Raw genomic sequence first — 72,089 nt, 5'->3', positions numbered from 1 at the left:
CAAAAAAATACTCCCACTGAGTTCCACACTCCCCCTTTTTGCCAATGATAGTCAAAACACGGTCAAGCATCGGAGGGGTTCTCACTGTCAGACTTAGCAGCATCAGCAGCAGTAGATTCCGTTAAGCTTAAGCGGAGAAGAACGGTAGCCAACTCAGTACGGGCCCCTGTCAGCTGCTTCGAAATGATGCCATGAACAGTCTCAAGTTCAGATACCCGAGCCTTTAGATGAAGAGAGAGTTGGACATCTTTCGCGTGTGGCGAATCATCAGCCACTGTATCAGCATCAGCCGTGGAAGGTGCAATTACCGGCGTTACATCTCGGATGTGACCTCCAGTCAGAAGACGAGGATCAACAGTATACAGCAGAGTCGGACTGATCACCTCACTAGGCATTGGCTCAAGGCCCTGCGTTGTTAGAACTCAAAATATCAGATTAGGGAAGGGCAACCGTACCTTCTGCTCTCGATGATGGATCAAAGAGAGGATATGATAATAAATCCAGGACCCCAAATCAATAGACATTTTTGTTCCAATCCGAAACAAGAGAGCTGCAAATTGCTTGCCGACCGTATGAAAATGAGCCGATGGAAGCCAGTTGTGAGGAGCGAGACGGTGCAAGATGACATATTTGGAGGTGAGCTGTGAGCTAGGCAGATAATCTTTTTCACCAGTAGGCCATGTATCAGTTTGTCCACCTGTGAGGGTCTTTGCCACCAAATCCCAGTCCTTGAGTTCTTCCTCGTGCACTCCTTTCAGACCATAATATTCATTTATCATGTCAAGGCCGAAGACATACCATTTACCTCGAATGAAGATTCGCATTGGCCGCGTCCCGGTCAAATTGTCAATCTCCTCATTAAGGTTACAGTAGAACTCATAGGTCAGAAGCTTCGAATAAGGACAAATGGAGGAGATAGTCTTCAACAGGCCCACTTCACTCAGCAAGGGCAAGATGTCGCACACAGAGTTCAACTGATGTTCATCAACGGACCGCTGAACAATAAGGTCTCTCCGGATCATTGTGGACCATTTTCCCTGAGCAGTAGAGGAGACAAACTGGGGTTTATAGATTGATGTGTCAGGATTCTCAGCAGAAGGTAGAACCTCAGGCGTAATACTTCGTCCTCTGGAGCGAGTAATTGGTTTCCCCTTCCGGGTAGAAGATGTGGGAACCACAGCAGGAGCTTTTTGCTTAACAGATGACCGCAGGGTTTTGAACACTTGTTGAACAGGAGAATTAGATTCAATATGCACAGACTCATCAGACTTTCTCTTCTTCTCAGGTTGAACCACATCAAGATTGTCATCACCAGATTCCACAACCACTTTCACAGGGACACTCTTCCGTTTGGATTTTCTTGTTTCTTTGGATGGGGAAGGAGCAGAAGGGCTTGGAGACACAGAGTGGCTGGAATCAGAAACATGAGCAGAGGAACTTCCAAGCAGATTTGTAACTTCACGAATCTTGAAGGTGGTTGAATCAGGATGTGCAGTAGCTTCAACAGTTGGGGGCTTAGACACAGGAGCTTGTGAGTCATAGACTTCAGCAAGAATTTTATCGTCTTCACTAGACGACTCAGAAAGATGAATCACACGATATGGTTCTGGTATAGAGACAGCGGGTAAACCTGCAAAGTGCCGGACATGTTCAAGACTCTCAGCCAATGATGATGAAGTATAGACAGGCACCCCATCTTTTTGAACAGCAGCCTCAACTTCAGTGGGTAAACTGGAGGGATTCTCAGATGGACAGCTTTCATTCGGAGATGCAGCAATTTCAGAAGGAGGCAGAGCAACTTTATCAGCAGAGTAAACAACCAAACTCAGATTGTTGGACTGCTCAGACGGTTTATCTTTCTCATCAGACACATCATCAACAACAACTTTCAAAGGTTCAGGCTCCGTAGAGGGGATACAGGGGGATCATCATACACAGAGGATTTCACATATATTAACTCATTCACATTATCAGAAACAGTTGGCACAGCAGACGGAATAGCATCAGAGACTAAATCATCAGGCTTATCAGGAGAGATTTCAATAGGAGAAACAGAAGAATTTGACCTGTTACGGAGAATCTCAAGCCGGTGTCTGGTTTCATCCTTGGCAGCCTGTAGGTATAGGGGTTGTGCAGCTGCTCGACGACGTGAGACCTCTTCTGACTCAAGAGCCCTTTGTGCAAAGTAGTGAAGAAACGCCCCAGCACGATTTCCATCTGAGGGCTCTGGAATAGATGCTGGACTAACCTCATCACTCGCTTCGGAGGCCAGCAACAAGAGCTCACTAATGTCATCTTCGGACCAGTCGGCGTAGAACTCTGGATAATCGGATAGCACGGTGACCATGATTTCATCGCGTAGAAGAGGATCAAGCTTCAACTTCTTCTTCATAGCTAACTGGAGCAGTGTTTTGACATGCTTGGTGGCTGTTTCTGGTGAATGGATCTTTCTCCCAAGCTTGATGATGATGTTACGTACAACGTTCGCCATTGGTATGAAATTTGAGAAAGCGGAGGAATAAACCCTAGGTAGAAGAGCAGAGAGATACCAATCGGTGAGCAGAGATATTTTTGAACTCTTCTTCCTTCCAAGCTTGACCCGATAAACAAATATATTCCCAAGGGCGAAGAACCCTAATAAATGCGGCTTGTCAGATTACATGCAGAGCCGATGTGATTGACGCAACGGTATATCTCCTTTTTAGGCAAGAAACGGATGAGAGGAAGATTTGAATTTTGAAAAAAAGCTAATTACTTTATGGTAAATTAGGTTAAGATATTCTCTTAACAAAACAGAAGAGAGTTTTAAAAGGAAGTCAAAGATGGAAATTGACCCGTAAATATAATTCCATATACTCTCCTTCTGTATGACTTACTGCCTTATTAATTAATCCTGCAGATTCCTAGAGCAGACCTGAGAATCTCAAACCGATTTGCATCTAGTGGCTTAGTCATAATGTCAGCCAATTGCTTATCTGTTTGAATGTATTCCAACTCAATCTCCTTAGACTCTACCAAGTCTCTGATGTAGTGATGCCTTATATCAGTATGCTTCGTTCTGGAATGTTGAACTGGATTCTTCGAGATATTGATTACACTGACATTATTACAGTAGAGTGTCATAATTCCTTGAGTGAGACCATAGTCTAAAAACATTTGTTTCATCCATACTAACTGAGTACAACATCCACCAGCAGCTATGTATTCTGCCTCTGCAGTACTTAAAGAAATTGAATTCTGTTTTTTACTCAGCTAACCCTATCTTAGTTTGCCATAATAATATTGCCAATTATATGTTGTGGTTTTTTGAGCAATTAAAACACTAACAACTCACAAAAATAGTTAAATTGAATTAATGTTATTTTAAGACAAACAATTAAGATGCCTCATTGACTCTGCTCTTAATAATCCTCAATTATAACCTTAGGATTAAAAAAACAGAGTGCATCTCAATTTTCTAATGAGTGATGTATGAGGGAATTGAAGTATGAAATGAAGAAGAGAAAAAGCAAAGACCAAGAAAAGTGGCTACTCCTAGAGATAAGAAACGAGGTAAGCCATCTCGCTAGGATTTGGGGTGCCAATTCGTTTGATACCATATTATAGACCCGAAAGACCTCGAAAACCTAAAGACTTGTTTTATAAAATAAATGGCGCCCTGGAACAAAGTGTTCAATCTATATTAGTGAAGATGTGAGCTGCAAATGTTCTATATCATTGGAATCACCAATTGTCTTTGTTGCAGGCATAGCTGAAGTTGGTGTAATCAATGAATTAATGGAAATACTTCTAATAAATAAATGTAAGGAGATCCACAACACGGTAAGCCAATGAGATTGGAAGATTACCACTTCTCAAAAATCAACTCTCAAAATAAACAATGATTAAAAATTAATTAATTTGTAGAGAAGGATTGCTCACATTGATTGAAGATTGGGTAACCCTACTTTCTTAAGTTTTCAATTCCATATTCTATTGTGCTATCTTGAATTTCTTTCATTGTGTTTGTTATCTATTAATGATGATGAGTTGCTAGAATTCTAGAATTTGGATTGGGATTGATTTATGATTGTTTATTCATGCTTTGTATGGATTGAATGGAGGTCATTTGTCTTTGGTGGCAATTCCAAATTTAGTCCTAGACTATCGTTTTTGTCATTTAACATCCCAATATTTTGGACACCTACAGTCCTTCCAATAACTTTTTCGAAGTCTATTTTAAGAAAGGGTATTTTGATCTCTTCCATTATTTTTTTTTCAATTTAATAGCTCCTATTTTTGTTTTGTTTTACCGGTTCACTGTACCCCTTCTCCTTCACCCGTGATAAACCATCTCTTTAGCCATTGCTCTCCTATGATGATGATAGTGGCCCATACATTATAATACATCATCATCCTCATCTTTAATCAACCAAAAGCAAACCTACCGATGCAGCACCGGTAGAAGAAGAAGAAGAAGCAACTGCCTGTAGCAGGGAAGAGAGATGGGTGTCGCAATCAAGTGAAGTGATGGAAAGTTGCTTGCCATTTGGGCTAACTTGAAATCATAAAAGACACCATGGTTAAATGTGGTATGAACGTTGTTGAAATATCTTGAATTCTTAGAATATGTTTGAACTTCCATCCTTCGTGTTTTGTAAGTTCCATTCAGTGTTCTATGAGTTTAAGAGCCATCTGTATAGGGCCATAGGGGTAGACTAAGGGCCCTTGTTTGCTTATATATTAATATATCTATATGCTATGTTACAATAAGAAAAAGAGGACGAGAGTAAAAGAAACCAAATTCTACTAAAAGAAGTGATAAAGTTTCTAAACCAAATCAATTAAGAATTATCTATTTCATATACAAATGTATAAAAATTTGATGATAATACAATGTCCTAATAAAAATATTAATCATATACAAATAGATAAATAAATAAATAAAATTCTATCAGATACAGAAATTCACCCTGTGCATAATGTAAAGAAGAAAGTTTCAGTGAGGACAACAATGAACAAGGTAAGTAAAGAATGATGCAGACTCAGATATTGGGTAATTAAGAACTTACACATTACAAGTTGGAGTAAATTTGTTAGGTAAAATAAACAGATCATAGAATATACACAAAAATAATGGAAAAGATCAAAATACCCCTTCTTAAAATAGGCTTTCAATGAAAAAGTCATTGGAAGGACCTTAGGTGTCCAAAATATGATAGTCTGGAATGTAAAATGACAAAAACGATAGTATGTGACTAAATTTGAAATTGCCACTAAAGACGAGGGATCTCCGGTGAAATTAACTATTTTCTATATTATTTCCTCTGTGTTATAAATATTTTCATTATGGCCATTAATCTTGAGTCTCTTCATTTGCCTTCCACTTATTACATTGTTATAATTCGGCCTATCAACTCGTTAGTTCTCGCGTGATGATTGCACGTTAATGAGGCAACCAGTGCAACACAATAGTTTAACATACTTTGTGTACTCTTTTCCTCATCTAGTTTTTCCCACTGGGTTTTCTAGCGAGGTTTTTAACGAGGCATGAGTGTGGTAAGATAATGGCCAAGGGGGAGTGTTATAAATATTTTCATTATGGCCATTAATCTTGAGTCTCTTCATTTGCCTTCCACTTATTACATTGTTTATGATTACGGATATGAAATGTTGTATGGATTCCTATAAATTGATAGTGAAGGCTAATGAAATGATATGGTTGTTGTGCCCTACATTTGGTGTTCTTCTTCTTCTCCTTTTTCTCTCTTTATACATACACGCATATACATACATACATATCTCCAAGCTATTACCGTGCAATCATCACGCGAGAACTAACGAGTTGATAGGCCGAATTATAACACTCTGTTCCATTTTACCAATCATATTTACTATTCATTGGTCAAACTAAGGGGGGTGTATTCAATCATGACTTTTGTAGACTTTTAATGACTTTTAAAATGATGGATTTTAATAAACTTTGATTGACTTTCATAGTGTCGTTCAAAACTTTTTAAAACTTTATAAAAGTCTATATAAAAGACATTCATAAACTTTTATCAACTTTATTATTTTAAAAAGTCTACAAAAGTCGTTGAAATTCTAAATTGAATACATCCTTACAAACTTTCATGTCCCGTTTGGTTCACGGAATAGGCCGGGAATGGCATAGCATACCCAGTAATAGACCTATTCCTTTGTTTGGTAACCATTTCTATTACCAGGATTAATATTCCTAGTAATAGCCTATTATCTCAAATAAGGTAATAGCTAATACCAGGGCCCCCCCTGGTATTAGCCTATTACTGATCGCTCAGGAATAGATTTTATAATCTATTTTCTTTTTTACCCTTTATTAAACATAAACTTCAATTCTACGCTTATCTTTCTCTCAGCAACATCTGCCATTGCATCAGATTTGAATTCTTCAATAAGCTTTTACAAATTAACTTCTACAAATTATATATATATATATATATATATATATATATATATATATATATATATATATATATATATATATATACTCTCTGTTTGCAACATCCGCCCATTGCATCAATTTGAATTCTTCATCAATTTGAGTAGCGCCACTCCTAGAACCATCTTGATTGTTAGATATATTAAATATAATATATTTAATATAATGTATATTAAATATAATATAATATATCTATAATATATATTAAATATAATATATCAATATATTATATTTATATATTGAGAGAGAAGAGAGAGGAATGAATAATGTTATTTGAAGGGATGATTAACAAATGAATACAAACCACATATTTATACTAAATGAAAGCTACTAATCAGGAAGCTAGTGCTCCATGTACTAATGCTATAATTTAGGCCACTCTTCACATACAATGCATGACCCACACCCATTACTTTCATTATTTCCAACAAATTAACTAATTATTAATTACTTGCTTGGTTTAATAATTATAATAATAATATTATTATAACATTGCCTCCTTTAAACCAAGTTGGATATATTGGTCATTCCAATTTCCTTCTTCAATTTGAGAAATGTCTCTGTCTTCAGCGGCTTCGTAAAGATATCTGCAACTTGACATTCACTTGAACAATACTCAATGTTGATTTGCTTTTCAGCAACCAACTCTCTGATTTTGTGATACTTGATATCAATGTGTTTGCTGCGACCATGAAAGACTGGATTTTTGGACAACGATATTGCTGATTTGTTGTCACAAAAAATAGTTGTAGGTGCTTCTTGGTTGTGTTGTAGAAATTCCAAAATTCTCCTCAGCCAAACTGCTTGAGTAGCACAGTTTGCTGCTGCAATATATTCTGCTTCTGCGGTTGAAAGTGCTACAATCTGTTGCTTCTTTGAAGACCAAGAAAATATGGCCGAACCAAGATAGAAGGCATACGCTGACGTGCTTCTTCTAGTCTCAACATCTCCAGCCCAATCACTGTCTGTGTACCCAACAAGTTCCACAGTTTCATTAGTAGAGTAAAAAATTCCATCATTACTTGTACCTTTGACATATCTCAGAATTCGCTTTGCTGCAGCCCAATGTGATTCTTTTGGTTCCTTTCTCGCAAGATAGTTTAACCCAGAAAAATGAAAATGCCCAAACCGCATATGCCATAACCAATTATTATCACAAACTTCAGAATTAAAGCAAGCAAGGAGAGTATGCTTAATTTTCAAAGGAAATAGTCGATTTTGGGACATATTTACCTTTGCAATCAAAACTCCTTTAGCATCTGCAATGGTACAACACCCCTGAGCAATATGTATCTTATATCCTTTTTCTGACAACTGACCCATACTCAACAAATTTTGGTGTAGTTCAGGAACATAGAACACATCAGATATAAAATTGTGAGTACCATCCTTCAACTGAATAGAGATTTTACCTTTTCCCAAAATTGGCACCTTTGACTTATTGCCAAACGTTACTTCAGACCGGACTGATTCATCTAGTTCGGAAAACAATTCTTTCTTCCCACACATATGGTTACTACACCCAGTATCCAAGAACCATATGTTCTTATCTGCAGAAAAACTATCGCTGGCCAAAAGTAAAGTTTCAGAACTCTCACCAGACTTTTCAGCAATGTTTGCTTGATTTCCACGATTGTTGTCCTCATTATACCAACAATCTGCAATCTTGTGCCCATACTTGCCACAATTGTAGCAATGAAATGGAAATTTACCTTGTTTGGTATTACCTCCACCTCTTCCTTGGTTGGAGTTACCACGTCCTCCTCCTTGGTTGAAGTTACCACGACCTCTTCCACTAGAACCTCCTCTTCCTCTTCCACGACCTCTACCAGATCCTCCACCTCTTTGATTAGTGCCAGTCACATTAAGGGTGACTTGACTCTTCAAAGCTTCTTCTGCTAGTGGTTCCGATTTTGACCCAATCCTGTCAATATGACTTTCTACCATACCTTTCAGCTCTGCAATTGATAAGAGCTCAGTTTTGTGTGACTCTGTTATTGAAGCCACCACATGGTCATACTTCATCGGCATAGTTCGAAGAACTTTTTCAACCACTGCACCATCTTCAATCGTATCTCCATATAGCCTCATCTTATTCACCATATCAATAAGACGAGTGAAATACGCATCTACTGTTTCTGTAGAGGTCATCTCACAATTATCGTACAACCTTCTCAACGACTGCAACTTAGACTTCTGCGCCCGATCGACTCCTTTGTGTGACACCTTTAAGATGTCCCAAGCTTGTTTTGCTGTTTGAGCACGAGCTAATTGCCCAAAAATGGAATAATGAACACCTTGGTGAATCTGACCCAAGGCCAATTTATCTCGCCGTATAGCGCCTGCATCAGCTCCTTCGGGTAGACCGGGATCAACAAAGCTCCAAAGATTTTGAGCTTGCAAATGTGTGGACATCATAATTTGCCAATAATTGTAATCGAGGTTCCCGTCCAATTTGGGACCCGACCATACAATATTGAAATTTGTGGCCATAATTCACTATGAAAAATACCTCGGGGTTGAAAGGTTGACTGGCTCTGATACCAAATGTTAGATATATTAAATATAATATATTTAATATAATGTATATTAAATATAATATAATATATCTATAATATATATTAAATATAATATATCAATATATTATATTTATATATTGAGAGAGAAGAGAGAGGAATGAATAATGTTATTTGAAGGGATGATTAACAAATGAATACAAACCACATATTTATACTAAATGAAAGCTACTAATCAGGAAGCTAATGCTCCATGTACTAATGCTATAATTTAGGCCACTCTTCACATACAATGCATGACCCACACCCATTACTTTCATTATTTCCAACAAATTAACTAATTATTAATTACTTGCTTGGTTTAATAATTATAATAATAATATTATTATAACATTGATCAGACGGAGCCTCCGAACGCAATGCCGGTTGGGAAGTCGCAACACCTACAGCCGCAGCGGCCAGTGAGCCACCGGCAGCCAGAGCTAGGGTTCCGACCATGGCCTGTCGAATTGAACCCAAACCGGTTAAAGCTGCAGCCACAGACGAGCCAAGGCCATTGCCGGCGGCCGCTGTTGGTCCGCTGCCTCTGTACGCCGGGAAGACGCCGGTTGCGCACCAACGTCCGAGAGATTCACCAGCGGCCAATAATTGATCACACCATTTGCGATGGATCGCGGTGAAGAGGCGACCCCAATCATGCTATCCGTTCCACGATCGCCATCATGGATTGCCGGAAGAGAGATCAATGATGAATTCAGGGATTGCCGGAAGAGAGACCCGTGACGAACTCTCAATTGTTGATTGACTGAGGATGATGCCAATGAATTGTGAAGCCTCTGGATGCCACAAATAATAATAATAATAATAATAATAATAATAATAATAATAATAATAATAATAATAATAATAATAATAATAATAATATTATTATTATTATTATTATTATTATTATTATTATTATTATTATTATTATTATTATTTTATATAAGGATATTTATGTCTTTTAAGCATATATTCCGTTTCTATTCTTTTACCCAACCAAACACTGGAATAATATTCCTAAAGTATATTCCTTTACCGAACCAAACAATAGAATACCATTTCTATTCTATTCCTTACCTATTCCATTCCTTACGGAATAGTATTCCTATTCCCTCAAAATTCATTCCGCGAACCAAACGTGCTGTCAATGATTTCGATTCTTATCATTTATAATTTTCTTACAAAACATGTTATAATATATCATAAAATTCTTCTTATTATATAGTTCTTCACTACATCAACATTCTCAACATTATTATTTTTATCCATAATATGGTGCGACTTATATGCTAATTACTTATATATTATTAATAAGCATAAAAAAAAAAACTATTTCATAAGAAATTCATAAAAATATTGAAACTAAAATTTATAGTAACAGAATTGTTCAAATAAAATATTTAAAAATATAATTACTAGTTGCATAAAATGAAAAAATTTAAAAATATAATATTAATAATATATTAAATATTTATACTTGATATATTGCTAGGCATCAAGCAAAGAGCTATTATTTGCAGCAGTAATTTGGGACTACGAACATCAACAATGTGCTACTGTTTGCAGCCCCAAATTGTTGTTGCGAACAATAGTTCGCTATTCGTAGTAACATGTTGTTAAAAAAAACCTATTACGGATATAAACATAAAAAGAATAAAAATCAAATTATATAAGTATTTATATGAATATTATGAAACATATAGTAAAATTTAACGGTGATAGTTGAAAATTTTGCTTTGTTCATGTATTTAGGGACAATTAGAGAAAGTTTAGAAGTTAGAGAGAAAAGTTTGTAGAGAAAGTTTAGAAGTTAAGGATAAAAAGTTCATACAAAAAAAAATAAAAAATCAAATAACCAAGAAATAATGAAATAACAATAATATTATTTCGAATTTTTAGAGGAAGATTGTAAAGTGCAGGAGAGAGAAAAATTGGTAAGAGTTTATGTATGAAGAAAATATAGGATAATGAAGAAAAAATAATTTATTGAATTTAGGTATAAGGTTTATATAAAGTTTAAATATGGAGAAAAAATAGAGTTTAAATAGAGACAGAAAACATTCGAAGTTGGTAAAAAAAAAAATTTGAAATCTTGTGGTTGATGGTTGGATTTCAACTATTTATATTTGAGAAGGAAAAATTTACAAAAGTCCTAAAATTTAAAAGTCTACAAAAGTTCATAACTTTTTGAATACTGCATGACTTTTAAAGAATATTTAAAAGTCTTAATGGAATACCATCCGACTTTTAAAGACTCTTTAAAAATTTTGATTGAATACCATCTAAATTTTAAAGACTCCCTAAAAGTTTGAATTAAATACTTCCAAACTTTTAATGTTCATAAAAATCTTTAAAAATCTATGAAAGTCATGATTGAATACACCCCCATAACTCTTTCTTCTTTACTTATTTCTATTAGCATTTTTTTAATGATTTTTATCTATTAGCATTTTCTTATGATTATAAAATTTGAATTTTTGTGTTTTATAACACTTTTCTTAAATTGTAAATTGTAAATAACTTTAGTCAAGTCTCATTAATCGAACCCCACACAGAATCAATCCCACACACAATGACACAAATAATGATGTACTTTTAACTGAAAGAAAAAATTTCACTTTGGGTGCTTTGACTATTGTACATGTATCAAATTTGATCCTTAATTATTAATATTTTCAAAGATTTAATTTTACTTTTGATCCGATGACTATTGGGGTGTTGTCAATTTGAGTCCATAACTTTCAAAACTAACAATTTAGTACTATATAACTATTCAATTTTTATCAATTTTAGTCAGTCTAGTCAAATTGTTGGTCAATTGTCGCTGAAATATTTTAATTTAGTGTTAAAATGAAAGCTAATTTGTGAATCATTGTTTGAATTAATATAGAGGCATGTGGGATATAGATAAAAATTGGTGACTATTGGCTGAAATTGATCAACAATTTGACCGGACTGACTAAAATTGATAAAATTTGAATAGTTAGGGTACTAAATTGTTAGTTTTGAAAGTTGTGGATTGAAATTGACAACACACCAATAATCATAGGACCAAAAGTGAAATTAACTCTATCGTCAAATTATGTGCATTATTGGACTATACTATTATTATGTATTTTATTATGTACATTTTGTAGCTTAAGTTAATGATCTAGTCTTAAGCCTATTAGTTAGCTCTCTCTCCTGAGAGTATTATTGTAACCTGAATTCTATTAGTGAATAGAACCATCGCTTCCACTCTCATCTGGTATCAGTTAACCAGTAGGAATCCTGCGTTCAATTTTCTCTCTCCCCCTCTTTCGAAAATGTCGCAAAGCTCCGAGCGCACTCTTACCACCACCACCATCTCCTCCCCAAACACCACCCCAAATTCCCTTCCCAGTGCACATCATTTTGTGTCACTTAAACCTACCCACCGGAATTATCTCTACTGGCAAACGCAAATCATACCCTTACTACGAGGACAACGTTTACTCGGCTTCATTGATGACACTCGTCCATGCCCATCGCCGGATCTGGAGCTTCCCGCCGGCGATAACTCCGACGATGCCGCCTCCGCCGCAGCAAACCCATTGTACGAAGCGTGGGTAGAGCAGGATGCTTCTATCCTCTCCTTGCTCATCTCATCGATCTCTGAGGAGGTCATGTACCTATCGCTTGGACAGACTACCTCCCGCGGTGTATGGCTGGCGGCAGAGACGACCCTTGGTTCGTCTTCACAGGTTCAGCGCCTCAATCTGATGGGCAGTTTCAGTCTCTTCGACAAGGAAACAGCTCTACACCAGAGTATTTGGTTCGTGCACAACACTTGGTCGAGGACCTAGCACTCACCAGGCGGAACATAACGCTGTCGGAGCAGAATCTATACGCTTTCCGGGGGTTGCAGCCGGAGTTCCGGTCTATGGCAGCCTCCCTGGCGATCACCGGTACGCCGGTGACGATTCCCCAATTGGCGGACTACTTACAGGCCCAGCAGTTCATCCACGCGGATGACTTTCCGGCCTATCAACTGGCGACAGCGAGCGGCATTCCGTCGGCGTTGTATGCCAGCCGAGGCGGACCGCAATAGGGCAGCGGCGGTCGTCAGTCTCGCGGTAGAGGAGGTCGAGGCGGCAATCAGCGTGGTGTCCGCGGTGGACGTGGTCGGGGTCATGGTTGAAAAAATCACTAGGCGCCCATCGGGCGCTCGGGGAGCACCTAGCGCCTAGGGCGCCTAGGCGGGGATTAATCGGCGGCTAGGCGCCAATGTATTTTTTATTTTTAAAAAGTTTCTTTAAATTTTTTAAGACTTGATAATTATAAACTATTTGATACTTTAATAGTTAACACTAAAATAATAAATATTAACCTAAAAACATTTAGAGTTTGAACAATTTAGGGTTAGTTCGCTCAAAACGATGTTATTTTGAGTGAAGTAACTCATTTAAAAATGAATGGATCAATAGTTAATTGCCCGACTAGGCGATCTAATTGGTGCCTTGGCGGCCTAGTCGGTGCCTAGGAGGCCTAGGCGGTCAGTGCCTAGGCGGCCTAGACGACACTTAGGCGGCCTAGTCGATCGCCTAGCCGGCCAGGCGCCTAGACCACCGATTATGGTGATACGCTAGGCGACCGGCCAGTGCCTAGCGCCTAGGCGCCGATTAATCGGTGCCTAGGCAGGATTTTTGCAACATTGGTCGGGGTGGAGGTCTGTGATGCCAGATCTGCAGGTCTCAAGGTCATTCGGCTGCCTACTGTTATCGGCGCTACTCCAAGCCACCACCATACCAGGCGCACTGTAACACCCCGAAATTTTAAAACTTTTGAGACTTATATATAATAAAGGTAAATTCTCATTAAATCCCAAAACATAACATAAGAGTACGGGGTGATATGCCACACCTGAGCTAGAGAATTCAGGTGCACAGGCTATCTAACTAATATCCTCAATAATGTCAATACATAAGCATGGCACGCAGACCGAAAGGGAAACTATCTACTCTACGCTCCAAATCTCTAGCGCGCTCCAGTGTCTACTCATCTGTGCCTGAAAGCCAAATATATCTGTTCAGCGAGAGATGCTGGTAACCCACTCCAACGCGTTGAAATACATTATAGGTAAATATATGTAGATATACGAAAATCATTTCGAGGCAGGAAGATATATACTTAAGAGACACTAGTTTTAAAACCAGGAATAGACTCGACATATAGGGATAAGCACATTCTACAGTTATAACCAAGCATATAAAGATACTAGCATATATCATATGGTCACAAATTCACTTCATTTCATTCACGTCATCATTCAATTCTCATCTCATCACACAAGCATACTTTGGTGGCGCCACAGGACCAATCGCATGCCCATACATGAGGGTCAGCGCATATAGCTCTGACACGGCCCCGCAGCACCCTGCCTCGTATCGCAATACAAAGGGGTCGATCCCAACCGACCGATGAACCGCAGCTCATCATAATGTTTGATCGCAACCAAACAGTGGACCGCAGCCCAAGAGTGATCATCTGACCGCAGCCAGGAATATGAACCGCAGCTCATGTAAAACGTTTGATCGCAACCAAATGGTGGACCGCAGCCCAAAAGTGATCATCTGACCGCAGCCAGGAATATGACCTGCAGCTCATGTAAAACGTTTGATCGCAACCAAACGGTGGATCGTAGCCCGAGAGTGTAATTCTGACCGCAGCCAGCTTCTGAACCGCAGCTCAGGAATAACCAATTTGATCGCAACCAAATTGGGGTATCATGCACACATAACTCATAGCAAGCACATGTAACCCACATTAACACATTGGGAAAGGGGAGAAAACGTATAATGAAACCTATGCGTGGTCATTCACATACTAGGAATAATCCTAAGGGGTTCATACTTCCTTTACCTAGGCCAACGGGATACCAATTCAACTAGCATGCGATATATAAGACTCATTTATCCTACTAACGGTACCCGAAACATCAAACTAGACTTAGGCACGATAAACGGAGTCCGTTGGGACACCACGAGGGTCGGGGAAACATCAAACGGGGAAGCCGAAGTCCAAAGTTGGGCAAATTCCAGCGGGTAGCTGGTGGGTGGAGGACCACCCTCCGGCGACAAGTCTCCGGGCAGCGGGTGCCCGGCGGGCAGTCGTCTGCCCGCCGGCTGCCCGCTGCCGGCAACGTCCTTCTCGGGCAGCGGGTAAGTGGCGGGTCCCCCTACCCCCACCTACCCCCCACTGACTCTTTATCAAAATAAACGTCCCGGGATCCGTTGTGGAACCCGAAACCATGCTTAGACACTTTTAAACGCAATTGATGACACCACGTAGACAATTAACGGATCAAAAGCAAGAATCATATAGCACACATCCTATCATGACTTCTAAACATAATCAACACCCGAACATGCAAAATCCCACCCCAATTATATCAAGAATAACACAATACGAAATCCCCAATTTTAACCTAGGACTCTAATCATAACCAAATCATTAAAATCATGGTTCATCTTTTAACATCAAGAAACATCAAGACTCATCAAGAACATCACATAATCATCAAGAACCTCTTATCATCATCAAGATCACACATAAAATAATCTCACCAATTATCAAGATCATATCATCAATATCACAAACGATTCATCAAGACACAGGTGTAGAGAGGAAGCCAAAGAAGATAATTATAGCTAGGAAAATAGGTTTTGTTGAGACATGGGTTACCTTATACGCTTATCAAGCCAACAATACCGTCCGTGAAACCTGTAAACCAAATCAGACTTTCACTAAATAATCAAACTAATGGAATAATTAAACCCTAATTTTCTCCCAATCACTAATAAAGGTATCCTACCCATTTAAGCTAAACCCCTCTTTGTTAACCAAAGACACTATTACTTAGTTCTAATCCAACCTATTTCAAGCATCCCCTCGTAACCCACATCATAACCCGTAGCCGTAATCCATCCCAACCTATTTCAAGCATCCCCTCGTAACCCACATCATAACCCGTAGCCGTATTATCCAATTAACCCATCATTATCACTGATTATAGTGATAATCATTTATGGCCGTAACATCACCAAAAGGTGGTGTAATTAAACATGCCAGAGGTAGGGTTCGAACACTAGACGCTCATCTCACACTACTAATGCCCTAACCATCTCGCAATTGTAACTTCTTAATATAAAGGCCAGGTTTATTATTCTTTAACTGTGCGACCACGTCATCATCTTCATTCGTCCGTCACCACCATTACAGTGATGGTTACCACGCATGCCGTACGCTCCCCATCCCCGATATTCATTATTACGACAATAACGACAACTTACCTTCATCACCGTCGATCGTTGCCGCTACCGACGAGAGGGCGCCGTTGCCTTTGCTACATGAGAAAGGTGACAGCGGGTGGTTTCCGGGAGGTGCATCGCCTGCCCTCCTCCCGTCGTTTTCTTTTGCCAATCCCGCCGTCGATGTCCATCTTCGTTGCTCCGCTACCTTGCCAGAACGGAGGGTGTCCGGAGTGCTTCCCGGGACCGACGTAGCTTTGGCCGGAGTTGTCGCTGCCGAGGGAGAGAGGGAGAGAGGGACAAGGGATCTGGGTTGTGGTTGTATGGTTCGCTTCTTCTTACGTCGAGAGAGGGAGAGAGAGAGAGATATGCGAAGGGAGGGGGTTACGTGTGTATATATATATATGTATATACGTATGTTTGTTCGTATAGGATTAGGTGTATATGTATGTATGGCATCGCTTTTAGAAGAAGGGGTGGAGGGAAGGTGTTTGGTTTGCTCTCCTCGTTCGTATGTACTATATATATATATATATATATACTAGTTTTTTACGCGCATTGCGCTATTGGGATAATGCCCAATGATTTTTTTTTAATAAGTACTTTAAAGTATATTAAGGCAAAATTATATTGAAATTGTTCATGCATAGATAATTGAAGGTTGACTCAATGGTTCAGCAGACAGGGCCAAATGCTGATACGCACAAGGAATCTGCCCACTTTGGACATAATTCCCGCATTGCCGCCACCGAGGTTCAAACCTTGGTCTCTTCTCCCAAATACTACCCACTAAACCATTGAGCTAAGCCCGTGCGGGTTAAATAGGTAATTCTAAGTTTACAAATGCAAGATAATATAGTCAATATTGATTATAATTGTCAATAAAATAATTGTATAGGTATGGTTGAAACCAAATACGGGACATAAGGGGAAACAAATAAAAATTAGGGCATAAAATATTAAATATATACTAATATTGTTTGAGGAGATTCCGACATTAGGATTTGTGGTTAAGTTCTATTAAGACTTTAATATTAGAATTAGATTAATAGTGTAGTTATAATTCTATATTAGACTTTAATATTAGAATTAGACTAACGGTGAATTAACGGAAAAGTTAAATGGATAATCATATAATTAAGGATAAATTAGAAACTCTTAAAAGAAAAAAATTAAAACCTGAACAATATGAACCATTCATTTGATTTAATAATTTGGCGGTCATTTTTTCTACCCAATGTTAATAATTAAATAAATTCGCTGGTCAAATCCGCTAGTATAATCCGCTAACGCTAACCGCTAACTGCTGATTGTCAAACAAGGACATTGCGAGGTAGTTCTCACTTCAATTTGTTGTGTGATTTGAATGCTCTCTTTGTCACAAAATCTCTCAAGTAGTAAATATGGTTGGCTTTATTAATTATATGTTTTTAATTTTTTCATGGTATTAATAAAATACTTGGTAAATAAATATATAGCATTATTTTATGTTATAACTTTGATATTTAATTAGAAAAATAGTGCACAAGAAAGATAATAGATAATGTAGTGAATATAATCAATTGATGAATTTGAATGTAAAAATTTTTACATTTGAGAAAAATAAAGACAATATAACTAATGAAAATATTTCTTTTAATTAATTTATTGATAATTAATAATTTATTTTTCACTGAATAAAGACATTGTAAGGACAATGTAGCGAATATAATCAATTAATAAATTTGAATATAAAGAATTTTTATATTGAAGAAAAATAAAGACAATATAACTAATAAAATTATTTATCTTATTTAATTTATTGATAATGAATAATTTTTTTTTTTTGAATAAGACATTGTGGACACATAATTCTAAATTAAAGAAATGCATATGTATTATTTTTTGTTGTAACTACTAAATAATTATTTATATAATTTAATAAGAGTAAAATAGAGTACTAATTATGCCAACTTTGATTGGGATGAGGTTCGAACCTAAGACCTTTTTTTATTGAAATCAATGAGTAAGTTAACGGTGAACTAGCGGCAATTCTTAAAATTTTAACGGAATTAGTAACGGTGTGTGGGTATTTTAGGAAATTTTAGTGTAAAATTTAAATCTGATCAATCTTTTAATCAATCTGAGCCATTCATTTGATTAAAATCTGTGACTGCCATTTTTTCTACCCATTATAGGCCTAACTCTCTTGGTCTCTTATTAGTATATATATATATATATATATATATATATATATATATATATATATATATATATATTCTCATACGTATATGCGTATCCCAGTCTGTCTTTGTATAATAATAATAATAATAATAATAATAATAATATATTATTATTATTATTATTATTATTATTATTATTATTATTAGGATTAGGATTAGGTTTCTTGGTTGGCAAATTATATTATGCACCGCGGTGCATAATCGATTATGCACCGCGCGTCTTTTTTTTTAAATGAAAATTAACAGTGTTTATTTCTGTCGTTTCGCACCCTTTTGCAAAAAGTAACTCTATTATTCAGTGTCATTTTGTATACACTGCAGTTTCAGTTGAACACAACTACAGTTTTATTTCGATATAACTATAGTTTCATTCGATATTTATAGACTCAAATATGTGAAAATGTTATTTAATTTTATTTTATATACACTATAGTTTTATTAAAACACAACTACATGATCATTTTGATATAATTACAGCTTCATTGTACAATATACACTCAAATATGTGAAATGTTATTCAGTTTCAGTTTATATACACTGCAGTTTCATTTCACTATAACTACAGTATCATTTTGATATAACTGCAGTGTCGGTTTGGATATATTGTAGTGTCAGTTTAATAAACCAAACAAACGGACTCCGTTAACTCTAACAGCGGGCCGTTTCTTTACTTAAAGAAACGGCGCCGTATATGAGCCGCGGTGCATAATCGATTATGCACCGCGATTTATAATATAACAACTGTTCTTGGTTTAGGTGGGTCAAGGTTAAGTATGTTTGGGCTTGGGCTACACTATACTTATTGGACCTATAGGGTATATATATTTGGTTTTGGATTTGGACAACGGTCCATGATCCACCGTGGGTCATATCAACCAATTAATGGGGATTAAATCCCTTTTTAATTGTTCTTGGCGGAATTAATTTTCATAATTAATTCCGGGTTGAGGGATCGTAACACGGGGTGTTACACGCACGTTTCCGTCGCAGGTGAAGGGGGTGCACCGCCGGCTATCACGTCGTGGGTACCGGATACAGGAGCCTCTACGCATGCCACTCCAGATTTCGGCGTGATCACGCATTCCGAGGACTACCACGGTGACGACGTTCTACGAGTGGGTAATGGCACAGGTTTGGCGATCTCGCGTGTCGGTCATGCAGTAATTCCTTCGATTTCCAAATCGTTAAAGTTGTCTAATGTTTTACATGTTCCAAAATTGTCTGTCTCGTTATTATCTGTCAATCGTTTCACTAAAGATAATAACTATTACTTTGAATTTCACCCTACCTTTTTTGTTGTGAAGAACTGCAACACGCAGGCGGTACTTCTTAAAGGACCAAGCTCGAGGGGCTTGTACTCGTTGTCCATTCCAAAGTCCCACTATGCTTTTGTCTCTGCTCGTGCCTCTTCCGTGGTTTGGTTCCAAAGTCCCACAAGCAATCATGTGCCTATACGCACGAACAAAACGGGCGTGTCGAGCGCCAGCATCGGGATATTGTCGAGACCGGTTTGGCTTTGATGGCTCAAGCGTCTGTCCCGTAGCGTTATTGGGACCACACTTTTGAAACAGCCACTTACCTTATAAATCACTTACCGTCCTCCTCACTCCAGATTGATACACCATACTTTCGCTTATATCAGTCACCACCCTCTTACACATACCTACGTGTCTTCGGGTATCTTTGCTTCCCATATCTTCGCCCCTATAACCGTCATAAAATAGAATACCGGTTAAGTCCGTGTGTCTTCTTAAGTTACCCACCGTCTTTTAGGAGTTACCGCTGCATGGATCTAAACACCGGGAAAACCTATATTTGTCGCCGTGTCCGCTTTGATGAAACTAACTTTCCTTTTGCAACAGTGGGTTCCTTACAGACCGAAGCACAACCATCCGAGCCCAGCTTACCGTGGGGGTCTAGTCCCCGTTCTCCATAGCGGTGGCTGCGCCGTCCCGATTCTGCCTCCTCCTGCCAACACGGGTGCCAACATGGGTTTGTCTCCGACTCATGCACCCTTAACCAAAAGGCGGGGGCCTAGGGCCCAGCCTCAAGAGCGGGCTCATGTTATGCGGCTCTGGCACATGACGCAGGGCACTGGGGAGCAATTTCATGCTCTTACTATGTCTACCGACGACCCCACTTGCTATTCTCAGGCAGTTGGCCACCCGCAATGGCGGGGCGCTATGGACCAAGAGTTCAATGCGTTGCTGCACAACAACACGTGGACACTATTTCCCGCTACACCGAACATGAACATTGTAGGGTGCAAATGGGTTTTTCGCACCAAGCGAAATGTCGATGGCACGGTGGAGCGCTACAAGCCCGGGTTAGTGGCCAAAGGTTTCAATCAAGTGGCAGGCGAGGATTTCTTTGAGACGTTTAGCCCGGTGGTAAAACCGACCACGGTTCGGATATTGCTCTCATTAGCCATATCTCGCAAGTGGACACTCCGCCAGTTGGATGTCCATAACGCCTTTCTGAACGGGCACCTGGCAGAAACAGTCTATATGCGGCAACCACCGAGATATGAGGATCCCGATCGCCCTGATCACATCTGTCACTTACAGCATTCCCTATATGGGCTGAAACAGGAACCTCGGGCATTATTCAAATGCCTACATGATTTCTTGCTTCTCACAGGTTTTATTGCTTCGAAGACAGATGTTTCCCTATTCCACTACTCGGTTGGGGATTCAAGGGTTTTCTTACTCGTTTATGTGGACGACATCATCATGCTCGGGAATGATGCTGCCTTGGTCGATTCTCTGCTGTGTCAACTAGCTACGGCGTTCAAAATCCGGGACCTTGGCAAACCCACGTTCTTTCTCGGTATAGAGACGTTGGGCATTCCGGAGGGCATGATTCTGTCGCAACGCCGTTATATGCGTGATATTCTCCAGCGGGCAAGTATGACCGACTGCAAGCCACTGGCTACTCCGGCATCCGTGACTTAACCTGTCTGTCAGTCCACCGATTAGTTTGCCAACCCGACGCATTACCGTCGTCTAGCTGGGGCCCTACAGTACCTCACCATTGCTCGCCCGGATCTATCCTATTCTGTCAACCGATTCTGCCAGTTTATGCATTCTCCTATTGAAGAACACTGGGGGCTACTAAAGCGTGTCCTCCGCTATATCAGAGGTACTTTAGATTACGGACTCCGCATCTCCACTTCGGCGTCCTTCGATATTCATGCCTACTCGGACTCCGACTAGGCCGGCTGTCCAGTCGATCGGAAATCCATCAGTGGCTATGCCGTGTTTTTGGGTCAAATCTTATCTCCTGGGTCTCCCGAAAACAACGCACAGTGGCGCACTCTTCGACAGAAGATGAATACAAAGGCCTCGCTGATGTGTGTGCCGAGGTCACCTGGGTTGTGTCTTTGTTGCGAGAGCTTGGCTTGGGTCTTACCACGGCGCCCATGTTGTGGTGTGACAATCTGGGACGCGTGAATCCGGTTTTTCATGCCCGCACCAAACATGCCGATGTTGACTACCACTTTGTCCGGGATAAAGTATCGGCTGGTGAGTTCCAGGTTCATTTTGTGTCTACCAAAGATCAGCTCGCAGATATCTTCACCAAACCGCTTCCAGCAGCACAGTTCGGTGCTCTTCGTGACAAGCTCAATGTAGTCCCACACCAACCTTGCGCCTCAGGGGGAGTATTAAACTATACTATTATTATGTATTTTATTATGTACATTTTGTAGCTTAAGTTAATGATCTAGTCTTAAGCCTATTAGTTAGCTCTCTCTCCTAAGAGTATTATTGTAACCTGAATTCTGTTAGTGAATAGAATCATCGCTTCCACTCTCATCTGCATGACTATGTAATAGGTATTACATTTGGTCATTGACTATTAATATTTTCAAATTAGGTGCATGACTTTGTAATTTGTATCACATTTAGTTTTATCGTCCAATCTTCCGTTCAACTATTGGTGGAATTTCAACTGGAAAATTAATTTTTCTAGCAATAATTTGCAAAAACTACTCTTTTAATTAGAATATATTATTTTTTTCATTGAAATTCCGAAAATAGTTGGCTGGAAACTTGGCTACAAAATTGGACGCCAGGACCAAATGTGAGACAAATTTCATATCCTGCACCTAATTTAAAAATATTAATAATCAATGACCAAATGTGATATAAATTACATAGTCATACACCTAAATAGAAAATATTAATAGTCAATAACCAAATTTGATACATGTCTAATAAACAAAAGGATCAAAAGTGAATTTTTTGTAACTCAAACTACATTATTTTGTTGGAAAAATAAAGTAATTCGGTCATTTAACTTTAAAATGTGTGCAATTATAAGTCATCATAACTGCAAAAATCATGTAATCAAACCATTAAAGTTACAAAAATTGTACAATTCTTAATATCAATAAGTTACCACAAGTAAACATTAGGTGATTTGGTAGTGGGGAATAAGATTAGTGTTGATGTGGTGTCTAATAATGTATTTGTATAATTCATTTTTTCAATAACATGACACTTATTCAATTTCCATGCTACCCTAATTAAATATCCAATTAACTTTCAAAATAATAATAATAATAATAATAATAATAATAATAATAATAATAATAATAATAATAATAATCCGTAACAAAATTTTAAAAATCTTCTTCTTCTTCGAAATTGATTTGTTGTAACTTGTCTCTATCACAAATACTACATAGCAGTGAGAGTTCGATCTATTACAGTTAGTTGCATCAGTTATAGGTTAGTTAGAAAGTAGTTAAGAAATCAGTTGTCTCCTATCTTGGTGTAAATAAAAGTCTGATTCCAGACTTGCAGAACAGTTGTTGAAAATGGTTTTTTGTACTCTTGCTTCAATGAAACAGTAACCTCTAGGTAGGATCAGCGTAAAAAATCTGGAAAACCTTGGAGTCGCGTTTCAGTGAAGCCGACGTTTTTCGCGTCTCAGATCTACACGCTGAGATTCATCAGACTCGACAAGGAGATCTCAGTGTAGGTGCATATTTCGCCAAACTAAAATCCCTATGGGATGAGCTGCAAGCCATAAGAGTGATAAGACCTCTTCCTACCTGCAGCTGTGCACGAAGGTGTAATTGTGGCCTCCAGTGTATTGAGGGGATTGAGAGACAACTATGCCTCAGTCCAGTCGCAGATCCTGATGATGAAGCCCCCAACTCCATTTGGATAGTGACAATCCCGAAGTCGAAATTTAACAATGGAATGAGTTTCTGCTCTCAGTCACGTGCAGGGACTGTCTTCCTTACTCAAGCTTCCTTTTTATTTTAGTTTACTTAATCTTTAAACTTGAAATCCACCTTATTTGTTATCCGTTACTATTATTATAACATTAGGATAAGTTATGACAGACCTCTCACATAGGGGAGCAATCCGATACCAGTGGACCACAAGCCACTTGGTTAATAAACATAGGGTTTATTTCGTTGGGTTTTGTTTCCTAATTAAGTGCTCAATGGCAGTTTGCATTTGATCATAATGGATACTACTCGCGCTAATGAGAACATATCATTATGGTTGGTGTTTTTCTGTTATTGAGTGGTAGTGCTTGCACCAAGTGGGAGAATGTAACGTTTATCCGTTACTATTATTATAACAATAGGATAAGTTATGATAATATTCATTATTTGATATGTGGTGCAACACTAATAACCTAATAGCTAGACTACTATTATGATTAGGAGTCTAGTTAGGGTTTAGGAGACCTAAAGACAATCAACCACAATGATGGCCAGTGGTTATATAAGGTCACTAGTCCTCTCACTGCTCACACTACATACCTCATACACCATCTAGAGAGAGCTGAGTAAAGTGAGAGACAAAATACTCGTTATCTCTGCAGCAGTCCGGATCGCTCAACCGTATCAAGAACTATGGCTGGAGGTTAGTCGAACCTATTATCACATATTATAGTGATGCATGTGATATTTTAGTCTAACAGTTGGTATCAGTCACCATAAATAATCTCTGCCTAGTTTTTTTAATTGCTTAAATATTTACATATGTTGTATACGATTTTGTATAATTGAGATACATATGTGAATATTCTTGAGTTCGCAATTAAATTATTTGGGTTGCTGGAAATTTGGAGTTTTCTTTTTCCGCATTAAGTATTAAAAACAAAAAAAAAAATAATTGGATAATTCAGTTTTGGCTTGGCTGCTGCTTCGTCGCTGTGCTACTGCCTCTTCATGAAGAAGATGAATGAAGATGGATGATAATTAATGTAATGGGCCAGGTCTGGCCCAATTGGGTCAGACTTGGACCCATCATTAAAAAAAATATATTTTTACTGGGCATGTTATGATTTTGGGCCAAATCTAAATTGATATTTGGACTACATCAATTCATTCAGTCTAACATCTTCATCATATTTGGACTTCTTCTAATTAAATTATCCAATTGAAATTTTTTTTATTAAGTCTATTATTAAATTATTATTCAACTTTGAATAATTATTCGGTTTTTAATTTTTCAGTTGAATTTTAATTTAATAATGTTTTTCAGTTTAAATTGTATTAAGTGTTGCAATTTAATTGTGGAGTATTTTGTGAGTAATATGCATAATCTGAGCATGCTATTTATGTCTTTATTGCAATAATTATTTGATTGTTATAATTATATGCCTATAGAAAAGCATGTTCATTAAGAAAAATTTAGAGCCTTTTAGGTCTGAATTATATGCTTTGCATGATTTAGTGCCTTTAGCTGAATCAGTGACTTTCAGGTTAGATTATTCATATTATTACTCAATCTTCAGTTATTACTCCACTCGTGTTTTATAAAGTTTCTAAAGCACATAAAGTACATAAACAATTCTTCGTAGTTTACCCTATTCAAAGCCTTATCCATAGGTGAAACTACAACTCTTTAGATCTCTCAAACGATTTTATTTCAAAAATGAGAAGCATGAATTAGGGAAGTTTATTGGGGAGGAATACTAGTTCTATGGCCCTGGCTTAAAAGCCTTGTTGCTACTAGTCCCCTTGTGACGCTACTCTGTCTAAGGAGTTGGTTTTTAACCGAGCTTCGTCTCGACCAACTTTCCTGGGAGTATACCTAAGGATTGTCTATCATATTTTGGTTTAATCTGTTTGTTTATTAGGTTTTCTTGCTAATGTGATTATGTTCTTTGGTTAATTAAAGAGTAGCCACAGCATCTTTAATTTTTCCAAAATTACATATTAAGTTTTACTCACATAAAGTTAATGCAAGAATATTGTAATTCACTCTGCGTGATATGGCAAAATTTAGCCCACATGCAATTTTGTTATATTTTTAGGGTTAATTAGGATGAAATACCATGCTATGATCATAATTTACCCACATGGATTATGTATCGGCATATAGTTTTGGTAGTTTTGTCATTAAGGGTGGAAAAATTAAAATCGCACCCATTCCGTTTCCACCATTCAGTTTTGGTAAATTCATTATGCGTTAAAATTTAGCCCACAGGCAATTTTTATGGCATCCGAATTTATCTTTTGCATAATTTTACATTGGTAATATTATGTATTTCAGTGTCTCTCTCTAATTTTGTGCCTCGAAAAATTCTAACCAAGCTTTCAATTTTCTTTTTACAGTCACTCTTCCAATCACTCAATCAATAACAATTGATATTCCTATCCTTAATTATGATAATCACAAAGAGTGGAAAGACGCTGTTCTATTGAATTTGGGAATATTGGGATTTGATTATGCTCTCCACAATGAGAAGCCTGCTAAGCTTACTGCGGAAAGCACTGAGGAACAAAAAACGTTATACGAGCGATGGGCAACAGCTAATCGCTTGGGCGTATTCCTCATTAAGTCCAAAATTTCCAGAGAGATTCGTGGTCCCGTCGATGATATTGAGGAAATTAAGCCATTACTCAAGGGTATCGATGATCAATTTGTTGACGCGAACAAATCTCTGGCAAGTGCCCTGATAATGCAGTTTATCAATATGCGTCTTTCCACTGTCAAGGGAATGCGGAAACACATCATACAGCTCAGGGACATTGCGGCTCAATTGAAGAAGTTGAAGATTATTCTTCCAGATGCCTTTGTGGTGCACTTTGCACTAAATACCCTATCTCAGAACTATAATGCATTTAAAATTTTCTATAATACACATAAGGATGAATGGTCTATCAATCAATTGATTACCATGTGTACTCAAGAGGAAACACGGCTTATAACTGAGCTTGGGGAAAGTGCTTTAATGGCCACAACAAGGCCTAAAAGAATGTCTGGAAAGCCTAAGGGACTTACCATGGCTGCTAAGGGGAAACAAACCCCGAAAGCAGACATTAAGAAGATACAAAAGTGTTTCTTTTACAAAAAAAAGGGGACACATGAAGAAAGATTGTATCAAGTTTCAGAAATGGATGTCCCAAAAATGTAACATTTCATCTTCTTTCGTTTGTTTCGAATCTAACATGTCAGAAGTTAATACTAATTCCTGGTGGGTTGACTCTGGTTCAACAATCCACATTGCAAACTCTTTGCAAGATATGACAAAACTGAGACAGCCAATGGGAACTGAGTGTAGCATCTTCTCTGGAAACAAGATTGCGTCACCAGTAGAAGCTGTCGGAGTTTGCAATTTAGTTTTGGACAATGGCTTTGTATTGACGTTAGAAAAGACTTTTTATGTTCCTAGTTTTTCTAGGAACTTAGTTTCAGTATCTAGACTTGTACCCTTCGGATATTCTTTTGAATTTAATGCCAATGATTTCAAGTTATTTCGTTATTCTACTTGTGTTGGTACTGGTACAATGTCTGATGGTCTTTTCCGTCTTAAATTAAAGAATGATTCAGTTTACAATTCTGTACATGTTCAAGACGGCACCAAACGGTGTAGTATTAACGACAATTCCTCAATGTTGTGGCATCGGAGATTAGGTCATATCCCCCTTGAGCGTATTAAAAGGTTGGTAAAGGATGAAGTACTTTCTACTCTAGACTATACTGACTTTGAGACTTGTATTGACTGCATTAAGGGTAAGCAGACAAACAAGTCAAAGAAAGGTGCCAATAGAAGTTCAACGTTGTCGGAAATTATTCATACTGACATATTTTGTCCTGATATGACAATGCCTGGTCAGAGATATTTCATCACCTTTATTGATGACTTCTCAAGATTTTCCTATGTGTACTTACTTCATCATAAACATGAAGCATTGGATGCCTTTAAATCATTTAAAATTGAAGTTGAAAACCAATGTAACAGGAAAATACACATAGTTAGGTCTGATAGGGGTGGTGAATACTATGGTAGATATACTGAGAATGGACAAGCACCTGGTCCCTTTGCTAAGTTTCTTCAAGAGCATGGGATTGTTGCCCAATACACCATGCCTGGTTCTCCGGACCAAAATGGTGTAGCTGAAAGAAGAAACCAGACCCTTCTGGATATGGTGCGGAGTATGCTTAGCAACTCTAAGCTTCCGAAGTCGTTGTGGGATGTAGCACTTAAGACGGCAACGTATATATTAAACCGTGTTCCAACCAAGGCTATCCCTAAGACACCGTTTGAGTTATTCAAAGGTTGGAAACCGAGTTTGCAACATATGCGTGTTTGGGGATGTCCGTCTGAGGTGATGATATATAACCCACACGAGAAGAAACTTGACCCAAGGACGATTAGTGCTTTCTTTATTGGATATGCGCAATCCTCTAAAGGTTATAGGTTCTATTGTCCATCTGATACTACTAGGATAGTGGAATCAAGGAATGCTAAATTTCTTGAAGATGACTCGATTAGTGAGAGTGATCGGTTTAAGGACTTAGTTCCTTCCTTCGATCATATTGACTCTCGACCTTCTACGTCATCTGGTGGGGTTGTACTTATTCGCAGTGCTCCTTTAGTTCTGCCTGCAGATATACCACCTACCGTTGAGATTCCACAAACTGTTGAGGATCAACCTTTGGAAGAACCAGTTCAGGACTTACAGCAACTGCCTGAACTAGATTTCGAACCAATGGTTGAACCAACTCAGGATATACAGCAAGATTCTGAGCCGATGCAGACTGAACCAATTCAAGAACTGCCACCAGTTCCTGAAGAGGTAGTTGCCCCGCAACCTATACAAGGTGATGAGGGTCCAACCTTAAGACGGTCTACTCGGATAAGGCGATCAGCAGTTCCTAGTTATTATGTTTCGTATCTACAAGAATTTGACATAGGGGCAGAAAATGATCCTGAAACATTCTCTCAAGCCACAAATTGTGCACAGTCTGACTTATGGTTAGAAGCCATGAAAGATGAAATGAATTCCATGAAGGACAATGGAGTTTGGGATCTTGTTGAGTTGCCTAATGGGGCCAAGGCCATTGGCTGTAAATGGGTTTTTAAGACTAAAAGAAACTCATTAGGCAACATTGAGAGATACAAGGCCCGGCTTGTTGCCAAGGGATTTACTCAAAAAGAAGGAATCGATTACAATGAGACATTTTCTCCTGTATCAAAGAAAGATTCACTTCGGATCATTCTGGCATTAGTTGCACATTTTAATCTTGAGTTGCAACAAATGGATGTGAAAATCGCTTTCCTAAATGGTGATCTAGAAGAGGAGGTTTATATGAAACAACCTGAAGGTTTCTCTTCTAGGGGTGGTGAGCATTAGTATGTAAGCTTAAGAAATCCATATACGGTTTAAAACAAGCCTCCCGTCAATGGTATATCAAATTCAATGGGGTAATTTCTTCATTTGGTTTTGTTGAAAATCCCTCAGATAACTGTATATACCAAAAGGTGAGTGGGAGTAAAATTTTCTTTCTTGTTTTATATGTGGATGACATCTTACTTGCCACCAATGATAAGGGGATGCTTCGTGATGTGAAACAATTTCTTTCTAAGAACTTTGATATGAAGGATATGGGTGATGCCTCTTATGTTATTGGCATTAAAATCCAGAGAGATAGGTCCCGGGGTATACTGGGTTTATCTCAAGAAACCTATATAAACAAAGTTTTAGAGAGATTTCATATGCAAAATTGTTCACCAAACGCTGCTCCCATATCTAAGGGGGATAAATTCAGTTTGGACCAATGTTCGAAAAATGATTTGGAGAAGGAATCCATGGAGAACATCCCTTATGCTGCAGCAGTTGGATGTCTTGGATATATTCAAGTCTGTACGAGGCCGGATATTGCTTTTGCGGTTGGAATGCTAGGGCGTTACCAACACAATCCGGGGTTAGACCATTGGAGAGCTGTAAAGAAGGTTCTAAGGTATCTCAAAGGAACCAAAGGTTACAAGTTTGGGTTTAGGCAGACCGACAATTTAGATCTTGTCGGTTATTCAGACGTAGACTTCGCTGGCTGTGTTGATTCTCGAAAATCAACTTCTGGGTGCGTCTTCATTATGGCCGGTGGGGCTATCTCATGGAGAAGTGTTAAACAGTCTTTAATAGCTACTTCTACCATGGAAGCCGAGCCCTGTTTCAAGGCTACTTCACAGGGTGTTTGGCTAAAGAATTTTATCTCTGGGCTTAGAATTATGGATTCTATATCTAAGCCATTGAAAGTCTACTGTGACAACTCAGCTGCAGTCTTCCTAGCTAAGAACGACAAAAGTGGAAGTCGAACTAAGCACATCGACATCAAGTTCTTAGCAATTAGGGAGCGTGTCAAAAATAAAGTTGTATTCATTGAACACATTCATACTGAGTTGATGTTAGCAGATCCCTTGACTAAAGGCATGCCACCATTTAAGTTCAAGGATCTGATTCAGAAAATGGGACTTTCGCCCAATTTGTAATTTGTATATATACATTCAGTTTTAATAAAATTCTTTGGCATTCAGACATTTTCTCAATTAAGTGTGTACACCTTCATTTACTTTATATTGATGAGAAAATGTACTTCAGGGACTTGGAATAAACATAGGGTTTATTTCGTTGGGTTTTGTTTCCTAATTAAGTGCTCAATGGCAGTTTGCATTTGATCATAATGGATACTACTCGCGCTAATGAGAACATATCATTATGGTTGGTGTTTTTCTATTATTTAGTGGTAGTGCTTGCACCAAGTGGGAGAATGTAACGTTTATCTGTTACTATTATAACATTAGGATAAGTTATGATAATATTCAGTATTTGATATGTGGTGCAACACTAATAACCTAATAGCTAGACTACCATTATGATTAGGAGTCTAGTTAGGGTTTAGGAGACCTAAAGACAATCAACCACAATGATGACCAGTGGTTATATAAGGTCACTAGTCCTCTCACTGCTCACACTACATACCTCATACACCATCTAGAGAGAGCTGAGTAAAGTGAGAGACAAAATACTCGTTATCTCTGCAGCAATCCGGATCGCTCAACCGTATCAAGAACTATGGCTGGAGGTTAGTCGATCCTATTATCACATATTATAGTGATGCATGTGATATTTTAGTCTAACACACAAAACTTAAAGTGATATTAATTAGCTCAGGTGGAGCAAGAGTTCGAGCATTTTAAACAAACATGTTTGACACAATGAAATACTTATTTTTGTATTTTTTTAAAATAAAAAGTTTTATATTTAAATTTTAATCAGGAAATTTAAATTTTTAAGGAATTATTATTATTATTATTAATATTAAGGAATTATTATTATTATTATTATTATTATTATTATTATTATTAAGGAATTATTATTATTATTATTATTATTATTATTATTGTTGTTGTTGTTGTTGTTGTTGATTTTTTTTGAACATTATTATTATTATTATTATTATTATTATTATTATTATTATTATTATTATTATTATTATTATTATTATTATTATTATAAACAACCGCGTAATATTTACTTGGTTAATTAAACAAATTAACTCAAATTTGACATTTTTAATAACTAATTTGCTAGCACTGAAAATATATATAGTCAAAAATTACTGATAATACATTATTATAATTAAAAGACTTAGTTAATACTACTAGAGATCTTTTGTCTTTGGTAACAATTTTAAATTTAGTCTCAGACTATCATTTTCGTCATTTAACATCTGAGACTTTTATATTTTGGACACGTTTTAGTTTTACTCATGACTTTTTCTATTTTTAGTAAGGAAATTTTTGTCTTTTAATATTTTTCTTTTGTTATTTTTCTGATTTTAACCAGTTTAATTGATATAGGACTTTAGGTAACTTATGATTTTTAGTAACCATATCTTTCAACTATTTTTTTAGTAAAGTCCTAAACCAATTAAACTGGTTGAAACCTAGAAAAATAACAAAAGAAAAATATGAAGAGATTAAAATGCCCTTACTAAAAATAAGAAAATTCTTGAGAAGGACTAAAAGTGTCTCTAGGATGTTAAATGGCAAAAATTATAGTTTGGGACTAAATTTGGAATTGTCACCAAAGACAAAGGTCCTCCCTTCTGATGAAATTAACATTTAAAAGTTAAAGGAAAAAGGGTCAAATTGACCCCCTAAGTCGACCGGATAGTGCAATTGGGTCCCCTAACTAGAAAAGGCTACATTCAGATCCCCTAAACTTGTAAAATTGTTCAATTAAGTCCAAAGTGACTTGTTTAACATGTTAAATCTTCCCATGGTCGACACGTGTCTTTTTAAAATATGTTTTATTTTTGTTTTTTTTATAAATTTTATTTATTTATTTATTTATTAAAAAATATATTATATATAAAAATAAAATAAAAAAGTTGAAAACACAGCCACCGGCGTTTTTCTCCATTGAGCAGTGAAAGAAAGAACTTGAACAGCAGATCCGGCGACCTCTTCTCTCGCCGGCGTTATTGGCCAGTTCTAGAGGACAGCGGCGATAGATGGATCAAATCCTCGGCGAGGTTCCTCCGGTGTAGATGACGACGGGTTCTCCGACCAGCAGTAACAGCTCCTAACGACGACCTCCCTCCCTCCCTGGAAGTTGATCAGCAATGGCGAGTCACCAACAGCAACAGATCGGCGGACTCTTCTCTTGTTCGTCGACCTGCAGTGCCCTCCAGCGTAGCAGCTTCTTCCCGATGAAGGATGGATCGAATCCCCGGCGAGCTTCCTCCGACGTAGATGGTGACTGCTTCTCCGACCAGCAGCAACAGCACCTACCGGCGACCTCCCTCCCCGGCAGCTGAGCAGCAATGGCGAGTCACCATCAGTAATAGATCGGCGGACTCCTCCTCATCGATATGCAGTACTTGTGGCTGTGTTTTTTATTTATTATTTATTTATTTTTATTATATATATATATATATATATATATAATATTTATTTTAATAAATATATAAATTAATTAAATTTATAAAAAAAATAATTAAAAAGACATGTGTCAATCATGTGGAGATTTAACTTTTTAAATAAGTCACTTTGGACTTAATTGAACAATTTTACAGGTTTAGGGGATCTCAATTGAGCTTTTTTTTAGTTAGGAGATCCAATTGCACTATCCAGTCGACTTAGGAGGTCAATTTGACCATTTTTCCAAAATATTAATATGGAGTGACTCAAATATCGTTAGTACTTCAACTTCTAACGTTGTTTACCGTAAAGTGTTTAATAATGTGTAATATTCTATTTTCTAAATAAGGACATTGCGGCATATGAGCCTTATTCTCTCTCTCTCTCTCTCTCTCTCTCTCTCTCTATATATATATATATATATATATATATATATATGGGGGTATTCCCGTCCTCTTCCTGACGGGAAATCACACATATTTCCCGCCCCCATCTCCGTTCTCCGAAAATTTTCTCTATTTCCGTCTAAGTCGGGGCAGGGATCGGAGATCCTTATCAGGGAGGGCACATTGTCATTCATAGGTTTGGCGGCGTGTAATACCCCAAAGAAATGGAAGTAAAAAACAAGAGGCGGAAGTATTAAGAGGAACGGCATCGTTTCTCTCCTGAATTGTTAAATTTGTTGATGAGTTATTAGATATTTAGCTGTGGAATAATTCTGTTATTAGATATTTTCTTGCATAAATAGGGAGTAGATTGTATTTGAGATAATGAGATTATGTTTGGTTTATACTTTGAAATTAATACTAGTTTTCTTACTTTCCCTACCTCTTTCTTCTCACTAAAATCTCCCTAAATTCCCTGCTATTTCTCCCTTCCTTTGTGCTATGCTATTTCTCTTTCCCTATTTCTCTGTTCAATTCCCATGTTCGTTGCATGGCGGTGCGAAATCTATGAAAAGAGGAGAAGCAGGCAGTGCTTCTTGGCCTCGTCCCTTTTCTGCAGGTGGAAGTTGAAGGATGCTCATCGGCGGAACATTTTGCTGAATATTTGGTGTGAAGTTTGAGTTTGCAGTCTTATGCCCACCAGTTGTTCGACGAAATGGCGGACAGGTGCTGCATGTGTATGTTGGCTGGTGTAGAACATCAGCGTGCTGTGTGGTGAGGCCGTAGAAAATGAGGGATTTCGGTGAAGAAAATCTCCATTTCAACGGGAGAGTAACACGGTTTTTCGTCATGTTCCCCACACGGCGCCATTTAATAGTGTAAATTGGTTGTTTGACCTGTTGATGTGTATAAAGTATGTAGACATAGAGAGTAGATAGCGAGATATAACCAGGAAGAATATTCCATATCAATATCATCTCTCATTAATGAAAAAATTAGAATGCAGTTTTTGTTTCTGAAAAAATCACCCCAAAATTATTGATGGGGTTGCTTTTACATATCCAGGTTATCAGCAAGCTCATCAGCAAGCTCATCAGCAAGGACCTCAGCAACTCCGTCTTTGTTCACAATAGTACTGTAACATACGCTCTTGTACTTACCATTCCTGAGTGCCTGCATTTTAATTGTTGCCACAAAGATTGGTTTTATATTGTTACAATAATAATCAGAGTCCACAAAAGTACTTATTAATTACCTGCACTTGATCACCAAGGTTGATAACAAAGGCATCTGGGTGAGGTTTCACAGCCAAACACTTGCCATCCTTGAGGACTTGCAGGCCTGAAACCTGCGAGTCTTGGAGGAGAATAGTGAGGGCATTGGGGTCAGTATGCGCCGGCAAACGGTAAGTGCGCTGCGGTTTCCAGCACGGCATGCAGAAGTTGACGGCCATATGCTGACCCTGCTCGCCCAACACCTCCCGGTTGCTACTCTTTTCCAGGCCTAAGCTTACTGATATGACTTCTTCTAACCTGAATCCAAGTTCTCCAACTTCCTTTTCATAATTGCTCACACTAGCCCTGTATAGTATATGGATGCACCAACACTTTTCCTTAGCAACCATATAAAAATTAGGATTAAAACATAAAAAAATTTTATAATAAAATAATAATAATTTTTTTTTTATTATTATAAACTCTTATTTTAATTTGAAATGTCAAGAAACTCTTATTTTAATTTGAAATTTCAATCACACCCTTATTAGCCATACCAGGCTACCAGCACTCTTATAGACAGTTGAATAAATTACTAATATGTAACTGCAATGCAGATAATCATACACTCAATAATTGAACCGTTTGTATTCAATTACATTAAAATGCATATTATAATTATCTGATAATTACACTTTGCTCCATCATTCTTCGCATACGTTTCGATATTCAAATAATAAAAAATAAATCTGTCTTTTTCATACACATAAGCATATGCTATCAATTTCAATGCCGGATGCTCCAAGAGATCAACATTTTTTAGTATAATGTAGCATAGTCCACACAAATTATGTGGACTATGTTATCTTTGGTTTTCTAAGGAATACTAGGGATATTGAATACTAAATTATGTTTATGAAATGTTCAAAGACATAAATCGTTATCGTTTTAATTTGTACTCGATGCACCTTGACAAAATATTAGGAGAAAAATTCAAAGGAAAAATAGCATTTTCCTTTGCTTAATTACTATGGCTCTATGTTTCTTTCTTTCAAAAGGTTGAACCCAGTCTTAAGGGCCCCCACACCCCGGCCCGACAGAGCATCTAGGATGATGTAAATGGTAACTCAACTAAACATGAACCACAGAAGTTAGACCTTTGCTTACCGCGCACAAGGAGCCCCCCTCACTTTGAGAGGTTGCTCACACACTGCGCGCGGGGGTTTACGTTTCTTTGGGATAGTGTTTGGTAGTCAAAAAAGTTGAAACTATATTGCGAATTGAATTTAAAACTTGATATTGTTCTCAAATTTGGTGCAATCTAGTTTTTAAAAGTTTGGGTTAATAAAAATATCATTTCATGATATCCTACCATTTTATTTATTCTTTTTAACGCTAGGTGAAGAGTCTATTATAAATATAAGAAGTTTGTCTTTACAACCATTACGAAAAATTAAAATATTTTTAAATCTTAAATTATTGTTTTTAAATTTTATTTTTCAAAAAATATTTTTTATGTTCTTAAACGGACCTAAAACATATCACATAATCCGTAAAATAAATCGAATATTATTGAAATATATAGTCCGTGTCTAAAAAGTACTACGTCATGCTATATTGGTCCCTACCATTTTATTTTATTTTATGTAAAATATTATATGTATTTTTTTTATTCTTAATTTTTATTTTCAGACAAAATTTTGATATAGGGATTTGCTTTGAAAATTCACGTAATGTAACTATTATTTTAATTTGAAATGTCAAGAAACACGGCAAACCTATCGTGCTGTCACATGATTTAACTGCACAAATCACGTCACCGCCACAACGTCACTACCTAAGCCAATTAAAACGCGTTTTATCTTTCCTACGTGGCATCCAACGTCACCACCCACGCCATCTGCTGTCTTCATGGCTTGCGTCATCCACGTGCTGCCAAAAAAATGTCTAGAAGCCGTTACCTGACACACCCTATGCCGGGCACGACCTTTCAGACAAACGCCGTTGGCCTTTTCTTCAAAAAAATATTTGCAATCTCCATTTAATAAATTATGGAAAATACATTTGGTGTTTTGAAAAAGATTACTCTAAGGGGCGTTTGGTTCAGGTCATCTTAGATTACCTAGGTCATCTGAGTCTGGTAATGTTATATTATCTTATTTGGTTCAAGTTATAAGATTACCTGGTAATGTTAGATTACCTGAAAGCTGATGTGGCTGTAATGTTTCAAGGTAATGTGATTACCCCCATTTTTTAGGTAATCTTATATTACCTTGAATTATTCCAACTTTGCCCTTGTTAACTAATAATAATAATAAAATTAATATATGTTTATATAATCAAATATAGATGTCTATATTTATATATTTAGTTTTTTTTTAATATTTAAGCATTGATATACATTCATACATATAAATAAATACACACACATTATATATATATATATATATATATATATATATATATATATATATATATATATATAAAATTGAGGACATTATTGTAAATTGATCCATATAACCTAAAATATAACCTTGAACCAAACAAGGTAATATTATATTACACCATCCAAACCAAACATACAAGGTAATCTTACATTCCCAACATCCCACATTACCTTCCCGAAGGTAATCCTATTACCTGGGGTAATCCAAGATTTCGTGAACCAAACGCCCCCTAATCACTACATAGTACATACGGGTGTTCATGGGTCTAATATGGTGGATTCAGACAGCTTTTTACCAACCAAAAGTGTTAAAATTAGTTTCTGCTGAAATCAGCTGATAGAATTATTTTAATATGGAATATCAAGCAAAGTCACTCACAGAGTCACAAATCTATTACTTAATTCCTTAATTAGCAATTAAATATTGACAAATAAAAATCTGTTAATAGTGTAGTGATTTCACAATTATATTAGTGCCCCACAATATATAAAAAATTTTAAAATCATAACTATAATATTTCAATCTAGACAAAGTACAATATTACTCATGAGGTACGGTATTTCTTACCTGAAAATAACTGTATGTTATGTTGTTGCATAAGAAACCTAATTTACAGTCCCTTCCACAAACCAAATTGCACAAATAATTGCATGGAAACAAAAATTTGACTTGATTGGGAAACAGGCGGAAATGAAGAAAATTATTTGTAGGATAGCCAGCATGGCCGGATTTTAAGCTATGCAAGCTGGGCTACCACACAGGCCCCCAATTTTAGAGGGATCCCAAATTTTAGATGTCCAATATTTAATTTTTATCTAACTAGTTTAAAAATAAAAAAGTAAAAGTTTTCAATTAATTTTAAAAGGTTTTATGAAGTGATGGTAGAGATGTGTATTTATTGTATTTTAATTTAGAGGTTAAAGGTTCGAAACTTTGGAAGGCCTCAGTTATTTACCAAAACAGGACCACAAAAACCTAAAATATGGCCCTAACCTTAACCTTACCAGAACAGGACCACAAAAACTTAAAATACGGCCCATAGAGAGGACTAACCTGAAAGAAGAAGAGGGCTTTGAAGGCCATTCTGGCGAGTATGTCTCCAATGGGTGGCAGTGAAGTCTAAGGTAATCTCTCCAGTTATGAACAGTTTCTTTTTTGACATCAAAACTGGTTGAAAGCCTCATGGTTTTTGATGGGTCATCGGAGTAGAGCTTCATTTTCTCCTCTACTGGTAATTGGAAAAATTCTTGGGCCACTTTTAACATGTCCTCTATGGCTTTATTTGGTACCCCATGGTTTATAACCTTAATTTTAAAATAATAATGTTAATAATTAGCGATAAGTACAAGGAAATGCGACATTGTCGGTCCAAAATTAAATGGCTTGTCGGAAATTTGAAAATTGACCTGGAAAAATCCATATTTGGAGCAGGCTTCCGCTATTTCTTTGACTATCAGGGCTCGTTCTCCGCAGCCCAAATCGATGACCGGAACATCGTTGCAGACGGCGACCTCCGACAGCCTCGGCCGGTCGGATTCTGGCCGGACGTAGCTTTCAGGGAGGGAAGAGTACCGGGTTCCGCTGGATAGGACTTTGGCTTCCATGGAATCCGGTACAAAGTAACATAAAAACAAGAATTTCAAGACAAGATTTTCATAAGAAAAAAAAAAAAGTAAAACAAGGAGAACTGGAAATCTGGAATGGTTCACTTTTACTTCGGATTCGGATTGCAACTAGAGAACTAATTTGTGTACTCTAGCTTAAATTGCTTCGACCAAAGTTAGGGCGAGCAATTCAACTTTTCTCAATGCTAGGTCTCCGCTAGGGCACTTTATATATATAGTAACTAGTAAGAACACCTCCCATTGTTTTTTTTTTGTTTTTTTTTTTGTTTTTTTTTTGTTTTTTTTTTGTGGTTTGTTATGTGTTAATTAGGGAAGAAAGGAGGGAGAGAAAAACGAGGAGGTAAAGAAAAAGATAAAACAAATCTTACAAATTTTAAAAGAGTTGATACCATCTGAGGTCCTCCGAATATAATAATTTTGCCACGTTTAGTCCTAAATTTTCAAAGTGACCATCTATGGTCCTTCGACTTTCAAATTTAACCATTCGTGGTCCAAGTTAACCACCCATGGTCCTTCAACTATTAAATTTTAACCAACCATAGTCCTTTCAAGAGGACCACGGCTGGTTAAATTTCGAAACTTGAAGGATCATAGGTGATTAACTTGGACCACGAATGGTTAAATTTGAAAGTCGAAGGACCACAGATGGTCAATTTGAAAGTTTAGGACTAAACATGGCAAAACCACTATACTCGGAGGACCTCAGATGGTATTAACTCAATTTTAAAAATAAAAATAAAATAACAGTTCTAAAACGCATAGGTTGGGCGTAGAATTTCCCTAAACGTACGGAGTGCGCGCAGTTTGGTCAATAGGCGGGCCCCACAAAAAAACATAATTTGCAGAGAAAAAACCCCAAAACCCTATCTTCCCATAAGTTAAAAATCCCTATTTAGTTTTTTCCTCAACAAAAACTCCAAAAAATGCATTGGTGTAGATGCATTAAATTAGTAATTAAGGCTTAATGAGAAATCCAAAAAATAAATCTATCTATCTATCTATCTATCTACTATATATATATATATATATATATATATATATATATATATATACTAATAAGAGCCCAAGAGAGTTAGGCCTATAATGGGTAGAAAAAATGGCGGTCAAATTTTTAAATCAAATGAATGGCTCAGATTAATCAGATTTTAATTTTTCCATGAGATTTCCTAATTTATCCTTAATGAATATGATTATCCGTTAACTTTTCCGTTAAATATTATCTTTTCCGTTAGTTTCTGTCAATTCACGGTTAACTTACTCATTGATTTTAATAAGAAAGGTCTCAGGTTCGAACCCCATCCCAATCAAATTAAAGTTGGCATAATTAGTACTCTATTTTACTCTTATTAAATTAATTTAATAATTTAGTAGCTACAACAAAAAATAATACATATGCATTTCTTTAATTTAGAATTATGTGTGTACAATGTCTTTATTAATTTTTTTTTATTCATTATCAACAAATTAAATAAGAGAAATAATTTCATTAGTTATATTGTCTTTATTTTTCTCCAATGTAAAAATTCTTTACATTCAAATTAATCAATTAATTATATTCACTACATTGTCTATTATCTTTTTTGTGCACTATTTTTAAATTAAATATCAAAGTTATAATACAAAATAATGTTATATATTTATTTACCAAGTATTTTATTAATACCATGAAAAAATTAAAAATTAAAAAAACATACTTAATAAAGCAAGTCATATTAACTATTTGAGTGATTTGTTGACAAAGAGAGTATTCAAATCACACAACAAATTGAAGTGAGAACTACATCGCAATGTCCTTGTTTGATAATAAGCAGTTAGCGGTTAGTGTTAGTGGATTTGACCAACGAATTATATCGAATTATATCAACGGTTGGTAAAAAGATATTTGAAAAAATTAGCCGTTTAGATTAACATGTAAAATGACCTAAGGGTATAGATAGATTTAACAACAACAACAACAACAACAACAACAACAACATCAATAATAATAATAATAATAATAATAATAATAATAATAATAATAATAATAATAATAAAATAATAATAATAATGATAATAATAATTATAATAATATTAATAAGTATAATAATTGTTATAAAAAATATATATAATTAAGCCAATCATATTAACTACTTGGGGGATTTATTGACAAAAAGAGTATTCAAATCACACAACAAATTGAAGTGAGAAACTATCCCGCAATGTCGTTGTTTGACAATCAACAGTTAGCTCTTCAATATTAGTATATATTTAATATTTATGCCATAATTTTTATTTGTTCTCCCTTATTTCCCGTATTTGGTTTCAATCATACCCATACAATTATTTTATTGACAATTATAATCAATCTTGACTATATTATCTTGCATTTGTAAACTTAGAATTATCTATTTAAATACCCAAATTTAACATTCAATTATCTATGCATGAACAATTCCAATATAATCTTGCATTGATATACTTTAAAGTACTTATATAAAAAAAATAAAAATATTGGGCATTATCCCAATCGCGCAATGCGCGTAAAAAACTAGTATATTAATAAGAGCCAAAGAGAGTTAGACCTATAATGGGTAGAAAAAATGATGGTCAAATTTTTTAATTAAATGAATGACTCAGATTGATCAGATTTTAATTTTTCATTGAGATTTCTTAATTTATCCTTAATGAATATGATTATCCGTTAACTTTTCCGTTAAATATTATATTTTCCGTTAATTTCTGCTAGTTCACCCTTAACTTATTTATTTCAATAAGAAAGGTCTTAGGTTCGAACCCCATCCCAATCAAAGTTGGCATAATTAGTACTCTATTTTACTCCTATTAAATTAAATAATAATTTAGTAGCTACAACAAAAAATAATACATATGCATTTCTTTAATTTAGAATTATGTGTCTACAATGCCTTTATTCAAAAAAAAAAAAATTATTCATTATCAATAAATTAAATAAGAGAAATAATTTCATTAGTAGTTATATTGTCTTTATTTTTCTCCAATATAAAAATTCTTTACATTCAAATTCATCAATTGATTATATCCAATAATTTGTGCACTATTTTTTTTAATTAAATATCAAAGTTATAATACAAAATAATGTTATACATTTATTTACCAAGTATTTTATTAATACCATGAAAAAATTTAAAAAATATAATTAATAAAGCAAACCATATTAATTACTTGAGAGATTTTGTGACAAATAAAGTATTCAAATCACACAACAAATTGAAGTGAGAACCACCTCGCAATTTCCTTGTTTGATAATCAGCAGTTAGCGGTTAGCGTTAGCGGATTATATTAGTGGATTTGACCAGCGAATTATATCAACAGTTGGTAAAAAGATATTTGAAAAAATTAGTTGTTTAGATTAACATGTAAAATGACCTAAGGGTATAATAATAATAATAATAATAATAATAATAATAATAATAATAATAATAATAATAATAATAATAATAATAATAATAATAATAATAATAATAAATAAAATATAATAATAATAATTTAATAAAAGAAATAAAATTTTAAAAAAATAAAATATATAAAACATATGAGGAGCCGAATCCCCTTAGTTTTGCCACTTTTCCCACATCGGTGGGAAAAGTGACATGGGTGTCTTTAGTAGTGAGCCAGCGAAACTGGTTCTTTTTATTCAAAGAGTCAAAATGGCTCTACAGTAAACTTTATTTGTTTGTTTGTTTGTTTTGTTTTTGTTTTTTTTTTGTTTTGTTTTTTTTTTTTGTTTTTTTTTTTTTAAATATAGAGGTGTTTTGGGGAAATCATTCTCAAAAACGTTAAGTGAAAATATTGTAAATTGCAATGTTTGTATTTTCAGTGGTTTAGAACAAATTGTTGCATCAAACTGTTGAATAACCAAACACTTTCCTTAGCATTTTGATCTTTGGGTTACATCATATTTACCAATCGTCCAATATCTTTGGATTACATTATAATTAAAATTTTTAAATTGTCACTACATCTTTTTTTTTTTTTTTTTTTTTTTTGAAAGCCGTAAGGCATATATTAACGAATGAGTGAAACTAAACAGTCAGGAGGGACATAGTCCCAATACATAGGATGTTCCTGATCAAAAGCTACCATAGCTAAAGTATGAGCATGTAAATTAAGCGATCTAGAAATAACATTCAGCGAGTAAAAAGAAAAAAAGGCTAATGCCGCCCGGCATTAGTCCTCCACCACCCCCACATAGGATAGTATAGTTGTAGGGCCAGACAGTAGGTGGCTTCGGAGCTCTGAGCAATCTGTCAAAAAATCCACCTCCAATTCATTTCGCTCCCTTAGCCAAGATAAGGCTTTCTTGCAAGCTAGTGCCTCCGCCATGAGAGGCGAGAAACAACCTTCTAATTTGCCATTCATTGCCGCTTTGAATGAGCCATCCGGGTGCAAAAGAACAACACCGTACGTTGCATCTCCCGAGTGTGACCTGTATCCTCCGTCGAAATAACATTGCGGTCGGCCCTGCAGAGTTGGCGGCGCCGGTGCCGAAGGTTGGCCGTGGGTGTGCGCTGTACCATTTGCGTGAATATAGGATGCCAAAGCCCCAGCCGCCCGCCTCCATACACCATCCGGCCGTGACAGCAATCCCTCCACACGGTGTCATTCCGGGCGGCCCACAGGTGATACAGGATTGCTACGATCTTGCCAAACTGCTCCTCTGTTAAATTTGCCATAACGCTCATTAACCACACTGGGAAAGAAGAAGCAATAACATGTGTAATAGGCAATCCCGTAATATTCCACACTAATTTAGAATAAACACATGAAATCAGTGTGTGCATAACATCCTCATGTAATAAGCCACACATAGGGCATGCTGGGTCTACATCTACTCTCTTTATAATCAGGTTATTCATAGTAGGGAGAATATCACATAGAGCTCTCCATAGAAAGATTTTCCGTTTTGGGGGAACCTTCAATTTCCATAATGTGATCCATTTTTCAAAAGTTCCAGGATCGTGTACATAATCCCCAACAATCGCCTGTATGCATTCTTAACATAATACATTCCCCTCTGGTCCTTGTACCAATACCAAGTGTCCTCATAATCCGGGCTTACAGGGATCCTGGAAATACGAGCCACATCCTCTGGGTCAAATAAATCATTAAAAATATGAAGATCCCAGGTCTTTGTCTGTTGGTCAATCAGACCCACCACTCTAGCTTCCCGCAGTTCCACAGGCATTATCGTTTGTACTAGAGGACTAGGATCATCTGGTAACCAGGGATGTCCCCAGATCAACGTATTTTCTCCATTTCCTACTCTTCTTCGAACCCCTGCGCATACCATACGATGTGCCGCCATTATACTCCGCCAACAATAACTTGGGCAATTCCCAATCCTGGCATCAATAAAAGAGGTCGTCGGGTAATACCGTGCCTTATAAATTCTGGCAGCAAGAGAAGTTGGATTAGTGAGAAATCTCCATGCTTCCCCCTCATAGCTAGATCGAAAGCACGAAGATCCTTAAAGCCCAAACCCCTATACTTCTTAGGGACACATAACTTATCCCATGCTTTCCAATGGATTGCTGTATCCATTCCTTTCCCCCACCAATATTTGTTCATTGTTCTCTCAATAGACAAACAAACTGACTCAGGTAGCAAAAAAGTACTCATTGAAAATGTAGGCATAGATTGGGCCACACTTTTCAACAGCACTTCCTTCCCAGCCTAGGACAATAACTTCTTATTCCACGAACCAATCCTCTGTCTGATTTTATCCTCCACATAGGAAAAAACTGCTCTTTTATTTCTCCCAATAAAAGATGGTAGACCCAGGTACTTACCAAAATTGGGGGCTTGATCCACCCCTAAACAATCCGCGACCACTTCTCGCTCCTCCCACGCAGTATTCTTGCTGAAGCAAATGTTAGATTTATGATAATTAACCATTTGCCCAGATAACTTCTCATATCTCATCAAACATTTCTTTATCACACTGGCCTCCTGAAAATTTGCCTTAAAAAACAATAAACTATCATCCGCAAAGAAGAGGTGTGATACTGGGGGGGCCCCTCTAGCTACTCTACATCCATGTATAGATCCCGCTACCCGAGCTTTCTGTAATAGTAAAGACAATCCCTCTGCACAAATAATGAATAAATAGGGAGAGAGAGGATCACCTTGTCTGAGACCCCTTGTCGGAACTACCTGTCCCCTTGTCGCACCATTAACCACAATATTATATGTCACAGTTGTGACACACAGCATAATCAAATCAATCCATATCCTATCAAACTCCATAACCTCCAACATCTTTTTCAAAAAAGATCATTCCATTCTGTCATACGCCTTTGCCATATCTAACTTTAAGGCCCCCACCCAACTCTACCACACTGCTTTTTATTCAAAAAATGACCAACCTCTGAAGCTACCAGAATATTATCCGTAATTAATCTCCCCGGAATAAAAGCACTCTGGGATTCCGAGATTAGTTCTCCCATAAGCGGTTTCATCCGATTTGCTATCATCTTAGCCATAATTCTATACAGCACATTACTCAAAGTAATTGGTCTCATATCCCCACCGTCTCAGGCACATTTTTCTTAGGAATTAATATCACATTTGTGTCATTCAACCCATGTGGGAATTTACAATGAATATAGACACATCCTGCCCTACTACATCCCAAAAATGCTGGTAGAATCCTGAGTTCATCCCATCCGGTCTTGGGGCATTATCAGGAAACATAGAGAAAACAGTTGTTTTGACCACCTCAGTATTAAAGGGGCGCAATAACTCAACATTATGGGTCGGGGAAACCCGTGGAGTAAAATCATCAAATAAAGGATCACTACATTCAGAATTACTAGAGGCAAATATTTTTTCAAAGTAATCCAAAACAATCAAATTCATGTTCTCCCCTTCCACCCACTCCCCAATATCATTCTTCAATTTGGCAACATAATTCTTTTTCTTACGGGCAGAGGCATACCTGTGGTAAAATTTCGTATTGGCATCAGCTCCACGCAGAGAGTGCTGCTTCGCCCGCTGCCTCCAAAAAACATCCTCCTGGGCTTCCAACTGGGACAACTAGTTCTCAAGATTATGAAACTTAGCTATCGCACCTGGATCACGTCTGTGTCTAATAGCTTCCTGCCTCATTCGCAGCCTCTTAATGTTTTCCCCGAACTTGTGGAAGTGGTCACCATCCCACCGCATCAGACTGTGTCCACAACTTTGCTGACAATTCAGCAAACCCCCAGTCCGACCATTTTGTCATGCTGTCTCAACCACCTCCCTGCACCCCTCATCTAGCAACCAGGCCATTTCAAATCTGAAACCTCTCGGACCCCTTCCCCCTTGTATGCATGATGCATTGATGTTGAGGAATAAGGCCGAGTGATCCGATTTTCGAGTCAGAATATTCAGTACCTCCGCATGTTGATTAACATCCCCCCAAGATGTCGTCGCCAACACCTTATCCAACCGCTCCTCAATCCAATTACTAGTACCCTTACTCTTTTCCCAGGTAAACTGATAACCCCGCATAGCCATTTGCGCCAAACCACATCCTTCCACTGCTTCCCCAAATTTGCGTAGGAGATTATCCGGGTGCGGGTTCCCCCCTTTTCTCGTGTTGATATAGAAGATCGTTGAAATCCCCTATTACAACCCAAGGAAGAGAGGATTTCCCACTTAACGTTCCCAGAAGATTCCATGATTCTCGTCTCCTATGTCATTCTGGGAAACCATAAAAACCCGTCATGCGCCACACCTTACCTCCTATCCGTACCTCCACATCTACATGATTATTAGAGTAGCTCAGGAGCGAAGCAGTATTGTTCTTCCTCCAAAGCAACGCTAAACCACCACCATGATCCTCATTATCAACATAAAACAAGCCCTCGAAACCAAGCTTGATACGAAGGCGTTCTGCATGATCCTGTCTTACCATAGTTTCCATTAGAAAGACAAAATCCGGCTTCTTATGGGACACCATGTCCATAATCTCTCGAACTGTCCGTGGATTGCCCAAGCCACGGCAATTCCAGCTTAGGGTACTCATTGGGTCGGGCGGGCCTGGGAACCAGTGCCCGCCTACTGCAAGTTTTTTGAAAAATCCGTCATCACAATATCACCCCCGTCCAATCCATGCCGCACACCACCATTCCCCACCCCTTCCCGCCGACGCTTGGACACGGCTACCACCTCATTGTCGGTACCCTCCAACGCCGTCGGCCTCCTCTCAACCGTTTGCTGCCCCACGGCAGCGCCCCTCGGCCGTGCAGTACCCCGGACTGCCGTAGCCGGTGGTAGTAACCAGCTTCCGCCAACTGGTCGCGGCCCTCGCGTTCCACCCGCCCGTAGCTCCGGGCCATATGGATAGTCCTCAACCGGTACCACCGAGTCTCTCGCACCACGGCAAAACTTATAGGCATGTCCTAGCATCTCACAGAAAAAGCAGTATGTATGTAGCCGCTCATACTTGAAAGACACCCAACATGTCGTTTTATCACGCTTCACAAATTTCATTCGGCGTTTCAGAGGTTTGTCCACCGACAATGTAACCCTAATCCGATAAAACGTTATCCACGGCTCATTCTAAAAATGGTCATCCCTCTTCACAAACACCCCCAGGTAATTCCCGATCTGTTCCTGAATCAACTCAGATGTATACCCGGTAGGCAAGCCATGAATTTGTACCCACAATCAACCGTGTCTAGCTTTACATCCACGGGGGGAGTCCCATCAGGCACTTGTTTGCAAACAAACGTACTATTATCGCACGACCATGGTCCCTCATCAATGACCCTTTGCACATCCTTTATATGATGAAAAACAAAAAGAAACAACCCCGGTTGTATCTTAGAAGCCTGAACTCCACTTACCGGTTGCCAAACGGATGCCATAACTTGACTCATAAACTCAATCTTAATAAACTTCCTCGTCAAGAAACGACCGACCACCCCCCACGACTCCTCCTCCGCCGCGTCGTCCTGCCCCCCGCCGCTCTCCTCCTCCTGGGGCACGAACGCCGCCTCCTCCTCTTCTAACACAAGATCGGCCCACTTGGCCGTGATGCTCGCCACCGCCGCATGATCCGTTGTTGACGAAGCCATGCGCTCAAACGTACAGCAGTCTCGCACCGCCCTTCTTCTGCCCGTTCATTTTTTATGCTCGCGATATCGCCGGGAAGTGCCGGAGAGAGATGTCGAGAGAGCCGACCAAAACCCTAGAAAGACCTAGGTAGAGAGAATATTTGTGTATAGTATCCCATATGACTAAATTGTCACTACATCTAAATTTCTTAAATTATGAATAATTTCTTTATCCATAATAATTTATTCAACAATAATGGTTGAACTGAATGAACAATGAGCAACACACCTAAAGGACTGGTACCGTTGATTCATTCATTACTATTTAAAAAAAGTTTAGTAACAATTATAATGAATCTCCTATATTACATTGTATTCATATACTATGAGTTATATATTTAAATAAACAAATTCGACATTAAATTACTTATGTATGAACTTCTCATATATATTCTTGCATTGATATACTTTCAAATACTTATTTAATTATAAAAATATTGGGTAGAAAAAATGACCGCCAAATTATTAAATCAAATGAATGGTTCAGAGTTTATTTTTTTTCCTTGAGATTTCCTAATTTATCCTTAATTATATGATTATCCATTAACTTTTTCGTTAAATACTGTTAATTCACCGTTAGTTTAATTCTAATACTAAAGTCTAATATAGAATTATAACTACACCATTAATCTAATTCTAATATTAAAGTCTTAATAGAACTCTAATCACAAATCCTACTATCGGAATCTTCACAAATAATATTAGTATATATTTAATATTTGAGTTATTTCCACCGGAGGTCCCTTGTGTTTGGTGGCAATTCCAAATTTAGTCCAAGACTATCGTTTTTGCCATTTTACATCCCAGACTATTGTTTTTTGGACACTTTTAGTCCTTCTCATGATTTTTTATATTTTTAGTAAGGGCATTTTGGTCTCTTCATATTTTTCTTTTGTTATTTTTCAAGTTTCAACCAGTTTAATTGGTTTAGAACTTTAGGTAAACTCTGATTTTTAGTAACCATATTTTTCATCCAATTTTTAATAAAGTCCTAAATCAATTAAACTGGTTGAAACCGGAAAAATAACAAAAGAAAAATATGAAGGGAAAAAAATGCCCTTACTAAAAATAGAAAAAATAATGATAAGGACTAAAAGTGTCCAAAAAAATGATAGTCTGGGATGTAAAATGGCAAAAACTATAGACTGAGACTAAATTTGGAATTGCCAACAAAGACAAAGGACCTCTGGTGGAATTAACTCTTAATATTTTATGCCCTAATTTTTATTTGCTCTCCCTTATGTCCCGTATTTGGTTTCAACCATACCTATACAATTATTTTATTGACAATTATAATCAATCTTAACTATATTATCTTGCATTTGTAAACTTAGAATTACCTATTTAAATACGTAAATTCAACATTCAATTATCTATGCATGAACAATTCCAATATAATCTTGTCTTGATATACTTTAAAGTTCTTATTTAAAAAAAAACATTGTACATTATCCCAATCGCGCAATGCGCGTAAAAAACTAGTAATAATAGAAGTGCCGAGCTAAGTTTTCTCTCCAAAATTTAAGGACATATTTGTCAAACCAAACTCATAATTAATTTAAATAAAATCATTGATAATATTGCGTGCAATCTTTATGTCCAAAATTACTGACAAATTATTTCATTCATAATTAATTTAGATAAAATCATTGATAATATTGCCTGCAATCTTTATTTCCAAAATTACAGACAAATTATGTCATTTATAATTAATTTAGATGAAATTATTGATTTAGTCTCTAACAAAATTACGGTGCAATCTTTATTTCCAAAACTACGGACAAATTATTTCATTCATAATTAATTGATTATATGAAATCACCAAGACTATGTGGTTTAATGGTATCTGGGTTGGATTTCTATTTGGAAGGTTGTGAGTTTGAGCCTTAATGGAGGCGTTATTGGTTCTTTGTGTTTTAGTATGTTGAGAAAGTATATGAACACATACTATGTTTCAATATGCTGCTAATCCTTATATGGTTGCCCCATTTTAGTCTCCAACAAATATTCACCGTGACGTTATTACCTTAATAATAATCTATATATTATTATTATTATTATTATTATTATTATTATTATTATTATTATTATTATTATTATTATTATTATTATTATTATATATAATAATAGAAGTGCCTAGCCAATTTTGATCCCCAAAATTTGAGGACATATTTGTCAAACCAAACTCAAAATTAATTTAAATAAAATTATTGATAATATTACCTGCAATCTTTATTTCTAAAATTACGGACAAATTATTTCATTCATAATTAATTTAGATGAAATCATTGATAATATTGCCTGCAATATTTATTTCTAAAATTACAGACAAATTATGTCATTCATAATTAATTTAGATAAAGTCATTGATTTAGTCTCCAACAAAATTACGGTGCAATCTTTATTTCAAAAATTACGAACAAATTATTTCATTCTCCAATATGCTGGCAATCCTCTACAATATGCTGCCAATCCTCATATGGTTAGTGGTTACCCCATTTTAGTCTCCAACAAATATTCACCGCGATCTTATTACCTTAATAATAATAATAATAATAATAATAATAATAATAATCTATATATCTATCTATATATATATATATATAATAATAATAATAATAATAGAAGTGCCTAGCCAAGTCCCCCCCCCCCCCCCCCAAATTTAACGACATATTTGTTAAACCAAACTCATAATTAATTTAAATAAAATCATTGATAATATTGTCTGCAATCTTTATTCCCAAAATTACGGACAAATTATTTCATTCATAATTAATTTAGATGAAATCATTGATAATATTGCCTGCAATCTTTATTTTCATGATTATAGTCAAATTATGTCATTTATAATTAATTTAGATGAAATTATTGATTTAGTCTCCAACAAAATTACGGTGCAATCTTTATTTCCAAAATTACGAACAAATTATTTCATTGATAATTAATTTAGATGAAATCATTGATAATATTGCCTGCAATCTTTATTTCTCAAATTACAGACAAATTATGTCATTCATAATTAATTTAGATAAAATCATTGATTTAGTGATTTAGTCTCCAACAAAATTACTGTGCAATCTTTATTTCAAAAATTACGGACAAATTATTTCATTCTCCAATATGCTGGCAATCCTCTACAATATGCTGCCAATCTTCATATGGTTAGTGGTTACCCCATTTTAGTCTCCAACAAATATTCACCGTGATGTTATTACCTTAATATATATATATATATATATATATATATATATATATATATAATAATAATAATAATAATAATAATAATAATAGAAGTGCCTAGCCAAGTCCCCCTCCCCCAAATTTAAGGACATATTGATGAATGTGCAAATGTATTCGATCAACGTAACACAACTGAGAGATACAATAGACCTAGGAGTCTAAGCCTAACCAACTAGTCCTATACATCAGATAAGTAGTTAAGGACTAAATCAACTATAGCTCAAACTAATATTATGTTACAATAATAATATAAATGTAACACTGACTAACACTCCCCCTCAAGCACAAGGTGTGTGAGAGACATCATTGAGCTTGCTTCGTAACACTCCGAACCGTGCTGCTGCCAGTGGTTTGGTGAAGATATCCGCTAGCTGATCTTTTGTTGAAACAAAATTAACCAAGAAGTCACCAGAGGCCACCTTATCCCGAACAAAATGATAGTCGATCTCCACATGCTTAGTACGAGCATGAAAGACCGGGTTCGCACATAAGTAGGTGGCTCCCAAATTGTCACACCAGAGCGTCGCTAGAGTGCCATCATGAAGACCTAGCTCACGTAAAAGAGAGACCACCCAAGTGACCTCAGCAGCAACATCTGCAAGACCCTTGTACTCTGCTTCTGTCGATGATCGGGCCACAGTCCGCTGCTTGCGAGAAACCCAGGAAACTAGATTAGCACCAAGGAAGACCGCATATCCGCTAGTTGATTTCCTGTCAATGGGACACCCGGCCCAGTCTGAATCTGAATAAGCATGGATGGCTGTAGACGGAGACACAGAAAGACGAAGACCATGTGTGAGAGTTCCCTTAACATATTGTAAAACTCGTTTAAGCAGACCCCAGTGATCATCCGTCGGGGCATGCATAAACTGACACAACCGGTTGACTGCATATGATAAATCCGGCCGGGTAATAGTCAAGTACTGGAGGGCACCAGCCAGCCTCCGATACTGTGTGGGATTCTCATATAACTCCGATGAGGGAGCAACAGAGTATGACAGAGAAGCAGGGGTAGAGAGTGGCTTGCAATCAGACATCCCCGCATGAGTCAAAATATCTTCCATATAGCGTCGTTGTGACAAATGTAGACCACCTTGTATTGACAGAGTTTGAATCCCAAGGAAGAACCCCGGCTGACCCAGGTCCCAGATTTTAAACGATGCAGATAGGCGGTTAAGCAGAGTGGTGAGTAAGGTGGTGTCATTTGCCATCATGATGATGTCATCAACATATACCAGAAGAAAAACACGTGAGTCCTGAGCTGTGTAATAGAAGAGCGAGACATCAGTTTTAGAGGCTGTAAAGCCAGTAGTAAGAAGGAAATCATGTAGGCGCTTAAACCAGGCCCGTGGTGCCTGTTTAAGCCCGTATAATGATCGCTGTAAAAGACACACATAATCAGGATGTGTTGGCTCCTCATATTCGGGTGGCTGCCGCATATATACCGTCTCAGCTAGATTCCCGTTTAGGAAAGCGTTGTGAACATCTAACTGCCGTAGAGTCCAACCCTGTGAAACAGCCATGGATAGTAACATGCGGACAATAGTCGGTTTAACTACTGGACTAAAAGTTTCAAAGAAGTCCTCCCCTGCGACCTGATTGAACCCCTTGGCCACCAAACGGGCTTTGTACCGCTCAACAGACCCATCAGCCATCCGTTTAGTGCGGTAGACCCACTTGCAGCCAATCACATTTAAGCCGGGCTTAGGTGGTACGAGTGACCAGGTGCTATTATGGAGTAGAGCATTGAACTCTTGGTCCATGGCATCTCTCCATTCTGGATGCCCCACAGCCTGTGTATAGCAAGTAGGGTCAGCAGAGATTGTTAAGGCCTGTAACGGTTCACCCGTTCCATTCGTCATATGACGTAGACGCATGACATGTGCCCGATCTTGAGGCTGTGCTGGAGGGGCACGCCTCCTTACACGCCGAGGTGCAGGTTGACTTTGAACAGCTAGAGGCCGTTCTTGAATGGCCATCGGTTGTTGAACTGCCAACGGGGCCACATCAAGTGGCGGTTCAGTTGGCTTATAAGGAACAAGTGGACCCGATGCCCATGGTGGACTCGGGTGCACCGTTGGTGTATCCATACTAGAACCTGCAGCATAAGGGAAACACGTTTCGTCAAAACGGACGTGGCGACAGATAAAGATTTTTCCGGTATTGAGGTTCATGCATCGATAACCTCTATAGGACGTGGGATACCCTAAGAAGACACAGGGTGCAGAGCGGTACTCTATCTTGTGGTGATTGTAGGGCCGCAGATAGGGATAACACTTGCACCCGAAGACGCGAAAGAATGTATATGGCGGGGGTTTTTTGAACAGTAACTCATATGGGCTCGAGAACTGTATGGCTGATGAGGGTAGACAGTTAATTAGATAAGATGCCGTCTCAAACGCTGAATCCCAATGATTTTGTGGGACGGAGCTATGAGCAAGTAAAGCGAGACCTGTTTCAACGATATGCCTGTTACGGCGTTCAACACGACCATTTTGCACATGTGTATAGGCACATGATTGCCTATGCACAATGCCGAGGGAAGTAAAACGAGAGTGTAACCTGCGGTACTCACCGCCAAGGTCAGATTGAATGGACTTGATAGAACGCGAAAACTGGCATTCTACCATGACACGGAATGGCTCAAAAATTGCATAAATGTCTCACTTTAACCGTAACGGGTAAAACCAGCAGAAACACGAGTGGTCATCAACAAATAATAAAAAATAACGAAAACCACCCACCGAAACAATGGGTGTGGGCCCCCAAATGTTTGTATATATTAGATCCAATACATTATTGCTAGCAGAAATAACCATATCTAAAGGAAATCGGGATGATTTCCCAAGTTGACACGCGGAGCACAACTGAAACGTGTTTGACTTATTTTTATCAACAGGGCAATTTTGAAGGACACGCTGTAAGGCACGATCGTGGGGGTGACCAAGACGGCGATGCCAAATTTCTGTTGACGCACGGGCACTTATGTAAGCAACTTGTGACCGAGACCGAGACAGTTTGTACAATCCGCCCGTACTAGGACCTTTAAGAAGCACCGTTTTGGTTCGACAATCCTTCAGAACAAAGAAATCACGGTGAAATTCGAAAAGCACATTATTATCAGTTGTAAAACAATTAACAGATAATAATGGTACAGACAAATTGGGGACATGTAATATATCATTTAAAGATAATGAACCAGACACGGAATATATCATGTAAGACGCCATTGACGGGAATTCTGGCCGGAGCCCTTGGAAGACGTAGAGGTTCTGTGCGTCGAGTGACACCGGTCGGCCGGCGAGCGCTAAGTCCTCCACGATCAGCTGCGCCCGTCCAAGGTATTCTCCGGGTGAGCTGTCGCCCTGACGGAGACTCTGAAACTGCGCAAGAAGGTTTAAGCACCTTGCCCTCGTCGACGATCCTAACGCCGAAGTGATCGAGGTCCACACCGCCCGGGATGTATCTCTGCCCACTGCAAGATACATAACCTCGTCCGATAAGGACGAGATAAGGAGCGACAGTATGCTTTGGTCTTGTTGGATCCAAAAGCCATACGCCGGATTGGGGGTCGGAGTAGACGGCGCGGCACCGGAGCTTGCGTCACTGGTCGCCGGCGGAAGGATCAACGCAGCCGGACATGGTGTATCGCCAGTGACATAACCGAGCAAGCCTTGCCCGCGTAGGAACGGTATTAACTGAGTACGCCAAAATAAATAATTTTTGGTCGTGAGTTTGAGGGAGACAAGGTGGTGGGCGGTAGTGAGGTTGGTGGGGGTTGTCGACGGCGTCACGGCTGCACTCACCGTGCGCTCACTAGAATTAGTCGACATGTCTGTTTTGGAGGAGAGAGAAAGGATCACCTGAGCGTATGATACCAGATGAATGTGCAAATGTATTCGATCAACGTAACACAACTGAGAGATACAATAGACCTAGGAGTCTAAGCCTAACCAACTTGTCCTATACATCAGATAAGTAGTTAAGGACTAAATCAACTATAGCTCAAACTAATATTATGTTACAATAATAATATATATGTAACACTGACTAACAATATTTGTTAAACCAAACTCATAATTTTTTAGGAATAAAGTGTAATGGTTTTGATATGCCAAATATGTATTTGTAGATCCCCAATTTTATTTGTTAGGTCTAGTAGAGTCTTAGACCATGATCGGGAAATTATTTATATTGCAAAAGAGAAAAACAGAGGAAGATGCATGAAAATAGAAGAAGAAGATATAAAGCCTAAAATCAAGAATTTGTCTGGAGAAAATGACAAATTGAAGAAGAAGGTGAATGATATGAAATCACGACGCTACTACTCAAAGAAATATCCCAGAAGAATTTTCGTGAAGAAAATTAAGATTGGAAGATTGCATGAATTTGACTTGGAGATCAAGTATATATGGAAAGAAAGGAGTACATCAAAGATGATTGGAAATTTAACAAATAAAGTGTACGGACGAAGTGGAAGATGCTTGATATGTTATGTGAAATGGCTCAAGTTTGAAACTCACCATCAATAATTTTACAAGGTAAAATTTGAGAAGCCAAATCTAATTAAATCTTATGGAGTTGGGCGCTAGTTTGGCTTTGGGCGTTGATTACTTGGGAGCTAGTTTCAGAGAAATTGGGAGCTAGTCAAATCAATTGAAATTGGGAGCAAGTTTCACATGGGAATCAATTTAAGATGGGAGCCAATGTAGAATTGAAATTGGGAGCCAATTGAGGTTGTAGTGTGGGATGCAATTTCAAGTTGGGGACCGAGTGTGGGATGCAATTTCAAGTTGGGGACCGATTCAAAGAAGACATGCAGATCAAATTGAATTGAGATGAAATTCAATACCAGGAGAAGTCTGGGAGCCAATTTCGAAATCAAAGTTAATAATTCAAATTGGGAAGCAATTGAAAGCACCAGGAGTAGATTGGGAGGAAGTTCGAGTCTGGGAGCCAATTTCGAAGTCAAAGTTAATAATTCAAATTGGGAAGCAATTGAAAGCACCAGGAGTAGATTGGGAGGAAGTTCGAGTCTGGGAGCCAATTTCGAAGTCAAAGTTAATAATTCAAATTGGGAAGCAATTGAAAGCACCAGGAGTAGATTGGGAGGAAGTTCAAAGCCAGTTTGAAGTCCGAGAACACCCAGACGTGAGAATGAAGAAGATGAAGATGAACTTACAGAGAAAATATTCTCACAAGGAAAAATACTAGTTTAACTAGTATGAGATTAAATTGAAGAATATTTTTAAATCCCAAAGATACAAGGACCACTTCAGAGCTAATCAGAGAACCCGTTCTAACACCCAGATATTCCCACTCAACGTAAAACCAGAAGAATATCATATGAAGTTTGGAAAACCATTCACATGAAGTTCAAGCTCTCAAACGGCTAGCTTATCCTTTCTGACAACTTTGCAGAAGATAAGATAAGATCTCTGACAAAACGATACAAGATTTCAAAAATGAGAGCGTCTTTTTCCAACGGACAGATTCTCATTATCAGCTATAAAATGATGAAGATATGAAGACTTGAAGAAGACGAACTAGAGAGCAGAAAATACGAACTCATCAAAGGGAACGAATAGAGCAATAAAGCTTAAAAGAGCATAGAACAAAAATCTCATTTGGTACAGAGCATACCAAAAATCTTCAAGTGAGAAGTGAGAAAAGAAAAAGAACTCAGAGAGCTTCAAGAGAAAAATATTCTGAGAGTTCTTAAACAGAGCAAAGCAGAGCATAAAAATCAAGTGCTTTACTTGATACACTCAAAGAGAGAAAACACTCAGATCATTCAAGAGAAATCATTCCAGAGTGTTTATATTCATCAAAGATACCTGCGCATCATTGAAGATCAACTACAGAGTCTCGAAGTTGGAAGCAAGACAACACTTGTTTTGGAGCAAAACAAGAGAAGGGAGGAAAGTAGCACGGAGTTGTGAAATCCTGGATTGTCACACGGAGCTGTGAGATCCAAAGCAGCAGTGTCGGAGGCACTGGGCGTGATTAGTGCGGGCTTTGTGATCAAAGCACTAGATCACGGGATATGTTTCTACCGGAGTGTGGAAGACGGGGGGAAAGTAACGCGGAGTCGTGAAATCCTGGGATAGTAGCGTGGCGACGTGAAACCCGAAGCAGCAGTGTGGTGTCACTGGGCGTGATTAGTGCGGGCTTTGTGATCAAAGCACTAGATCACGGAAATTCATTGTATCTTGGAACCAAGAAGTGGTGGATATAGTGAATTGCTCTTGGAGATAAGAGCAAGTGGAGTAGGAGGATTACACCACCTCGCGAACCACTATAATTGTCTTGTGTTCTTTACTGCTTTCTTTACTTACTGCTCTTTACATAATCGCTCCACACGAGATATACTGCTCACACAATCTCACACAAACTTTATGTTTATTTATTTTCGCTGTGCACCATACTCTAACAATCTAGTTAAGAGTTTTGGTTTATCTCTGGCTTAGCAATTGTTGTGCTGTGCGAAAAAGTTTGAAAGTCTATTCACCCCCCCCCCCCCCTTACCTCTCTAGACTTTCACCTTACCTCTTTTGGGACCAACAATTGGTATCAGAGCCTGTAGCCTATTTGAGTCAGTTTATACCAACCTTTGGTATTAAAACATGTTGCCTAACTGGGTTAACTGTTTTTGACTGCTAGGCTAATCCATTCTACAAAGTGTGTGAATTGGATTAATCTTTCATATCTCTCGTGATGATGATGAAGAAAGATTTAGCTCAAAATCTATTATTCTCACTTGATAAATTTGATGATTGGAAAGTTCGTATGCAGGTACACTTATCGGCTTTACACGATGAAATGTGGGAAGTTATTTCCACTGGCCCTATCGAAATATTAAAAGTCAATACGGCATTTGTTATATTCCCGGATGCTCCACAGTACGTACAAAAGCCAAAACCGGAATGGACATCGGACGATAGAACGCGGAATAATCTTGACAATATTGCCAAGGATATTCTATTCAAAGCCGTTGATGATACAATATTTCAGAAGATCCGAAAGTTTGCTACTGCAAAAGAAATATGGGAAACTCTCATCAAGATTGGCGAAGGAGATGAACAAGAAAAAGACAATAAGCTCACAATCGCCATGAAGAAGTTTGAAGATTTCAAAATGCTCTCAAATGAAAGTGTTGCAGACATGGAAGCCCGAATGATCAATGTTCTTGGAGAGATTAGTGATCTTGGCAAAAATATTAGCCAAAAAGAAATTAATCTCAAAATCCTACGAGCCTTACCATCTGCTTGGGATATGAAGGTTAAGGCTATGTGCGATCACCGAGATCTAAGAATGTTGTCTATAGACAAATTATTTAGTGATCTAAAAGCATATGAGTTCGAAATGAAGGCCAAAGATGATGATGCTCATGAAGCTCGAAATTCTGCTCTAATGGCCGAACAACCGTCAACCTCCAGGTCAGTAGAAAATAATGTTGATTTTATGACTGACGAACAGTTTGCTCTTTTTGTAAAAAAGTTTAGAAGGTTTATGCGAAAAGGAGATAACAAAAATTCTGCTCGTGGAAAATTCGTCTCTCGCACCCCACAAGAAGAAAAAGTCGAAGAAAACAACAATTTGTGCTACAATTGCCGCAAACCCGGACATTTTAAAATAAATTGTCCGTATCCGATCGTTAGCAAGTATCAAGGCAAAAATGTTGAATCTACGCCGAACAAATCCGAAAGCAAAAGGTTCAAGCGCGACAAAAGAAAAGCTCTTGTTAGCAACGAACCAAACGAAACTGATGATTCGGAGGATTCATCATCAAGCGATGAAAGTTCATGTTCGGATGATGATACGGTGCTAGTATGCAAGTCAATTGAGTTGAGTACAAGTGAAGATTGTCTTATGGCTCTTGAAGCAGAGGAAGAAGAGGTAACTTCTAATTCTTTCAATTCTGTTAATTCTTCTTTTTCTCGTGAATCTATTGACAATCTAATGCGAGAATGCCAAGAGATTATGCTCACTCATCCTCAACTCAAGGAGCGCAATAATATTCTAATTCTTGAAAAAGAAGAAATGAATAAAAAATTGCAAGATGCTTTACTTGAAGTGAGTAAATTGAAGAATGAAAATATTCATCTTCAAGAAGAGTGAAAAGCAAGAGAGGTTAGAGAACATAACCTTCGGGCAACCATTGCTACGTTCACTAATTTGTCTAAAATAATAGATAAAATGGTGAGCATGCAAAAGCCATCAGGAGATAGAACCGGAATCGGTTATGACTCCACATGTTCTCAAACCCCTCCAAATCTGACTAATTCTACTACTACTTTAAATAATAAAGTTCAAGTGGTAAAATTTTTTAAAAGTCAGAATAGCACGATGAGACAAGGACTTGGCTATCATGAAAAAGCAAAGTTGAATGTTGAAAGGCCGAAACAATTCAATTACACGGCAAAGCAACAAAAATTCTTCAAGCAAAGATATGCCAAAGAGTCAAGTGCAAAAAGATTTCATAGAAAAGAGGGAAGCTTTTCTAAAAATAAAGTTGGGAGATTTTATCCCACTCAAAAGGATTGGTTGTGTAATAGATGTAATGCTTTTTATAGACCAAAGCAACAATCCTCTTCCCAGGTGCCAAAATATAAAAATGTTTTTCAAAACCCGGCGCCAAAAATGTTTTCTAAAGTGAGTTATGATTATCGTGTCTCTAATGGTTACAAATCGCCTCATCTTAATTCAATAAGATCAAGGTGGGCTTGGTTACCAAAAATCACTAACAGTAAAGGACCCAAGCAAGTATGGGTACCTAAAGTTAATTAATCTTTTTTGCAGGATGTTTGGTACATCGATAGTGGTTGCTCACGCCACATGACTAGAAATAAATCATATCTAGTGAATTTCAAAGAAGTCGATGGACCAAAAGCTATATTCGGTGGAAATCAAAATTATGGAATCACAAAAGGAGTTGGCACGATCAAGAAAAATGGATTGAAGATTGAAGATGTTTCTTTCGTTGAAGGATTAAAATTTAATTTGTTGAGCACTAGTCAATTTTGTGATAAAGGCTATCTTGTAGAATTTTCTAAAGATAATTGCCTAATAAAAAATGAGCTCACAAATGAGATTGTTCTATCTGGAAAAAGACGAAAGAATATATATGTTGTTAATTGGAGTACAAGCAAAGATTCAGTGTGCTTAATGGCCAGAAATTCGAATGAAGCTAATTGGGAATGGCACAGAAAACTCAACCACTTAAACTTCAAGACTATCAATCAGCTTGCAAAAAAGAATCTAGCTGAAGGCTTGCCAGATATTATCTTCAAGAAGGACCAAGTGTGTGATGTATGCCAACGCGGAAAGCAAATCAAATCATCATTCAAATCAAAGACACACGAGTCAACGTCAAGACCGCTAAGCTTACTACATATGGACTTATTTGGATCGGTTGATCCAATAAGTGTAAGTGGTAAGAAATATACTCTCGTTGTTGTTGATGATTTTTCTAGGTACACTTGGACCGTATTTCTCAAGAAGAAAAATGAAGTTGAGCAAGTTCTACCGAAGCTGTTGAAGCAACTACAAAATGAGAAAGAATTGCAAATATCAAAAATACGAACGGATCGCGGAACCGAGTTCGTGAATGGAGTTATACAAGCTGTTTGCAATTCACATGGAATTTCTCATCAATTATCTGCCGCAAGAACACCGCAACAAAACGGTGTTGCCGAAAGAAGAAATCGGACGCTCAATGAAGCCGCACGAGTGATGATTAGTGCTGCCGGTCTCCCAAAACGATATTGGGCGGAAGCTATCAACACTGCTTGTTACATGCAAAATCGAAGCATGATCCATAAGCAGTATAAGAAGACGCCATACGAGCTATATAAAGGGAGAAAACCAAATATTAGTTATTTTCATATTTTTGGATGCAAATGTTTTATTCATATTAATGATAAATTGCATCTAAAAGCTTTTGATGAGCGTGCAGATGAAGGAATTTTTCTAGGATATTCGACTACCAGCAAGGCGTTCAGAGTTTTGAATAAAAGATCAATGGTGGTTGAAGAATCCATACACGTGGTATTTGATGAAAAATCACAGATCAAAAATGATGCTCTGGGCGAAGAATTCGAACAAAATGGTAACAAGTGTCATATTGATTTTTGTGATACTAATGATACGTGTGAAGATGATGTTTTGCAGGGAATGGATGAGTTGGAAATTAATTCTCTAGACAATCACATCCCTCATCCAGAAGAAGATGGAAATTCTTTTAATAATAATTTTGGAGGTGATGCCGCACGTGGAAATGAGAATGCAGTACGGGTTGGAGATCCAATTAGTGATCAAGTTGCATGTGAAGTTGGTAATCAAATTCAAGAAGAATTAATTGAGGAAATTCGAACCAACATTGCTAGTTCACAACAAATGGATCCACCCAGTACCATGCACCCATTTCAACTAGATTTAAGATGGCTCAAAAATCACCCTCCAGAATTAATTATTGGGAATATTCATGAAGGCGTGAAAACAAGATCATCTACCATGGAAGCATTGTTCACGTGTTATCTATCTCAAATTGAACCAAAAGAAGTTGACGAAGCTCTTAATGATCCGAATTGGATAAATGCTATGCAAGAAGAGCTCGATCAATTCAAAAGAAATGATGTTTGGGAACTTGTTCCAAGACCGGCGAACCACAATGTTGTAGGAACCAAATGGGTCTTCCGGAACAAAGCAAACGAAGAAGGCGTGATTGTTAGGAATAAAGCAAGGCTCGTTGCAAAAGGATACTCTCAAGAAGAAGGAATAGATTTTGACGAAACCTTTGCACCGGTGGCCAGACTTGAAGCAATCAGAATTTTCCTAGCCTACGCCGCACACAAAGATTTCATCGTTTATCAAATGGACGTGAAAAGCGCATTCTTGAATGGTCTACTCGAAGAAGAAGTTTATGTCGAACAACCCCCAGGTTTTGAGGTAAAAGGCGAAGGTGATAAAGTCTACAAACTTAAAAAGGCATTGTATGGGTTGAAACAAGCACCTAGAGCTTGGTATGATACTTTGTCAATGTTCTTGATAAGCTGTAGATTCACCAAAGGCCTTGTTGACAAAACTCTATTTAGAATTCAAGATGGTGATCATATTTTATTAGTGCAAATCTACGTTGATGATATTATTTTTGGAAGCACTAACAATTCTTTGTGTGAGAAATTTTCGAAGCTTATGCAGAATAAATTCGAAATGAGCATGATGGAATTACTTCTTGGGCTTACAAGTCAAACAACTGAAAGAAGGAGTATTCATCAATCAAGCAAAGTACACCCGCGACTTGATAAAGAAGTTTGGCCTTGATGGAAAATCATCGATCAAAATTCCAATGAGCACTTCAATAAGGCTAGACAAAGATGAAGACGGAAAGGATGTCGATCAAACAAAATATAGAGGAATGATTGGTTCTCTTCTATATCTTACTGCAAGCAGGCCGGACATTTCTTATGCTGTGGGAGTGTGTGCAAGATTCCAAGCAAATCCAAAAGAAAGCCACCTCACCGCAACAAAGAAGATCATACGATATCTGAAAGGCACAATCAATGTTGGATTGTGGTATCCAAAAGGTACAGATTTTACTCTAACGGGTTTTTCAGATGCGGATTTTGCAGGTTGCAAAATAGACAGAAAAAGCACTTCCGGGACATGCCAGTTCTTGGGGGGAAGGCTTGTTTCTTGGTTCAGCAAAAAGCAAAATTCCATCGCAACTAGTACCGCCGAGGCCGAATATATTGCTGCAGGAAGTTGTTGTGCGCAAATTTTGTGGATGAAGCAACAATTGAAGGATTACGGAGTTAATTGTGATGACGTTAGTATTTATTGTGATAATACTAGTGCAATCGCTATCACTCACACTCCGGTGCTTCACTCAAGAACCAAACATATCGACATTCGACATCACTTCATAAGGGATCACGTTGAAAAGAAAAATATGAAGATCGAATATATCACTACGGAAAACCAAGTTGCTGATATTCTCACGAAGCCTTTATGCGAAACGAGATTTTCTACCTTAAGGCACGAGTTGGGAATGATTGAAATGAGCTAAGTATCACTGAACTTAATCTCTCAATTTAAATTGATACTTGTGCTCAAAATAGATTATTTTACGTGAATAAATTGTTTTGTGTTTATATGCATATGTTTATTCGAAATTTTTATGTGATAAAATTGCAATATATGTTAGGAATTTATCTGTGTATTTGCATGTGTCATTTAACGTGAGATCATATGCCATGCAAATTAATTTGATGAAATGTGCAATTCATGATTTATTTGATTATCTGTTTAAAATTGTATGATTTAACGTGTTGTTTAGTCTACAAGTATTTGTTCATGTTTGTATAATTTAATTAATTTGTTTGCATGAATAATCTGCATAAATATGTGATTTACCGTGTTTATTTAATTATATATGTGCATAATGTGATTTAATGTGTTTAAATAATTTGTTAAAATGCTTTTTGTTAGTTTCTAAAATTTTTAGAATCTAATTTAGCATGTTATTTTATATAAAGTTGTTTCTAAATATAATTTTGGAATATATGTGTTAATTGTGTTAATTTCCAAAATTTGTGTGTTTTAATTGGAAATTACCGTGTGGAGTTTAATATAAGTGGTATGTGTGATTAATTATTTGTGGAGTGATTTATGCTACTAACGAAGTGTTTGAATGAGATTATGTTTGTGATACACGATTTTGAGAAGGAAATCAGGAGATAAAGGAGGAAAATCAGAGTTTAATTGGGTATCAAACCTCCACCCATAAACTCCTACCCTTTCTAAACCTCCACCCAACCTAAACCTCCCCCCATAATCCTCTCCCAAATCAAAATCCTTCCCAAACAGATTTACCCTCTCTTTCAATCGACACCCACATCTCGCCTGTCAGAAAAATCACCCCCTAATCGATCCCCATAAACAAATCTCAAGGAGATCAGAACCCAAATCCTTCCTAAGTGTCTCTTCAAATCTCCACCCTCTACACCTTACGTGCATTGAGTATTTCTAAAGAGGTGTGAGCATTAAATGCTCTTGTCTGCTAATGATGAAATTTTCTCTTTCCTCGTAACACCCTCTATCAGATGACTCATCTAACCTAAACTCACCCAATCGACACACCGCAACCAAAGGGTACAATTGAGAAATCTCTTCCCTCTCTTAAATCCGAAAAACCCCTTCGAGTCATCCTCCTCATATAAACCCCTCTCTTATATCTCAAAAACTCTTTCAAGACCTTCAGAATATCAGAAAACTCTCTCTCAAAAATTATCTCTCCTCTATCATTCGATCTGATCATCATGGCTCAATCTGGAAGAAAGCAAATCGATCCTATTCTCGCCTTCTCGCAACAAGTGACGAATGGGATGGTACTCAACCCTAAGTTTTTCAAACTAGGTTCTACCAACAAGGACACGACCGAGAAAATTCTTCAAGCTTTAAAAGACTGCGGATTGTTTGATTTCTTCACCTACAACTACTTTGGAACCTTTGAAGAAGATGTAGCCGAATTTTATCTACATGCAGTCGTTGAAAAGGACTCGATTAAATCTAGAGTTGGAGGATCAGAAGTTTCGATCACTGAAGATGACATACACAAGTGCTTCAGTTTTCCTGAATCTCAGATAATGCCAGAATCTCACAGCTATGTTGTTCAAAATTTTTGGAACGAGATTCGTGGTCCTATGGCTCCAATTTTCTCTGATGTATCTGCTCATAAGAATGTATTGAAATTTGAATATGAGATGTTGGTGGACATGATTTACAAGATTCTTGAACACAAACTAGGAAGTACTGAAGATTTGACTGCATCAACAGTGTGCCTGATGGACGGAATTATGAAAGGAATAAAATTCAAATGGGCAAAATTTATCTACAAGAAGATGGTTATTTTTGTTCATGCTGCCAAACCAATGAAGAAACCTGCTGTGGTGAACCGGTTCTATCAAAATGTTGGATATGGTCTCATCATTGGAGAACAGCTAAGGAAGAAGACAATTCCAATGAGAAAACACAAAAATATTGGAATCTACAGAGCACTCTTCATAAAATTCAGCCCGAATTTTGGAAAAAGGTCAAGCCAGAGAAGAGGACAAGAAGGTGGGAGTTCTACAAGTTCAAAGACACCACAAAGCTCAAGAATGAGCAGCAGCAAAGCTATCTCAGCCTCAAGTAATCAAGTTGGATCAAGTAATCAGTCCGGAAGGGATCAAGAAGCCATCAGTACGGCCATGACTGTTGCTCCACTCAAATATGCCGAACCGAACATGTTGGCCGAAGGAGTTGACGATACAACAAGAATGGAATTTGCAGGAGTTGATGTGCAAGTTTCCAATGATCTACAATGAAGGCTCTCGAGTCAATCTGCAGCCGATGGAAGTGCAGGACCTATAGTTTTTGACTCAGCTCTCATTCAAGATGATCCGAAGTTGCTAAGAGAATTAATAATGTTGCAAACTTGGAGAGAATGGAAACTTGAAAGATATCACTCTTTCATGTCAAAAATCACCCCAGATTTGATACGGAGTGAAGATTTTTCCTTGGAATGGTGTGGAACGAACGTGATGCTAGATGCACTCAAGATGGATTTAAATCAAGTCTATCACATGAAGCTACACGAAAAGGCAGCCAGACAAAAAGGAAAAGCACCAATAAAAGGAGGTAGTACGGCTCAAGACCGTATAGCGGAACAAGAAAGACAGAATGAAGTTTCACTTCAGTTAGCTCTACAAAGGTCAGTCTGTGACACACATCATTATCCAGGTAATACATCTCTTGTGGATAATGAGATTTTTGATGAAAGAACTGAAGGGACGGCACTCATTGATGTACCAATCATGAGCACTGAAAATCATATGGACATACCTGTGAAAGTCCATGATGCTTCTTTATTGATATCTGATCTGACCCCCACAACAATTAATGTGAATCTGGAGTGCAATGAACAACTTGTGGGATCTAATGAAGTTGAAGTGTCAGTACGAGAAGAAGTAAGAGAACAAGTGTCAGAAGAAATAAGAAGAGATATACCAGTTGAAGTTGCAGTAGAAGTTGCTACTGAGAGTAGACAACAAATCACAGAGGATTTATCCAGTGTATTGCCAGTACACCATACCGAGTCTACCATGCCTATCGTGGACCCTGTTCTAGAAAATGAAGATTTATTTGCAGACAATTACACGAGAATAGAAGTCTTAGAAGAAGAAATTGGTGATCTCAATCAAGAAGCCGAATCACCTGAAGAAGAAGGGATGCAACTTATTGATACAGTTGTTCTCACAAATCCGAATAGAAGTCCATTCGGATCTCCTCAAAACTTTGTGCAGATGGATGATCAAGATGATGGCATATTTTCATCCCTATTTGCAAAAGTGGCCGAATCCAGTGATGTTGTTTGTCAAACAATTGGAGAAAAGTTGGTTGAACAAAACCAAATACTAGAACAACAACACACGGATACACGAGTCAATCTGAAAGAATTAATGGAGCATCAAAATATTTTGAAGACTCAGATTGACAAAGCAGAAAGAGTCCTGAAAGGAGAAGTGACGAAAGGATTACTTGAAGTGATTCAACTGATGAAGAAGGAACGTGAAGCAGCTGAAAAGATTCACAACGAACGCCACTTGCAACAAGTCAAGGCGATTCAAGACCAAGAAAGCCGAATAAACAAACTTGAAGTTGAGCTCGCAGTTACTACAAACAAGCTGGACAACGTACAAACCGTTTCCATTGAAACACACAATAGTGTTGAAACTGTGAAAGCAAATCAAGACCGAGATTGTAAGACCCTTGCATTTTTGGTTGATAACGCCAAAAGGGGGGAAGAAATTCTCAGTCACTTGGCTTTGCAACAACAAGAATTTATTCTTAGAAGCCAACAACAGCCAGTAATATCGACTCAAGGTAGAGGCCGAAGCCGCGGACAATCCTCACAAGGACCATCTCAGATTGTTTTTGCTCAGTTCGCGAATCCTAGTCTTGGTACGAGTACATCGAAAGTTGCTGAAACTCATGGCTGGTTTGAATGCTCTAAAGGTACTGCCACTCAGACAACAATATGGAGTAAAGAAAATCTACCAAGCATGATCAAGAAATGGCCTGCAGCCGATCAAGCCCAATGGATCTCGGAGAAGAATAAAGAAGAAGAAGGCAAAAGGAAAAGAACCGAGATGTGGTATGAACTAAGAGATTTCACTGGAAATATGGGCATGAATCTTGGAGAAGAAAGAAGCTTCGAAGAATGTGTCTTATAGTGGGAAACCGGAGTTCTTCCGGGCAACAATATCAAAGAAGCTTTTGGATATTACATGGCCGGACAACTTACAAAGAAATTTCAGAATGCAAAGTTCAAAGATGATTTCTTCAAACTCAGAGAACATGTCAAGGAAATTTTGAAGAAAGACTCTGGTGTGAAGAAACCCAGAAGGTAATCTGAAAAATCTCTTAAGCTGATGTTTCTGCTATTTTCGAACCTCTGTTGCATTTTTCTCTATAAATTCGAAATATCTCAATAATAATCTCCCATGGTCTATTTTGAGTTTAGAATTTTATTTTATTTGATGTAATTAGACCTTCGTGAATTAAAAAGACAAGAAATGTCAAACGCACATAAAAATTAAAAATGATGATCGAAAATTACAAAAAAAAAATTGAAGATGCGTTTAGGAGCTTGTCTAAAAATTAATTCACAAGTTTTCTTTTGATTGTGTCTAGAAAACCATTTGTTAAACTCATCTTGGCTTTGTCAAATAAAATTGAGCAAAAAGATTATTTTTCAAAGACTTAAAGCCAATGACTGAGTATAGGTTTTGGCATTATCAAAAGGGGGGAAATTGTTAGGAATAAAGTGTAATGGTTTTGATATGCCAAATATGTATTTGTAGATCCCCAATTTTATTTGTTAGGTCTAGTAGAGTCTTAGACCATGATCGGGAAATTATTTATATTGCAAAAGAGAAAAACAGAGGAAGATGCATGAAAATAGAAGAAGAAGATATAAAGCCTAAAATCAAGAATTTGTCTGGAGAAAATGACAAATTGAAGAAGAAGGTGAATGATATGAAATCACGACGCTACTACTCAAAGAAATATCCCATAAGAATTTTCGTGAAGAAAATTAAGATTGGAAGATTGCATGAATTTGACTTGGAGATCAAGTATCTATGGAAAGAAAGGAGTAGATCAAAGATGATTGGAGATTTAACAAATAAGCTGTACGTACGAAGTGGAAGATGCTTGATATGTTATGCGAAATGGCTCAAGTTTGAAACTCACTATCAATAATTTTACAAGGTAAAATTTGAGAAGTCAAATCTAATTAAATCTGATGGAGTTGGGCGCTAGTTTGGCTTTGGCGTTGATTATAAGTGGAAATTGGGAATTGGGTGGATTCAATTGAAATTTGGAGCCAGTTTCAGAGAAATTGAAATTGGGAGCCAGTTTCAGAGAAATTGAAATTGGGAGCAAGTTTCATAGAAATTGAAATTGGGAGCAAGTTTCAGAGAAATTGAAATTGGGAGCAAGTTTCACACGGGAATCAATTCAAGATGGTTGGGAGCAAGTTTCACATGGGAATCAATTCAAGATGGGAGCAAGTTTCACACGGGAATCAATTCAAGATGGGAGCCAATTGAGGTTGTAGTATGGGATGCAATTTCAAGTAATTTCACTTGGGTGGCAATTGCTCATTTCACTTGGGTGGCAATTGAGAAGCAATTGCACTTGGGATTTGGGTGGCAATTGAGAAGCAATTGCACTTGGGATTTCAATTGAAATTGGGAGCTAGTTAGAAGCAATTGAAATTTGGAGCCAGTTTAAGAGAAATTGAAATTGGGAGCAAGAGAAATTGAAATTGGGAGCAAGTTTCACATGGGAATCAATTCAAATGGGATGCAATTTCAAGTTGGGGACCGATACCAGGAGAAGTCTAGGAGCCAATTTCGAAGTCAAAGTCAATAATTCAAATTGGGAAGCAATTGAAAGCACCAGGAGTAGATTGGGAGCCAATTACAATGGAGAAACCCAGCACCAGGAGTAGATTGGGAGCCAATTACAAGTCAAAGTCAATTGGGAGCCATTTACAATGGAGAAATTCAAATTGGGTGCCAATTACAAGTCAATTGCAATTGGGTGTCAATTACAAAGGAGAAATTCAAATTGGGAGGAAGTTCAAAGCCAGTTTGAAGTCTGAGAACACCCAGACGTGAGAATGAAGAAGATGAAGATGAACTTACAGAGAAAATATTCTCACAAGGAAAAATACTAGTTTAACTAGTATGGGATTAAATTGAAGAATATTTTTAAATCCCAAAGATATAAGGACCACTTCAGAGCTAATCAGAGAACCCGTTCTAACACCCAAATATTCCCACTCAACGTAAAACCAGAGGAATATCATATGAAGTTTGGGAAACCATTCACATGAAGTTCAAGCTCTCAAACAGCTAGCTTATCCTTTCTGACAACTTTGCAGAAGATAAGATAAGATCTTTGAAAAAAAGATACAAGATTTCAAAAATGAGAGCGTCTCTTTCCAACGGACAGATTCTCATTATCAGCTATAAAATGATGAAGAGATGAACACTTGAAGAAGACGAACTAGAGAGCAGAAAATACGAACTCATCAAAGGGAACGAATAGAGCAATAAAGCTTAAAAGAGCATAGAACAAAAATCTCATTTGGTACAGAGCATACCAAAAATCTTCAAATGAGAAGTGAGAAAAGAAAAAGAACTCAGAGAGCTTCAAGAGAAAAATATTCTGAGAGTTCTTAAACAGAGCAAAGCAGAGCATAAAAATCAAGTGCTTTACTTGATACACTCAAAGAGAGAAAACACTCAGATCATTCAAGAGAAATTATTCCAGAGTGTTTATCTTCATCAAAGAGACCTGCGCATCATTGAAGATCAACTATAGAGTCTCGAAGTTGGAAGCAAGACAACACTTGTTTTGGAGCAAAACAAGAGAAGGGAGGAAAGTAGCACGGAGCTGTGAAATCCTGGATTGTCACACGGAGCTGTGAGATCCGAAGCAGCAGTGTCGGAGGCACTGGGCGTGATTAGTGCGGGCTTTGTGATCAAAGCACTAGATCACGGGATACGTTTCTACCGGAGTGTGGAAGACGGGCGGAAAGTAACGCGGAATCGTGAAATCCTGGGATAGTAGCGTGGCGACGTGAAACCCGAAGCAGCAGTGTGGTGTCACTGGGCGTGATTAGTGCGAGCTTTGTGATCAAAGCGCTAGATCACGGAAATTCATTGTATCTTGGAACCAAGAAGTGGTGTATATAGTGAATTGCTCTTGGAGATAAGAGCAAGTGGAGTAGGAGGATTACACCACCTCGCGAACCACTATAATTGTCTTGTGTTCTTTACTGCTTTCTTTACTTACTGCTCTTTACATAATCGCTCCACATGCGATATACTGCTCACACAATCTCACACACACTTTATGTTTATTTATTTCCGCTGTGCACCATACTCTAACAATCTAGTTAAGAGTTTTGGTTTATCTCTGGCTTAGCAATTGTTCACCCCCCCCCCTCCCCCCCCCCCCCCTCTAGACTTTCATCTTACCTCTGTTGGGACCAACATAATTAATTTAAATAAAATCATTGATAACATTGCCTGCAATCTTTATTTCCAAAATTACGGATAAATTATTTCATTCATATTTAATTTAGATGAAATCATTGATCATATTGCCTGTAATCTTTATTTCCAAGATTATAGACAAATTATGTCATTTATAATTAATTTATATGCAATTATTTATTTAGTCTCCAACAAAATTGCGTTGCAATCTTTATTTCCAAAATTACGAACAAATTATTTCATTCATAATTAATTTAAATGAAATCATTGATAATATTGTCTGCAATATTTATTTCTAAAATTACATACAAATTATGTCATTCATAATTAATTTAGATGAAATCATTGATTTAGTCTCCAACAAAATTACGGTGCAATCTTTATTTCAAAAATTATGGACAAATTGTTTCATTCTCCAATATGCTGGCAATCCTCTACAGTATGCTGCCAATCCTCATATGGTTAGTGGTTACCACATTTTAGTCTCCAACAAATATTCACCGTGATGTTATTACCTTAATAATAATAATCTATCTATCTATCTATATAATAATAGAAGTGTCTAGCCAAGTTTTCACCCAAATTTTAAGGAAATATTTGTCAAACCAAACTCATAATTAGTTTAAATAAAATCATTGATAATACTGCCTTCAATTTTTATTTTCAAAATTACGGACAAATTATTTCATTCATAAATAATTTAAGATGAAATCATTGATAATATTGCCTGCAATCTTTATTTTCAAAATTATAGACAAATTATATCATTTATAATTAATTTAGTCTGATCGCCAACAAAATTACGGTGCAATCTTTATTTCCAAAATTACGAACAAATGATTTCATTCATAATTAATTTAGATGAAATCATTGATAATATTGTGTGCAATCTTTATTTCTAAAATTATAGACAAATTATGTCATTCATAATTAATTTAGATAAAATCATTGATTTAGTCTCCAACAAAATTACAGTGCAATCTTTATTTCAAAAATTTTGGACAAATTATTTCTTTCTCCAATATACTGGCAATCCTCTACAAGATGCTGCCAATCCTCATATGGTTAGTGGTTACCCCATTTTAGTCTCCAACAAATATTCACTGTGTCCCCCCCCCCCCCCCCCTCCCCCCAATTTAAGGACATATTTGTTAAACCAAACTCGTAATTAATTCAAATAAAATCATTGATAATATTGCCTGCAATCTTTATTTCTAAAATTACGGACAAATTACTTCATTCATAATTAATTTAGATGAAATCATTGATAATATTGCCTGCAAATTTTATTTTCAAGATTATAAACAAATTATGTCATTTATAATTAATTTAGATGAAATTATTGATTTAGTCTCCAACAAAATTATGGTGCGATCTTTATTTCCAAAATTACGAACAAATTATTTCATTCATAATTAATTTAAATGAAATCATTGATAATATTGCCTACAATCTTTATTTCTAAAATTACAGACAAATTATGTCATTCATAATTAATTTAGATGAAATCATTGATTTAGTCTCCAACAAAATTACGGTGCAATCTTTATTTCAAAAATTATGGACAAATTATTTCATTCTCCAATATGCTGGCAATCCTCTACAATATGCTGCCAATCCTCATATGGTTAGTGGTTACCCAATTTTAGTCTCCAACAAATATTCACCGTGATGTTATTACCTTAATAATAATAATCTATCTATCTATCTATATAATAATAGAAGTGCCTAGCCAAGTTTTCAC

The 72,089-nt window shown here is 37.2% G+C and overlaps 2 protein-coding genes across 2 annotated transcripts; one reads left to right on the top strand and one right to left on the bottom strand.

Annotated features, from left to right (window-relative positions):
• Positions 1-21,588: 21,588 nt before the first annotated feature.
• On the top strand, positions 21,589-26,899 carry LOC109175038. Its single transcript, XM_019324295.1, has 2 exons — positions 21,589-21,649; positions 26,163-26,899. The coding sequence occupies exons 1-2, from the start codon at positions 21,589-21,591 to the stop codon at positions 26,897-26,899; spliced, it is 798 nt and encodes a 265-aa protein (XP_019179840.1).
• Positions 26,900-34,038: 7,139 nt separating this feature from the next.
• Positions 34,039-38,531, bottom strand: LOC109175029 (protein DOWNY MILDEW RESISTANCE 6-like). The gene is made up of 4 exons (XM_019324287.1): positions 38,149-38,531; positions 37,796-38,046; positions 34,337-34,661; positions 34,039-34,254 (listed from the first exon to the last, which is right to left on the bottom strand). The coding sequence occupies exons 1-4, from the start codon at positions 38,344-38,346 to the stop codon at positions 34,135-34,137; spliced, it is 894 nt and encodes a 297-aa protein (XP_019179832.1). The 5' UTR covers positions 38,347-38,531; the 3' UTR covers positions 34,039-34,134.
• Between the last annotated feature and the right edge of the window lie 33,558 nt (positions 38,532-72,089).

This window comes from Ipomoea nil, unplaced genomic scaffold, assembly GCF_001879475.1.
Source record: "Ipomoea nil cultivar Tokyo-kokei standard unplaced genomic scaffold, Asagao_1.1 scaffold0681, whole genome shotgun sequence".
NCBI classification, from domain to species: Eukaryota; Viridiplantae; Streptophyta; class Magnoliopsida; order Solanales; family Convolvulaceae; genus Ipomoea; species Ipomoea nil.
Note: the sequence above shows the minus strand (reverse complement) of the source record. Positions and strands in the feature narration are given on the sequence as shown.

Excerpts from the sequence above, each read along its gene's own strand:
- LOC109175038 (XM_019324295.1), top strand. The coding sequence starts at position 21,589 with ATGCATTCTCCTATTGAAGAACACTGGGGGCTACTAAAGCGTGTCCTC. Across the intron at positions 21,650-26,162 it reads TGTCCTCCGCTATATCAGAG|AGTGGAAAGACGCTGTTCTA; the intron begins GTACTTTAGATT and ends ATAATCACAAAG.
- LOC109175029 (XM_019324287.1), bottom strand. The coding sequence starts at position 38,346 with ATGGAAGCCAAAGTCCTATCCAGCGGAACCCGGTACTCTTCCCTCCCT. Across the intron at positions 38,047-38,148 it reads CCAAATATGGATTTTTCCAG|GTTATAAACCATGGGGTACC; the intron begins GTCAATTTTCAA and ends TTTAAAATTAAG. Across the intron at positions 34,255-34,336 it reads ACCTTGGTGATCAAGTGCAG|GCACTCAGGAATGGTAAGTA; the intron begins GTAATTAATAAG and ends ATTAAAATGCAG.